Genomic DNA, 72,089 nt, shown 5'->3' on the forward strand with positions numbered 1-72,089 from the left:
CAAAGATCGTGTAGTTCGTTTGTTGTAGCTTTTCTGAATGTCAAGTATCATTTCGTTAGACCATGAGATTGTGCAACTCCCGGATACCGTAGGAGTGCCTTGGGTGTGCCAAACGTCACAACGTAACTGGGTGACTATAAAGGTACATTACAGGTATCTCCGAAAGTGTCTGTTGGGTTGGCACGAATCGAGACTGGGATTTGTCACTCCGTATGACGGAGAGGTATCTCTGGGCCCACTCGGTAATGCATCATCATAATGAGCTCAATGTGACCAAGTGGTTGATCACGGGATCATGCATTACGGCACGAGTAAAGTGACTTGCCGGTAACGAGATTGAACTAGGTATTGGGATACCGACGATCGAGTCTCGGACAAGTAACGTACCGATTGACAAAGGGAATTGTATACGGATTGATTGAATCCTCGACATCGTGGTTCATCCGATGAGATCATCGTGGAGCATGTGGGAGCCAACATGGGTATCCAGATCCCGCTGTTGGTTATTGACCGGAGAGGCGTCTCGGTCATGTCTTCATGTCTCCCGAACCCGTAGGGTCTACACACTTAAGGTTCGGTGACGCTAGGGTTGTAGAGATATTAGCATACGGTAACCCGAAAGTTGTTCAGAGTCCCGGATGAGATCCCGGACGTCACGAGGAGTTCCGGAATGGTCCGAAGGTGAAGATTTATATATAGGAAGTCAAGTTTCGGCCATCGGGAAAGTTTCGGGGGTAATCGGTATTGTACCGGGACCATCGGAAGGGTCCCGGGGGTCCACCGGGTGGGGCCACCTATTCCGGAGGGCCCCATGGGCTGAAGTGGGAGGGGAACCAACCCCTAGTGGGCTGGTGCGCCCCCCTTGGGCCTCCCCCTGCGCCTAGGGTTGGAAACCCTAGGGGTGGGGGGCGCCACCCTTGCCTTGGGGGGCAAGGCACCCCCTTTGGCCGGCGCCCCCCCTAGGCACCCTATATATAGTGGGGGGAGGGAAGCCGCACCCCAAGCCCCTGGCCTTTCCCTCTCCCTCCCGTGACACTCCTCCGTCTCCCTGCGCTTGGCGAAGCCCTGCCGAGATCACCGTTGCTTCCACCACCACGCCGTCGTGCTGCTGGATCTTCATCAACCTCTCCTTCCCCCTTGCTGGATCAAGTTGGAGGAGACGTCTTCCCAACCGTACGTGTGTTGAACGCGGAGGTGTCGTCCGTTCGGCACTTGGTCATCGGTGATTTGGATCACGTCGAGTACGACTCCATCAACCCCGTTCTCTTGAACGCTTCCGCGCGCAATCTACAAGGGTATGTAGATGCACTCCTCTCTCCCTCGTTGCTAGATGACTCCATAGATTGATCTTGGTGATGCGTAAAAATTTTAAAAATTCTGCTACGTTCCCCAACACATGTCACTAGAGTTAACGGTGTAGTGGTTAGTAATGAAGACTAGGATGAAGGATGAGAAAATGGAGAAGACCAGAGAGGGGGTGTTTTGGTATCGAAATTTGTGTAATGGCATATGATGAAGTGTGGACAAAATGTTGTGGTGTTTTTCAAAAGTGTCGACATGTAATGGGAAGTGCATGGATGGACCCAGGTACATATAAACCCACTTCGAAAAACATATTTCTAAATGCTAAACGAATTTGAAAAAGGTTGCACGGTACGTCTCCATATCCTATGTGCGTGCATACACTTTCACGAAAAAATAACTGTTCTTGTGGCCTGTGCAAATAAAAGGCAAAAACTCATGTCGTGGAATATTATTTAGAAGCACTAAATTTATTTTCTTTATTCAAAGACAAAACAAAAAAGACATGTTTTTCACAAACTTTTGTGCGGCGCACACACATTTACGAACATGTATGCGTGAATTTTCTTTTAAATTCTTTAACATTTTAAAACATGCTTAACATGCATTTTTTTGAAAAGTGGGTGCATATAATCATGCGTGCAGGACGTGCCCTCTCGACATGTAATGTCATTTTTTCCGTTCAATTATACCGGTATATACCCCTCTGTTCCTAAATATGTTTTTAAAGATTCCAATACAGACTATATATGGAGCAAAATGAGTGAATCTATACTCTAAAATAAATCTATATACATTCTTTGTAGTCTGCATTGAAATCTCTTATATTTAAAAATGGAAGGAGTATATACAATCAACCCTTAGTTTTTTTAAGAAACTTCAAATCTATTCATCTTCAATCTTGGCAGTATAAGAAACATCAGAGATAATAAAAATTATAACCAGTTTCGTGGACCACCTATCGACTATTAGTTTAATACATTAATTTGTAAAATAATAAGTTTGCATACTTGTGCCACGTGACCATTCTGGACTTCATCCTGCTGCGCCAATGATAGTGGTGAATAAAGCATCTCTAGAAGTTTAAAAGTAGTTTTCGGTACAGAAGAAAAAGAACAAAATAATATATTGTTTATCTTCTTTGGCTAATTATCTTTTTTATCATTACATATATTTCTTCTACAGTTGTGCATATGTAACCCAATAATATTTATAATCATAACATACTGATTCAATATTTATGATCATGCATCACACTTGCAAGCATATTTTTTCTCAAATTTAAGATACTAATTCAGTTCAAGTTCAAACATAAATTGTAGTGTCTTGTCATCATAAAACATAGATGGTGTAATCAAAAAAATATGAACAAACCATTGTGCGTGTTGGTAATGGAAACCCACAGCTCCTCTAAGTTGCTCATGGGAAGCTCAGTGTTTGATCTCTTGGGCACTTCAATAAATATTCTGATATGGTGTTCTAGCCTACGACAATGAAGAAATAGTTGACCAAGGAATAGAGCAATGCTACGCCTACATAGATATCATACGTAAACTAACATAATAGCTTAGGTGGCTTTTTTCTGTTGAAGGAAATTAGGGAAGGGGGCCACCCAGCTGAAATCAGGGGGGCAGAGGGATTAGTAGTTAGTTAAGTTACGTAACAGTACGTAGGATATTACGTAAGTGTAGCATTTTTTAAGTATTAAACCCATGCTTATTTTTGGTATTCTCCATTTGAACCAACAAAAGTGTCGCCATCTTGGCATCATGTCTCATGCCTCCTTCAACAAGGAATAACTGAGCAACCAACATAGCTAAAGAAATCAATAGTACACATCGATAGCTGATAGGTAAATAATCCTGTTACAAAATCTCATCTATTCCACCAATATGATATAATTTATATATTATTACTAGTCAGTTCATCATCAAAGACGAAAGAAACATCTTTTGTGGTGAAAAACTGGAAGATGCATGGATAAAAAGCTAAGTTCTATACTTAACTTTTTTATATAGAAAAGGAGGTTAAGACCCCCGGCCTATGCATCAATCAATGCATGCAACCATCTTTATTAATTATTCAATAAAGGTCTAACCGTAGAAAACTCCAAAACGAAGCCCTGAAGAGGGACTACGACGTAAAAGCACCGCCATCGCTCGATTCCATGGAGATCTAGGGTTTCCCCGGAGTTGCCCGGGTTGTCAAGGATAAGACAAAGATGAAATCCCGCAGATCCGTCTAGCTGCCGACGTGTCGCACTCGCCATCGCGCCGACCATGACACGGAGACCAAGCTCACGCCTGGGCCCAGATCCGGCCACACCGCCGCCGACCTGGTCACGCCGCCGCTGTGCCTGGCGACCGTGGCGCCCCAAATCTTAAAGCCGCCTGCCATGGGGAATGGGATCGCCGGAGCGCCGCCAGCCCCCTGTCGTGATGTCCGGCCGCACGGCTGCTTAGTCAACGGCGACACGAACAATAGGGTATCAACAAATACCACATATATAATCTCGTGTCGTGGGATCAATTACTTTGAAAAGTATTATATCTACGCCCTTTAAAAATTGAAATGTTTTCGAAACATCGACCTACAAAGCTAATGACATAAGTTTTATGAACAACCACATGTTTTCTATTCTGAACAAGCTGTCTACGACCTCCTTCTTCATACACTAGACAAGAAACCTTTGTTGGAAGGCCCGATCACTTAGAGAAGCATCCCAAGGAAGGAATAACAATGGGCAACAACACAACGACCATGGCCATCGCAGGCAGCCCCCATCCCCTGTCCCGCCGGCGCGGCCGCACGTACGGGCTCGCGCGCCAGTTGGGATGACACTCACGCCAAGGCGTCTCTGAATGTGTTGTGCTCACCGGCAGGCAGGGAGGACGTCCACAGCTGGACCTTCTCACCTCGCCTAATTTTTTTTTTGAGCATCAGTATAGACACAAGCGCTCATATACACGCGCATACACTCACCCCTATGAACGCACACATGCACACCCTACCTCCTATGAGCACCTTCAAAAAACTGAGCCGGCACATCATCTTGAGATTTACGAAGTCACCGTAGGCACCTCGTCGTCGACGGGAACGTCCTCGCCTAATTAGAATATGGTTAATAATATAGTCAGCTGCTGGCTATATAATGTTGGCACGTCATATATAGTCAATCTTATAATCAGCAAGTACAATAGCTGGATATAAATATGTACTACTTTGTTGATACATGTCCCACCTCACTATCTCACAAAGTATCTAGGAACATGTGCTGCAGCCGGCTATTAATTAGTAGCCCGCTTATCTTCTCTCTCATCTTCTCTTTCTTCCAACTAAGCAAAAATATAAATTTAATGTCTTAAAGCCCGTCTACGTCACCTTATTGTACTTGCTCTTAGAGTTGGCATGGCACCACACGATGCTTGCGGCCCAAACTTGAGGTCGCCTTGGAAAAAACAGCTTTCTTTATGGCGGCGAATTGCAGCATGAGGGGAGGAGGTCGTCGGCGGACGGCAGTGCCTCCACGAGGATGCTCAGCGCGCCCCGCCTGGCGTTGGGCACGAGATGACCTGATGGCGGTGCGGCGGCCCAAAGAGGATAGAGGTCACCTTTGCCTGCTTCCTCAGTGCCGGCGTCGCGAGTCATAGCATATGGACGGTGTCGTCGGCGTGGAGCACCATGCATGGCTCAGGACAGAGGACTCTGCGTGCGCGGCCGGCTACCCAAAGGATAGGATAGGGGCTTCACCATCTCCATGGTTAGCTGGTGCCGGTCGGTCCTGATCGAGGAGGAGAAGAAGAGTTAGAGAAGACCCTTGCACGCAACCCGTCCGTCAGGCTGCATGCCGCAGACGAGAAAATGGACGTCCGTACGTCACTGGCGAGGCTCCCCGCGTGCATCCTCGACGACATGGCAACTGGCAAGGAATGAGGAGAGAGAGGGCATCGATCGATCTATATATGCCGATGGACGACCCCCCATCATCTCTCCCCCAAGGCCCCCGCGTCGCTCCCACAGGGGCGACTCGGGCGGCTCAAACCCTAGCCCGCCGCCGTGGCTCCCTCCCTCTTTTTCTCTCCCTCGTCGCCGCCGGAGGGGTCGCCGGAGCGCCGCGCGGCCGCCGGGGATGGTGGCGGCGAGGATCTGGTCGCTCCGCCCCTGTGGAGGATCTCGGAGCCGAGGTGGCGACCTCGGGCGGTGGTGTTGCGCCGTCCTCAGCAAACGGCGGCAGCGGGTGCTGGCCGCCCATCTCGACCGTGCGGGCGGTGCGGTGACGGCGGGCGATGGTTGTGGTGCGCGGTGGCTTCGAGGTACCCGCATCAGATCTGAAGGCATCTTCCTCTTCAACCTCTTGTCACCCTCGTCTCAGATCCGTTCTCTGGCGGCCTCCGGGCACCGTAGCCGTGTCTCCTCTCAAGGTGGGGGTTGGGAGAGGGGACCGGAGAAATCCGTCGCTGGCTATGTCAGCCTGCCGGCGGCGACGCCCATGGGCGCCGTCCCCTACTTGTAGGCGCTGGTAAAAAATGCCCCCTTTCCCCCTCCTCTTCCTCCCGTGTTGCTCGTGGACCAGGTGAAAACCCAAATCCCTCGGGATTGGGCGGCAGCGACGCCGTGGGCGCCGTCACCCTCGAGGGGGTGCCGTCTTTGGTGAGCTTTGGGGGAAGTGTGCTTATTCCGGTTGGGGGTTGCTCGGTCTTCAGCAGCCTTGCCGTGTAGCTTGCTTCTCCTCGTGTGCAGATATCATGCATTGCCAATGCTTTCCTTGGATGGGCTCCAAGTAGTTTGGCGGTGGTGTCCTGGTGTGTGGTCTTCCGGTTGGCAACGGCGTCGGCCGCTCTTTAGCCCTCGGGTGGGCGTCTCCACCTTTCGACGGGTCGGCACCCTTCATGCCAGGGCGAGGGGGCAGGGACCCTCCTTCTGAGGTGGAGGAGGGCGACATCGACGGCCAGAGCCCATGGAGCTAACAACGGAGCTCCTCCAACTACTGTTTGTTTCATCCCCAAGCTTTGCTGGTGCCTTGCGTGGTGTTCTGCTCGTTGTAGAGGGCTCCTTCGACTTCTAGCTGGACTTGTGCTTTAATTCCATATCTTTGCTAGTAGTTTGTTGTAGCCTGATAGCTTTGACACAGCACCATGTATCGGCTTGTTGTTTTTTTTTTTTTTTTTTTTGTTTGTTCGATGTAATCCTGGCAGGTTGATGGCTTTGTTAATTTAAAACAGGGTTTTTCTTGAGCCTTCGTTCTAAAAAAATCTATATATGCTGATTCGTTTTCATTTTCCAAAAACCAAAAGTTTGTTCATTTCTTTGGAGAACGAGATCCAAGTGGGCGCGCACGGTGCGGAGCGGAGGAAACAAAACGTGTCATGGATGCCGTTGGGCACAGCCAACCACGAGCGGTCCTCCAGCCGTACGACCCCCAAGACGTGTGCCTGCTGGCGGCGCGGCGGCATAACAGAGGACGGCTCTGAGACCGGAGACGGAGAGGCCAATCAGTGAATGGAGCCATCGTCGCTGTGGAAGGAGCCGCCGAGCCTCCGGCGGTGAGGTGCGTCGTTGCGTTGCTGGGTGGCGCGGTAGGCGGAGCAGGAGGCTCCGTCGCCCGTTGTCTCTGTGGCTGCGCGCCCGCACGCCGGCGACCTGAAGTACCGGCCAGGAGCGCCGAGGACGCACGCAAAATAGCGCGGCGGCGACCCAAAGGATGGATCTTTGTCCATGGCTGCCGTCGGCCGGCGAGCAAGACGGCGCCAGAGGGAAGAGATGTCCCGTCATCGTGCATGCCGCTGGTCCGGCGGACGTCGCCGGCGTGGCAAGAGAGAGAGAGAGAGAGGGGTAGAGGGACTCGAATGTACGCGCACGTGCTGATGCGGTTGGGCCCCACCCGCACCCGCCACGAGCGCCCGCGGAGTCATTACTCTTTCTTGACTTGATCCGTGCGTGTTTAGGAGCAGAGCCGCAGTCGGATTCCGAATCTGGCTGGCCTTTGCATCATACCCGCCCCAAAGTCTATATATACGTAGGAAAACCAGCATACATGCCTTACTGCGCCAGCGTCCTAATTTACTAATCCCAACCTTTTTTACTTGTTTACGATCGAGTAGCTAGCCTAGCGCCCTAGCCATGGCGTGCCTTGCTGCGCCAGCAGCGTCCTTCGCTCCCTTCTGCAGGGGCTCCTTTGCATCTCCGGCCAACTTGTATCGGCCCCCCGCCTCCATCGCCTCCTTGTCTCCTTCCTCTCCCCCTTTCTACCCCAGCCGTGTCATGGTGAGGTGGGAAGCTCCCCCGGCGGGCTGGCTGAAGCTAAACTTCGACGGGTCTGTGTACAACGACGGGCCCGGCCGGGCTAGCATCGGCGGTGCCATCCGCGACTGCAACGGCCGCGTTCTTGTCGCCTTCGCCGAGCCGACGGAGCACTCGACGGTGGGCATAGTGGAGGCCAGGGCGCTCATCCGCGGGCTGCGCCTCGCGCTGAGTCGCTTCCGCGGCAGGCTGGTGGCGGAAGGAGACGACCTGATGCTGGTGGAGCTCCTCACCGGCGAGGAGACGCAGACGCGCGTGCCTCAGGCCATGCAAGACGAGATTCTCATGCTGCTTGGGTGCTTCGCGGCGTACAAGGTCCAGCACATCTTCCGCGAGGGCAATCAGGTCGCCCACGTCCTGTGCAAGGAGGCGTATCAGCGGCCAGGGGTGTGGGCGGGCGGGATCGTGCCGCGCGCCGTCTGGGAGAAGGCGCAAGACGACGTGCATGGCGTGGCGCACGAGCGGGTCTGCAAGAAGAAGTTATGAGTGCATTGTACGTAGGTCGAGCTTGGAAGATGAAGCGTACTAAACCAGCGGCGGCATGGCGGCCGGCCGGTCGGTCCAGATGGGTGTGTGATAAGCTTGGTGAAAGATGGTCTATGTAGCCGGTGGAGTCGACCGGTTCATAAGAACCATACGCGAGGACAAATTTGGCTTGTTTGTAGGAGTGCAATTATTTCTACTCCCTCCTTCCCTCCTAGTCATTGTTTGATCTAACATTTTTGAGATTGTACAATGCATGTGATTATGGATGAGTCTTGAACGGTGATGCACCGTGAAATTCGTGTTAATGATGTTTATGTTCCTTAATAAATCACCAACAACGCAAGTCATGTCCAGCCAGACGAGAAACATACACTGTCCCCTCTCCGTCGTGAGAAACATGCACTCCTCGCATGTCCCCGCGAACTCATAGACGAGCCTAGAGATGCAGGAGGCTAGAGATTGACCAGCTTTTTCTTTGGCTTCCCATGCAAAGAATTCTCTGTATTACTTCTACAAATTTACAAAGAAATTTACTCTTGAAGTTGCAGCCGGCTCCTTTGCTCCACCAGAAGAATCTTAGGAGGCACGCCATGTGTAGCTTAGGAGTCTAGCTTCAACGTACGTGATAGTCATCGGCCTAACTTGTGTACTTCAACAGCAGCGCATGGCGACAAGGCGGCGGTATCAACAGCAGTGTGTTACTCGGGACAACGGTGTCGGCGCCGAGAAATGCTAGACTCACGGACAGATTCCTACGGGGTTTTGTCACAGACTCATGTGTAAAGTTATAACTGGAGAATATACCTAGCCATCCTTCAGGCCGGGCCAGACTTCGGGCCGGGCCTAACCAAGCCCGATGAAGAAAACTCAGGCCCGGGCCTGGCCTGAGCGTCGGGTCTAAAAATCCGGCCCGACAATGTAAAAGCCCGCCAGACCTCGGGTCGGGCCTCTTTGTTAAATCGTTAATATGGTGGGTATGGCCCAGCCCAGCCTTTGGGCTCAAAATCTAGGTCTAGTACCGGCCCGTGGACAAGGTCGGGCCAGGTTGAGTTGGGCTTTTTCGGGCAGGGTCGGGCCGTCCGTGCTAGGCTACCCATGGCCAGGTATACTAGAGAAGATTAGGGAGGAGAGGTCCCGCCAGCTGAAATCTGGGGTATTGGTTGGTCAGAGAAAAGTCTGTAGAACCATTCTGTATCAGATTTCCATAAGTGTAGGATTTTTAGTTGGTGCCCATGTGTCGATCGAAATAAGGGCTGCACCATCCAGACCCTGTGTGGGTGCCGCCGTGACGGGGCACACTAGTAGAAAAAGGGTCAAATGTGAAGCACATTGGTGCCGGTTTGAATTTGAGTCGGCACTAATGTGACCATTAGTGCCGGTTCCAATGGCTAGGCGGGCGGGCATCATTAGTACCGGTTCGTGGGCAACCTATAGTACCGGTTCATGCCACGAACTGGTACTAATGAGGCCAGTGCGACTGTGGTCAGGCTGGGGCCCCCACGAAGACCTTTAGTACCGGTTCATGACATGAACCGGTACTAGAGTTTCTTAGTAAGCTGATTTTTAGTCCCACCTCGCCAAGAGAGAGGTAGTATGAGCGGTTTATAAGCCCTGAGTGCAAAGACAATGACGAAGAGGTGCAATGCTCACCTGCACGTTGATTAGCTTCAAGCCTTTCGGAATAGCATATATTGCACTGAGCTATGTGCAGTGCAGTCTACACTATTCCGAAAGGCTTGAAGCAAATTAACCAGCATTGCACCTCTTTTTTATTTTTAATAACTTATTTGAACTCCGGACTTCTTGTGTTCAGTATGCAGCATTCAAAGCGACGTCATCAATTTCCAACATGTTCTGACATCATTTGCTATTTTTCAGTCATTTACGAATTGTTTAAAGAGCTAAATGACCGTGAAATTAAAAATCACTACAAAATGAACTGTGAAAATGTTGAAATTTAGTATGGTATCATCATTTCACCCGCATAGCATGTGCGGAAGAGTAGAGAGGGTCACGGCAAAAACTGGACGCACTTCGTGTACAAACTAGACAATCTCTTTCGGAGTATCAGGGTTTCGGACGAGAACTCATCTGTTACACGGGCACTTAAATGTTTTTTAAACTTATTTAAACTCCGGACTTCTTTTGTGTTCAGTATGCAGCATTCAAAGCGACGTCATCAATTTCTAACATGTTCTGACATCATTTGTTGTTTTTCAGTTATTTACCTAATTGTTTAGAGAGCTAAATGACCGTGAAATTGAAAATCACTACAAAATGAACTGTGAAAATGTTGAAACTTGGCATGGTATCATCATTTCACCCGCATAGCATATGCGAAAGAGTAGAGAGGGTCACAGCAAAAACTGGATGAACTTCGTGTACAAACTGGACAATCTCTTTCGGAGTATCAGGGTTTCGGACGAGAACTCATATGTTACACGGGCACTTCAATGTTTTTTAAACTTATTTGAACTCTGGACTTCTTTTGTGTTCAGTATGCAGCATTCAAAGCGAAGTCATCAATTTCCAACATGTTCTGACATCATTTGTTGTTTTTCAGTCATTTACCTAATTGTTTAGAGAGCTAAATGACCGTGAAATTGAAAATCACTACAAAATGAACTGTGAAAATGTTGAAACTTGGCATGTTATCATCATTTCACCCGCATAGCATGTGCGAAAGAGTAAAGAGGGTCACGGCAAAAACTGGACGCACTTCGTGTACAAACTGGACAATCTCTTTCGGAGTATCAGGGTTTCGGACGAGAACCCATCTGTTACACGGGCATTTCAATGTTTTTTAAACTTATTTGAACTCCGGACTTCTTTTGTGTTCAGTATGCAGCATTCAAAGCGACGTCATCAATTTCTAACATGTTATGACATCATTTGTTGTTTTTCAGTCATTTACCTAATTGTTTAGAGAGCTAAATGGCCGTGAAATTGAAAATCACTACAAAATGAACTGTGAAAATGTTGAAACTTGGCATGGTATCATCATTTCACCCGCAGAGCATGTGCGAAAGAGTAGAGATGGTCACGGCAAAAACTGGATGCACTTCGTGTACAAACTGGACAATCTCTTTCGGAGTATCAGGGTTTCGGACGAGAACTCATCTGTTACACGGGCACTTTAATGTTTTTTAAACTTATTTAAACTCCGGACTTCTTTTGTGTTCAGTATGCAGCATTCAAAGCGACGTCATCAATTTCCAACATGTTCTGACATCATTTGTTGTTTTTCAGTCATTTATCTAATTGTTTAGAGAGCTAAATGATCGTGAAATTAAAAATCACTACAAAATGAATTCTGAAAATGTTGAAACTTGCAATGGTATTATCATTTCACCTGCATAGCATGTGCGAAAGAGTAGAGAGGGTCACAAAAAAACTACTCAGAAATAAATAGAAGAAAATAAATAAAGCAGAAAAGAAAAAAACTATATAAAAAATTACTCAAAAATAAATAGAAGAAAATAAATAATGCAGAAAAGAAAAAAACTATATGAAATATTTGTTGGGGCGCTGCTTAGTGGGCCTGCCAGACCTAGGGTGTGCAAATGCAGGCCCAGAAGGGCCAGCAGACTCACAGAGCAGCGCGCCCTAGTTAGGCCCAGAAGCCTGCTATATAGAGAAGTTCAAAGGAGCAGCCACGGCTGGGTTTATAAACCAGTGCGGTTGCCCTTCGCCCGGCGAGGTGGGACTAAACATTGTGCACCGCCGGTGGCAGCGCACAACCATTAGTACCGGTTGATGGCTCCAACCGGTACTAATGATTGGGCCTTTAGTACCGGTTCGTGGCACGAACCGGTACTAAAGGGGACGTTTCCCGCCCCTTGGCCTGGCGAAAATTGGCCTTTAGTACCGGTTGGTGGCTCCAACCGGTACTAAAGGCCCCTCCTATATGTATGGCACGTACAAAAAATTCAGTTTCATCGACCACCACTTCTCCAATTTCTTCGGCGACATCGCCGCCGTCGCCCATCGCGCGCCGCCCTCGCAGGCCCCTCCGTCCTCGCCGCCCCCGCCGCCCGTCGTCGCCGTCACTGCCGTCGCCCCCGCCACCCGTCGTCGCCGTCACCGCCGTCGCCCCCGCCGCCCGTCGCCGTCGCCCCGTACTATGTCGTCGTCTCGTTCGCACCATCGCCCCCGGCCCGCCGCTCGTCGTCGCGCCGTCCCCGTCGCATCGTCGTCTCGCGTCGCCGCCCCCGCTCGTACACACACACACACATTGTTTTTACTTATTTTCTGTTTTCTGTTGTTTAGATTAATGTTAGATAAATTACGTAGATAAGAATGTTATAATGTTAATGTTAGATGAATTATATGGAAAAGATGTTAAATATTAATGTCAATTTTAAATGTATTAGATGGATATTAATTACGTATATATATGAGATTTGAACTAGTTGAATTAATATAACTAGTTTATTTTTAGCATGAAAATTAATAGAACAAGTTTATTTTTAGTAAGAAAATTTAGGTATATGAGATTATTTGAACTAGTTGAATTAATATAACTAGTTTATTTTTAGTAAATGCTTAGTTCAACTAGCTAGTTGAATTAGTACTAGTTTATTTTTAGTAAGAAAATTTAGGTATATGAGATTTGATGATATAATTAAAATATTACTATCTATAGCTACTTTATATATTTTAGTAAGAAAATTAATATAACTAGTTTATTTTTAGTAAATTCTTAGTTGAATTAATAGAACTAGTTATTTTTAGTAAGAAAATTTAGGTTTATGAGATTTGATGATCTAATCAAAATATTACTATATAGAACTACCTACTTTATTTTAGTAAGAACATATGTTTCACCTATATATGAACATATGTTAGATATTAATGTCAAATGTTAGATGAATTAGATATAAATTATATGTTAGATATATATTTAATTTAGTTATATGAGATTAGATTATCTAATTAACATTTTACTATATAGAACTAGCTACCTTATTTTTAGTAAGAAAATTAATAGAACTAGTTTAGTTGAATTAGTTGAATTAATTAGTTGAACTAGTTAGTTGAATTAGTTGAGCTACTTTATTTAGGTGTATTTTTTGTAAGTGCTTAGTTGAATTAATAAGTTGAACTACTTGAATTAACAGAATTAGTTGAATTAATAGAACTAATAAGTGTTTAATGTTTCACCTATGAACATATAGGAATGTCGTCTGACGACGAACACGATTTCATTATGTGCGAATACTGCGAAGACTAGCGCGGCCTGTGCGGTAGAAATTTTCTAGTTGATGATAGACGCTTCAGTATCAAGCTGGATGAGAACTTCGAAGTGGATACAGTAAGTCACAATGACAAGTCTTTTTTCGTAATTAAGCATGACTTATGCTTCATTTGCTTCAACTTTTAATTTTAATTTTTCACTATTCTACTAGCGTATCCCCTGCCATGCAAGAATTTTTCTCTTGGATAAGATAGGTTTCAGTCCTAACGAAACTATGGAGGTAAAAAGAGTTTACTTGAAGACCGAGCATGGTTATACCTTCAACGTCAAATTATACAATGCAGACACATATACCTATTTTGAATGCAAAACTTGGCAAGCACTATGTAAGGCTTATGCATTTGAGCCTGATATGGTTATCACCTTTGATATTCGTCCGGAAGATGATACTGAAGGTAATAAAGATATCTGGGTCGATGTGCAGACGCCTCCAATTCTACCATTATGTGAGTTTCTCAACCATATTTATGTCTTTGATATGAGATTATTTGAACCAGTTGAATTAATATATCTCAATTTATATTGACAGCTTATTTCCAATCAAGCAAACATGTCCGACGCTTGGTAGACAGGACCGTCCACTGTCCCGGGGCTGAACTAAACTGCGAGGAGACAAGTCATTATGTTTCATGGCTTGAGGATCTTGATGCTGTCAAGACAAAAAAAAATCCTGCACTTAGAAATGTTGGTACTCAAAATGTGCGACCAATAGTGTTCGTACTGAACTACGGTCACATATATTTAAGAAAGATGGTACGATTTCTACTATTTCTCCTGAGTGCATCTTTTGCATACATTATTTTTTAAGCTAAACTTCATTGCTAAGTATGTTACTATACGATGTTCTTCAATAGGGACTCCCGATGAATGTTGTGCCTGATTGGATCGAGACTAAAACTACCATGAATATTGTTAGCTTACGACCAAGATATCCTACAATGCACTTTAGTGCATTCAGGATTTTTAATAGCGAGGAATGCTTAATAGTAAAAGACTGGAGCAAAATTGTGAACGATCGCAGAGAAGTACTAGGGGGCAGCAGTCAGAAGCGCAACCCACGATTAGGAGACATGTTCATCTGCATGCTCCAATATGATGAATCAGCAAAGCTATACATGTTCTATGTTATTTTACCTGAGAGAGAGCAGCAGGAGTGATTAATTAGCTAATTCATGCTCTTAGTACTTGTCCTCTCATGTCCGTGTTCTTCGTCCTGAACTTAATCTCAAAGAGTGATTTTGCTTTTTTGGTGTTATGAACGCTTATAATATCATTATCATGTTGAAATCGATGATATCTTTGCTTCTGGTACAAGTGAATGTTTCTTCTTTAAGCTAGTGTTGTTGGTGATGATATATATGATGCAGGAGTTTTTATATCAATATGATGATGATGATGATGAGTTATTATATCATTTATGAAAGAAACCGCAGATTAGTTTCAACTGGATGGATTCTAGCTAAGTGATCAAGTATATGCCATATCCATATTACCTCGATCACTTAATTAGGTGATCAAGTATATATAATATGGATATAACATATACTTGATGACTTAGCTAGGATCCACATACATCCAGTCAAACTAATCCGCGGTACACATTCACCTAATGATTTAACAACTCATTATAATGTAAAACAATCACTAAATTAAATTGAAAACACAAAATTAAAGTAAAAATAAAAAAAATAAAACCAAAACATACCCAAACATTTAGTATCGGTTGGTGTTACCAACCGGTACTAATGTCCTACGCGCCCACGGAGCTGGCTCATGCCACGTGATTGCCCTTTAGCACCGGTTCGTGCTGAACCGATACTAAAGGGGGAGGGGGGGCCTTTAGTGCCCATACTTTAGTGCCGGTTACCGAACCGACACTAAAGGGCCTTACAAACCGGTGTTATTGCCCGGTTCTGCACTAGTGGTACTACGGCGATGGTGCATGGCTAGACAGGTGAGGATTCAGCGTGACGTGACCTTGCACAGTGTGGTTGTACAGTAGGGTCGCGACAGAGATGCACGACGCAGCCATGCGAGATGATGGTTGGGGAGAAAAGACGAATGTACTACTACCTTCGTACCAAATTAGAATATGTTTTTTAGCCTAAATAAAAAATACCTAATATTTTAATACCGAGGTAATACATGAGGACCCGTGTGGTCATTGAAAGTAGAGAGTGACCCCGGCCGGCATTCTTATTTTCCCGATGCTCCGAACTCTAAAGTTGAAATAAAGACCAGTGGACCCGTGTAGAATTTAAAAATACATAGTGCTGATTTCAGGGATTAAGAGGTTTAGGTTTAATTCCGACAAGCCATATGAATTGGTGTATTTGTTTTGAATGAACTGGCTCACACTTGGCCGAGGTGTACGACGATGCACACCAAGAACTATGGGAGCCAACATGTCGCCAACCACTAGTCTTACTTTTAATAATTTTTCATGTTTTTAGAAGTTTTGTTTCCAGGAAAATGTTTGAAATTTAAAAAACACAATTTTATAATATATATTTTACATTTTGATAGGTTTTTAAAATAAGTAGTACTAGCTTCTAAAACCCTTTTTTGGAAAAAGATTCACATCAGGCGGTTGATTTCACGCTCACATCCGCCGCTCCCTTTGCTTCACACGTGGCCACCCACGTCTTATCTCTTCATCTCTTTCCCTCATCTTATCTCTCTCCCAACATCTTCTTCTGCATACAAGTGCTTATCAATGGCATACATCTTGCCTGTGAGAGAAGAATGTTGACGAAGCAAGCTGGTCGGAAGTCTGGCGCTCATCGGCGGCGGCGCGATGGCGGAGACAGGTGGTGCCACTCCTCCTCACCACCGTCTGGCGGGAGCTCGTGGCGAATGACAATGGTGTTTTTTGCAACATCCAATTTGTTGCTAGGAAGATTTCTGCAACATTAGTCATGTTGCAAAACTTTCTTCCATATCACCATAAAAGATGAAGACAAAAAAAATCTGCAACATCACCTCAGTTGTCAAGTTTCTGCAACAATACCTTTGTTGCAAAAAAGTGAAGACGGAAAAATAAATTCTGCAACACGACCTATGTTGCAAAAAAAATATCCCGCAACACAACCTATGTTGCAAAGATATATCCACAAAACAATCTTTTTTACAAATGTTTCTGCAACAAAACCTTCGTTGCAAAGTAGAGAAAGATGTGCAACCACTCGATTTTGTCAAATCCGATGGCTATCGAGGCGGCAGATCTTTTAAAAAGATCCGCCGACCGACGCATAGCAGCCCCTTTTTTTTTTGAAAAAACCCGACTAAACACGAAAGGAGAAAAATAGAGAAGTGGTCACGGGCCAAGTGGGCCGGTCTCGTTTGACGTCTACGTTGCCTAAAAAAGTATAGTTTTCACCCTCAAATCCTGCCCAATGTCTTCATAACCCCCCAAAGTCGATTTTGGTCTGATTTAGACCCCAAAAATGTCAATACCGGTTTAGGCCCTGTTCGGTAGTCCGCCGGCTCCAAAAAATACGAGGATCTGCGGAGCAGGTGTTTCCCCGCTCCCTTATTTTCAGCTGAAGCTACCCCCGCTCCGAGAGTGGAGTTCTGGAGTGGTGAGACTCCGAACAGGCCCTTAATCTTCCCCTGCGTGGTTTAGTGTCACATCAAGAGTGGTTTTGCATTTGATTTTGGGATTAGGCACTGATTTGTCACTTACGTGGCGTGCTTATGTGGCAGCTGGTCGCTGAAATAAGTGGGCGTTCATCTTCGTCCTGTTTCGCCTTCCTAGTGCAGACAGGAAACCGGAAAGGCCGCAGCGCCGCCGTCCACACCTACTGCAATTGCGTCGCCGTCGTCGCCGGCGGCGGCCACCGTCTCTCTCACTTGACGTCACCTTGGCATGAGATAGAGGAAGCACGCGGTTTGTCGTATTCCGCGGTTAGGGCTACGCTGCCCTCAATCGTCACGAGTCCGTCTTCATCGAAATCAAGCGATGGCTTCAGGTATGCTTACCGCACATGGGATCAGTAATGTTCGTGTTAAGGGCGAGGCTTGATCGCATCATGTGTTCGTGATAGCTCTGTTGTTTTGATATTAAAATGGGCTAATTTGCGGATGACCGGCCTGTTAATTTCAGAAATAAAGTAGATGAATTTGCACTGTGCTTGTAGTGATGATTGTCTTATAGAAACAGAACGTGACATCTTTGACCGAATTTGACTGCTGAAGAGTGTTAACTCTGAATTTTGACTGTTGTTTTAGTAGTACAGTATAAATACTCTGAATTTTGACAGCATTTGTACAGAACTTTTACTGTAATTTTAGTACTGCAGTATAACTAGTCTGAATTTGGACTGAATTCAGAGTAGTTTTAGTAGTTTTGAGTACAGTTTTGACTGCAGTTTCAATAGTGCAGTTGCATTTGACTGCAGTTTTAGTAGTTTTGACTGTATTTTCAGTAGTTTTAGTAGTTTTGACTGCAGCTTCAAGTTCTGTACATGTCATTTATCTTCATGTCACATGCTTGGTGCCGTGGTTGTATATTTTTATTTTCTTGGTGCCATCTATTGTAACGTGATGTACTTTCGGGGTTTATCCCCACTAATCTGGGAATATAATGAGGGTTTTAGTTTGCCCAATTAAACTAGTGTATTTAGACAGAATATGGACTGAATTATGATTGCATTTGTTTACTTTGTAAGTATAACCGAGAAAAAAATTCATTTATTTTGCAGCTCGTTTGGATCCGCGAGATCCACTTGATTACTTGTTGGCCAGATATCATTAAACCGGCTCGTTTGAGAGGAAAAATGGACAGGTTGACTATTCAGGAGAACTAGAGGCAGAGGTGTTTATGCTCAGTTATGCAGAATTGTGTGCTTACACTGAGGAATTTTTTTTCTAAAAAATTCAATCTTCTGAACATCCTACAGACATTTTCTTATAAATTCTCAGCATGAAGCACTACTCATGTGAATTACAACAGGCACTACTCACGTCTAAATCTTGCTAATTTTATCTGCAAGTCTTCTACTACTTAAGGACCTACTTCTACTACTGCTGTGTGCTTGAATTGCATCTCATTCACAAACAACCTCATGCCCATCTCCAGTCAACTACCTTCGCCATGCAAGCTTCAACCTAGAACGAGATTCTTCAATTACATATTCTCTTTTTTCAGACGATTCAGCAACACCATGTCACGATTCACCAACAGTCTAGACCCTGAAATTGCATTGCAATCAGCTAACAATGGACTTTTCCAAGAAAATAGGCTCACACAAGAACAGCAAGAACACACCTTTGATATCCTGGTACCTTCGCCCTGGATTCAACAGGCTTCAGGTAATCTGCCGATGGGCTTTCACTCCGCATCCGCACAACACTAACTTGTACTGCAACGGACCCTCATGATATGGCACCGGCGACAGTGTCGCCGCAGCCGTACCACTAGAATAGGACCTGCGTCCTGTGGAGGAGCTAGCCGAGAAGCTCGCGGATGACGCCATGGACTGCAACCGATTCAAGAGTGAGGCCTGAATTCGAGCGTGAGGTCTTGGATCGAGTGAGCGAGCGTCGATGGGGAATTTAGGGTTCAAGCGCCCATTTGTGGAATTTATGAATTGTAAACACTGGCCGGGAAACAAGTGACCATTTGCCACATCAGCGCCAAGTGATCATCAAATAAATGAAAACCACATGCGAAACCACTCTTGATGTGACACTAAACCGCTCAAGGGTAGATTAAACTGGTATTGATATTTTTAACGTCCAAATCAGACCAAAATCGACTTTAGGAGGTTATGGAGACATTGGATAGGATTTGAGAGTGAAAACTATACTTCTTTCAAAAAACAAAAGGAGCTCTCTGCCGCCTGATCTTTTTAAAGATCTGTATTCCCGGTTCCCTTTTCACTTGTAGTGCCGTTTTAGGCTGAACTGCTCCTCTAAGGGCATCTCCAGCCGCGCCCTCAGGAAGGCCTCCCCAGGCGTTTTTTTTTGCGCCGGCGCCGGAAAATCGGCCCAGTCGCGCCCCCAGGAGCCCGATTTTCGCCGGCTTGGGCCGAAAACAGCGCCGGCGGACCCAGGCCGAACCCGGCGCGCTGGGGGCGCCCGGGGGCGCCGGGGCGAACTGTTTTGGCGCGAAACAGCCGCGAGCCCGCCGCGTCAGCGACTCTACCCTCTTCTCGCCCCTTCTCGTCCTCATCGCCTCGTTTCCTGCGGCGAATCAATGCCAAATCTGCCGCGCTGCCGCGCCGATCAGCCTGCGCCATTGATGCCTCACGGGTGGCGCAGTGAAGACCGGATGACGCGCGTCCCTCGCCCTCCCTCGCCCGCTTCGTCCTCGTCGAGCCCAAGCCGGAGCCCGGCCTCCCCGCGGAGTACGAGGAGGTAGCCCGGCGTGGCTTCTCCGACGAGGACGCCCTGCGGTGGGCGCGGGACGACTACCTCCGCGACGAGATGGTCCGGCAGCGCCGGGCCCTGGAGGAGATCGCCGCACGCAAGCGTGGGCGCGAGGACGAGCACGACGTCGTGGTCCTCGACAGCGACGACGACGACGACGCCCCCGGACCGTTCAACCCGCCGCGCCAACTGGGGGAGGGATGCGGCAGGGACGGCGGAGGCGTCGGTGGGGGCGACGACGACGACGACGACGAAGACGGCGGTGACTACACGCGGTTCTACCGCCTCCTCGGCATGTAGAACCACGTGGGCGGGCGGCGAGGGAGACGGCGGAGGTAGCCCACGGTAGTTTTTTCTTTTTTATAAAATATGTTTAAATTTGAACAAACTCGAACGTGTTTATGTTGTGTTTGCGCCGAATTTAAACATTTTAAAAACCCGTGAGGCAGCCCTAAGTGAGCTGCTGTATAACTGGAGATCGCGTTTTTGGTTTCATGCTGAGTAATGGAACCGGGGAGGGGAACCTCCCTGTTCATCTAAAAAACAAAAGGAGCTCTCGTTCTAGTGTTTCAGCCGAAAGCTTCTCGGCCATGGCAGTGGCCGCCTCTCCATCTCTCAGTCTTCCTCCACCTACGCAGCGCGCCACCCCAAAGCCGCGCCGCCGTACGCCGCCGCGAGACGTGGTCTCATGGACGTCCGCCATCGCGCGCCCGGCGCGGGAGGGCGCCCTGCCGGCGACGGCCGCGGCGCTCTCCGCCATGCTCTCCTCCCCCGCCGCGCCCGCGCCCAACGACGTCACCCTCCTCACTGTCCTCTCCGCCTGCGCCGGCTCTCCCTCCTCCCCGTTCGCCCGGCCCCTCGCGCTATCGCTCCACGCCCTCGCCATCAAGCTGTTCCCCGGCCACCTCCTCCTCTGCACCTGCCTCGCGCGGTTCTACCTCGCGTCCCGCCTCCCCCACCACGCCCTCCAGCTGTTCGGCTCCATGCCCGTCAGGTCCGTAGTCACCTACAACACCATGATCACCGGCCTCATGCGCAACGGCCTCGTCGCCGCCGCGCGCGAGGTGTTCGACGGAATGCCGGACCCGGACAAGGTCTCCTGGACGGCGCTCATCGACGGGTGCGTCAAGAACGGGCGCCATGACGAGGCGATTGACTGCTTCCATGCCATGCTGCTGGACGGCGTCGAGCCAGACTACGTCACGCTGGTAGCTGCCATCTCCGCGTGCGCTGAGGTCGGCGCGCTCGGCCTCGGTATGTGGGTGCACCGGTTCGTGACCAGGGAGAGGCTGGAGGGCAACATCCGCATCGCCAACTCGTTGATCGACATGTATGCTCGGTGCGGTCAGGTGGAGTTTGCATGGCAGGTGTTTGACAGCATGAGGAAGCGGACGGTGGTCTCCTGGAACTCGATGATTGTCGGGTTTGCAGCCAATGGACGGTGCGTGGACGCCATCGAGCATTTCAAGGCAATGCAGAGGAAGGGGTTCAAGCCGGACGCTGTGACGTTCACGGGCGTGCTCACGGCCTGCAGTCACGCCGGTCTCACCGATGAGGGGCTGAGGTACTATGACGCCATGAAGGCGGAGCATGGCATCACAGCAAGGATGGAGCACTACGGGTGCGTGGTCGACCTGCTCGGCCGGGCAGGGCGCCTGGACGAGGCCATGAGTGTGGTGGCGACCATGCCGATGCGGCCGAACGAGGTGGTGCTGGGAGCTTTGCTTGCTGGGTGCCGGATACACGGGGACGTCGACATGGCTGAGCAGCTGATGCAGTACCTCCTCGAGCAGGACCCTGGCGGCGACTCAAACTACGTGCTGCTGTCAAACATCTACGCCGGCGTCGGGAAATGGGATGGCGCGGGCATGGTCCGGGGCCTGATGAAAGCCCGGGGAGTGAAGAAGAGGCCAGGCCGCAGCGCCGTGGAGATCGACGGCGCCGTGCATGAGTTTGTCTGCGGAGATCGGTCTCATCCGCAGGCTGAGGAGGTGTTCGACATGCTTGGCCTGCTGAGCCATGAGATGGCAGGGCATGAGGCCGTGAGTTATGGATGAGCACTGGAGCGACTGCCTGTTTGGATGAACTCATCAGAACTGCAGGAATGCAGAATACTGGAGGCTTTCAGTAGTCACCAGGCTCGGTGTTTCAAGCATTCGTAAAGGCTACTGGTAGATCAGCAACTTGTATTTGCATCTCTGCGGTTGTTGTGACTCCCGTTTCATGTACAGTCTGGGGAAGAGGCACCCGACCTGTACAGTAATATAGGTACAGGTGATGAGATGTATCTTTTTACGTTGACAGATGAGAAGTACTTATCATTGTAAAATCTTGAGAAGCAAATCCACATGGCTTATCAGCTCAATCAAGCATAGACACTGGATCTCTATAAGGTGAAGAACAACACAAGTTCCTGAACTGATAACGGTAATGTTACTATGGATACATTGGACTACTATTTTTTTTCTTCGATTATATCACTCGTAATGTCTCAACTACTTGCCCCTGTATCCCTGTCAAAAACAATAACAGTACTTACTTCCATATTCATTTCAAAGACAAGAGGGAGATAGTATACATGTCTTTATTTGTGCACATTTTTTCTCGCCTATATATAACTATGGTGACCTCCGACTGCTAGATAGGTAAGAAGAGAACATGGTGCAAACATATACAACTAGTTAGAAAGTTACACCCAAACAAGCATTTCCCTGGTTAAAGGACCTTCTCCGTAGGTTGGTTTGGAAAGAAAAATGTTAGGAATGAGCGACACCAGAAAGGCAGAAATAGTCTCCTTGTACACGGCTGCTGTTTGGGGCAATGCCTTAATCACAGAGTGAGTGAGCAGCTGTATTTGGAGTAAGATGAAAAGGATCAAACATCTATAGAGGCTACTGCTTTGCTTGCGTCCATGAGAACATAAGAGGAAAAGAACCAACAGTAGATTAGAAATTTGTTGTATCTTCAGTTCTTTGGTCTCTCATTGTTACTCCAGATGCATGTACAGTATCATGAAAACTGAAAAGGATCCAACATGTACAGTAATACAATAGGTGATGAGATGAATCTTTTGATGAGCAGGCAAGAAGTAGCACTGCAGATCTTCTAAGCAAATCTACATGCATGGCTGCGCATGCGCATCTGGTGGCATATATGATGACATAGACACTGAAATTCTGGACCTTCTGTGCTAGAAACAGATTGTATTTACATAGGAACTGAACTGTACAGGTATGGAGCAAGATCACAGTCAAATACTACATCCGTTCCAAAATAAGTGCCGCGCGCCGTGGTTTTAGTTTAAATTTCCGTGGTTTGGCACTTCTTTTGGAACGGAGGGAGCAGTCAACAACATGGACAATACGATCAGTTTGCATTGGCAACAGAATGTGAACTGTACAGGTGTGATGTAAGCACGGTCGGAAAGTGAACTGTTGTGTGAGCACTTGGCACTCCACACTGCACATCTTTCATTCCACACACTGAGACGGCTACGGGCTCCATGAGAAACAAATCCTGTCAGCCAACAAGGTACTCCCTCCGTCCCATAATATAAGAGCGTTTTTGATACTAGTAGTATAAAAAACGCTCTTATATAGTATCAAAAATGTTCTTATATTATGGGACGGAGGGAGTACCTCTTAAGTAAACATATCTCACTCATGTTGCTGAGCTACCTTTCAACCGAATGCCAATAGGTGCTTCTCATGTTGGAAGCTAGCTATCTCAATGCTGAAATCTCCAGGAAACAATTAAAGCGGGAGCGTGAACAAGGAACACTTTTGGGTTGTAGGATCATCTTCACTCCTCGGTATCACCCACACCTTTCCACATGCGAAATTAAAACCTATACATAGCGATGGAGACAAGTCATTATGTTTGCAGTGAAACCAACTCAATCTTTTAACGAGTGAGTTAGAACTTAGAAGAGATGAAAGCACTCGCATTTCTTGATGAGGAAAAGGACGAAAGACTTACCAGCTTATGTACAAGCAAATGTGTTAGCAATATGCACATCGCACACCTTAATGTTGCAGTGGTCTCTTCACAAAAGGGTGCTCCAACAGCTGAGCAGCAGATGGCCGGTCCTTTTGGTTTGCTTGAACACACTTTGCTATGAAATCCCGGGCATCTTCTGATAACGTATTGGGAATTTTTGGTGGTATTCCCCTACCAATTTTGAGCAAAGCATGTGTCTACATGGCAGGAGAGAAGATTGCATGACAGACAGTAACAATACACAACTCTGATATTAAGAAAACCACGAGATCCAAATACAGGGAATGGGTCTGCTACTTTTTTTTTCTTTTGCGGGAAAATGGGTCTGCTACTCGTATCTATGCATTTCTGATTTCCCTAATAAATACATCAAAATAGACAACAGCAATATAGCGGCAGATTTTTTGGGGGTGCCCACTATGCATTATAATACTTGCGCATACAAATGTCATGGAATTCATAGTCCCCTCCCCCTAGGAAGATAGCCCTTGATCTTTCCATTTAAAAAAATTAGCTTAGTATGCAGCTCCAGTATACCAGCGCATTTAAATTACATGTCTTGCAGTATTTAAAACTTAGATGCTGTTCCAGAAAACTAAGGTGACAGAATACGCACCCATTCCATATCAGGGTATGGAACTTTGCCGGTCAGCATCTCCAAAACTGTGCAGCCAAGACTCCATATATCTGCTGGAGGTCCATGTGGCTTAGCCTTAGCAACCTGAAAGAGAGCATACCATCACAAAACGTACACAATTGGGACAATAACAAAATACTTCTTGCAATTTGCTAAATCAAAATAATCCAATAACCTTTCACGGAAAACAAAATTAACAGTTTTAATTAATGTTACACAACTACAAGTATTTAGAGTCACACTGCAACCTACAGTGCTCAACTCTAAACCATCTGTCAGTTATAACTCACTGTTTGGAGTTTTAAATTCTAACTCATCAAGTACGCTAATTCCCTCCACAGACTATGATTCGTTATACTCCCAAGATATTTGTAACCTATTATCTACGTGGACCATGGACTCGTATTCTGGATCATTGAGGTCACAAAGATAATTTAATAGAAGGTAGAAAAGTTAAAAAACGATCACAATAGACCAGGCACAAATATGCTCAAGTGTAATTGTACACACACTCTGAATGTGAGTAAGAACAACATGATGCCTTTATTTCAAGAAAAAGTACGACCAACATGATGTAGAAAAGGCGCAATAGCTCAACTGCATAAACTAACCTCAGGGGCCATCCAGAAGACAGTTCCCTTGCTAGATCTTGCTTGGCTCAAAATTGACATCTGCAAAATGGCAGATTAGAAAGAGTCAGCAGAAAATGGAGTACAATGATAAACTGATAGTACAGCATGTGTTTGATAGAGTAAGTAATACCTCCTTCGCAAGCCCAAAATCTGCCAATTTGACCAAACCATTTGCATCAACTAGAATATTTGCACATTTGATGTCCCTGGTGATCCAGCAATGAACAGGCTCTCAATGGCCAGCGAGAAATATAATACAGAAAAATATATACCAAACAACACATTCTAGTACTCACCTGTGCAGCACATTTCGCTGATGTAGATAGTTCAAACCATTCAAAATCTGCCTTGTATATGCTGATACTTGTGAATCTTGTAAACAATATTTTTGATATAAAGCTGCCAAAGAGCCTTGGGTCACAAGTTCAAGAAAAATATACAATTTGCCATCTTCCTGCAAAACGTCCAGCCCACAAGATTTAGTGTAAAGATCTAGAATCAGCGGTTTATATCACACAAATACTCCCTCCGTAACTTAATGTAAGACGTTTTTTAACACTGTCACAGACTCTAAAAATATCTTATAAAAAGTTACAGAGGGAGTATAATTTACTCAGAGAAAGCAGGAAAAAGAAAATCTAGCTGAGAAATCTCTACATCTGCTAAATCCAAATTATGCCATTCTCAGAAGGGAAAATAACAGAAGGTAATGAAAAGTACACAGGGGCAATAATAATTATTCTGTAATGATTTTAAAAGCCATAAGTAACTAGGTTGAACAATATTGTCATGCCATAATTATTATTCTGTAATAATTTTACCTTGTCTGTTCCATAATACTGAACAATATTGTCATGCTCCAAACGACTCAAGAGGGATACCTCCTGAAACCAATGATTCACAGCTGATCTCAGTTGACCATATAACCAAGACAGTGATAACAACATAATGTTTTAAGGCGGTGTAAGTGAAACAATTGCTTTAGCATGCCATAACCCACAACTTACATGCTCAAGCTGGACGATGCGCTGTTTTGCATTGATTCCTTGGTCAATCAATGACACTTCCTTGACAGCAAAGAAAAACCCATCACTGTAAGAGCAATGTTAAACACAGTCAGTGGAACATTTTGTTGCAGAACACGAGGGCATTTTTTCTAGTTCTACACCAAATGCTCAACAGCTGAAGTTGCACTCTCAACAAGTAACGCAGATGATATGTAACTATCCAGGTGGTATAATAGAGTTATGGTTCACAGCGGCGGAATTTCATGCCCCCCCCCCCCCCTACTGTAGGAAAACTACCCCTAATTATTAGGTTTGAATATCAAAGATTTCTCAGAGTTCATGCATAACCTATCTTCTTCGCCCCCTCAAGAATCTTCATCAAGCTCCGATGACTAAAAATCTAGGTTTCTAACCAGTTCCGACGAATCAAACCAATTTGCGAAGTGCTAGTGGCTGCGTACATCACGACAAGTGTAGCGCATACAACCAATTATGAAACATCTTCTGCTAGACTTAACAAAATGTTGCATCAAATTTGACAAATCTGTAATTGCAAACCCATAGACATTAACTCGATGAAATGAAATGAGTAATGTTCACAAAGTAAGCAGGTGTAAAACTTACTCGCTGATCGCCTCGTAGACTGACCCGAATGATCCGCTTCCGATATGCCCTCCCTTGATCCAAGATGTGATGGTTCTCCTAAACCGCCTGTTCGGCGACGGCGAGACCAAATGCTCGATGTCACATGAATTGGACTCTGCAACAACGAGAGCCAGGGCACCAGTGGCCTTCTCCCTTGTGGCCTCCACAACCACTTCTCTTGTCCTCTCCTCTCGTGATATTTCCACTTTGGCCAATTTGTCATTCCCCTTCCCTTCACCTGCATTCTCCGGCTCAGACACAGCAGTGACCTCTCGTGTAGAGGTCTCCACTCTCTCTGATTCGACCAATATGGCTTTGGATTCGGCCCATGGTCGTTGATATGATTTTGCTGAAACTTGTATGGTCTCCGATTGGACCAATTCGGTGGCCAACCCAGCTTCCTCCCCGTCGCCGGCTGGCTGCAACCTAGAGGCGACGACGACGTCGCGTCCCGAAATTTCAGGAACCCCCGACGGCGACGCCGCAGGGGACGACTCCTCGAGCGAGGCGCGGCGGCGGGCGGCGTTGGCGGCGGCGTAGACGGCCGGCGGGATGGCGAAGTCCTCGGGGCCGGAGAGGCCGAGCTGGCGGAAGAGCTCGGCGACCTCCTCCCCGCCGCCGCGGCCGCCGTGGATGCGGAAGCTGGTCTGCGACGCGTACCCGGCCCTGGCGCCAGGGGAGGCGCGGGCCTCGCGGTCGACGCTGAGCTGGATGCGGCCGTAGGCCGCGAGGTCGTCGTCGCCGTCGGCGCCGGCGTCCGCGGAGTAGGAGGAGTTCCGCATGGCGTTGGTGCGCGCCAGCTGCCGCGGGCGCGGGCGCTGCGGCGTGCCCATCGGTGGCGGGCGCGAGCCGGGCCGAGCAGAGCAGCGCGAGCGGAGCGGAGGGGAGGGGAGGGGAGGGAGCGAGAGACGGAGACGCGTCCGCGGTGTAGGGGGACGGGGTTTGACCCGGGCGGGGGTTAGTGCGACGGCGACCCGGCCGTGCCTCTGACTTGGTGGGCTTCTCCTCTGTTCGCCGCTTGCTCTGTCGGGAAGGTGGGAGTCGCTGTGCGCAGCGCGCGCACGTGTGTTTGCGACGGCGAGGGGGCCGTGCCCGTGCCGGCGATCGGACCGGCCGTGAGTGCGCCGTGCGTCAACGCGGCGGCGGGAGGGAGGGGAGGAGCAGGTCGTGCCCCAATCTGCTGCACCGCGACGCAAGAATGGACGAGCAGCTGAGCACAGAGCACCAGGGGAAGAAGCAAGCCGTTGGGTCAGCGGGAGGGAACAGTCGTCAGGGAGCATATAGTAATAGCGGTCAAAGATGGATGTTTCGTGAACGACAAAGGTGGAGTATGTCAAGGACGATGGATGGATGCTTCCTCGGCTCCGCGACGACGGCGACCACGTCTCTCTCTTCGTCGATCGGTCGATGGCGGCCTTCCATCGCCTACGTACGTGCCACCGCCGGAGACGGCGACCTGCCTGTCGTGTCGCCTGGTGGTGCTGCATCCGCCGATCCCAGCCAGCTGTCGCTCCAAGGCCGAATGTTTTGCTTTGTGTACTGTAGGCACTCTTACCGGGAGTGAGGGCTTTTGGAGGCCGTTTTCAAAATACGATTTTCCACTGCATGAAAAAATTTGAAAATGTTTGTATACACTCTCACAGATGTGTATTGCGTATGTGCAAAAAATCATAACCATATACTTTCATACGTGGCGTACAGAAAAAAGACAAAAACATATTTCTAAAATGGGCCGTTTTTTTTGTTGTTGGGCCGGAATTTTGTCTTTTTTGTACAGCCTACAAAATACAAAAAATTCAAATGATTTTTTCACACGCGCATGCAGTAATCTAATAAGTTTCTATGTAATTTTTTTTGAATTTATTTGAAACTTTGAAATATGACTTTTGATTTTTTTCAAAAGTACCAAGCTCCCTGGAGCTCGGCCTCCGTTGGCATTTTCCGCTCTTACCGGTCGCATCCTCCTCGGCAAAAACTGTTTGCTTTCTCCTATAGTCATGTATCTAAATATGGGCTAAAAAACGTATCTAAATATGTAAGCGTGCACTTTGTTTTCATGCCAACACATGCCTTATTCTATATACTTAAGAAATTCATCTTCATTATAGGATTTATCTCAACATGCAAAGTATCCACATCATCACCATGCCACCTTCAGCTGTTCTGTTGAAGCATCATCATTTTCTGCTGCTGACACGAAGGAGGAGTCACTGATATAAATTCCAAACCAATCCTCCCCAATTAACCCCTCCACCCCGCAGACCACAATACTAATACATCTCGCCGTTCAATCCATCCCAATAAACCAGATACTATTATCTTATATTACACTGGAATGAACATACTTCAATACCTTCTCGCATAATCCGGCAGGAGTAACAATGGGAGCGATTCTTAACTTAATTTCCATCACTTCAATAAGAGCGATTCATTACACTATCAAAAAGTATCATCTTCATACAGATTAGCATCTCCCCTTCTAACGCATTCATACGTAATAGTTTTGAGTAACATGTAATAGTCAAAACTCATCTGTGCTGTGAGCGCAATATCTTACTATTCCGTGCAGCAGATTGATTCCAACTCATATTATTATCTCATGTGCTCTACTCTTAAAGTATATATGATAGACTTTGACTACTAAGTAACCTGATATATGTTAGGGTTATTGATTTCATTTTTAACACAACAGACCTTATTTCAAAGACCGATGCAATCCCGCTTAAAAAGGACTCTGAAGAATCAACATTAACAAAAAAACAATGAGTACACATGACTATTTTTTGATTGTATAACCCCCATAATATTGTTTGTTGTTCTTTCCACATATATTATTTGTAAATGCCGGTATGTGCTGAATGTATTTCTGATGAATAATCAAAATGTCTTGGTGTTTGCAGGTTAATTTTTCCTCAAGTTTGCAGTTGTCTTCCAATCATTCTCATATGAAAATGTCGTGAGTTACTTTAGCATATACTAGCTTACCCCTGCGCGGCGGCACGCCGTCCGTCGGTATGGTGCGGCTATATGAATTATGTTTTTTCTTGATAATAAGTGTTGTTATTTTAGGATGCCAGATGATCGCATGAAAACTATGGATGTAGGAAAAAAAGGATGGGAGGATGATGCATGTGAATAAACAGGGGAATACACGATAACGCATCTCCAGTAGGGATGATTTATTTTGCCGAACATGGTGCGAGTCATTGCCAGATTAGATCATCTGGTGTAGCCTCCCATTGGATTAGCTCCTATGATGAAGTAGTAAAGAGACGCAACTAGTCAGAATATATATACACCGTATGTAGTTAATAATTTTTTCCTTCTTTCATACATTTTTTTTACTATCACTGAGAAGTGACCGAGCCAAGCAGGTGGCCAATCTCGTGCACCGTCGTTGACTACTCCAGGGAAGCGATCGCATCCAGCGACGACAGGGACACGTCGCCGGCGGTCACCCATGCCTTTGGGGCGCCCAAGTGGAACCAGCTCGCCAGCGTGCCCGTCGATCGTCGAACACCTCGATGTCCCGTGGTGAACGTCGACACCCTCCACATGGTAGCGACAATGATGCAGTTTCTCGCTCAGCGGAGTAGCAGCGACAGAGGCTGGACGCGGCTCCTCCCCGGCAAGCCCGGAGGTGCAGCGTGGAGAGAGCCCGCAGGAAGCCACCCTGAACCTTGGAGCGCGGCTCCACAACTCGCGATGGCCGATCTTGCTCTGTATTGCATGTCAAAGAAAGGAGGAGCCTAGGAGGGAGGGGCATGCCCGGCGAGGAGGTAAATGATGCTCCTTTCCATCCCACACGAGAGAAGCGGAGGGAGGCTCAATGTTTTGCGCCGACGCTATTTCTCGGTGGTGCTTCGGTTGAGATGCGAAAGCGAGTGATGACCACAGAGAAGAGGAAGGAGAGATTTATAGATGCTTATGGCGGTGGACGATTCAATCGGAATCTTCCAGAAAACACCTCGATCATCAAGGGCGGTAAGCCACAGAGGCATCCAGAAGAAGAAGAGATAAGGAAGGAGAAGTAAGCGATGAGGCAGATAAGAAAGCAATGAAAGCGGCGGATTGGACGGGATGCATGCAGCGCACATGCGAGGGAGACAGAAGGAATGTCCTATATCTGGCCTAGAATCGCGCCCAAGCGGTGCGGTGGCTGTCTTGGCCATATCCCTCTACCGTCTTGTAAATGGATGTAATTGCCTGTCTCGCTGCCTGCGCATGTGCTTTTTAACTGGACGTAGTTGCCCATCCCCCGATCACCGCTTCGCCAGACTGTTATTGGTCGGCCGCATATCCAAGCAATGTGTTCCGATTGATCTGCATGCATGCGGTGACTGATTTGCCCACGTTCCTTTGCTAAGCATCGATTTGCTTGTTTCTTGTCTGTTGCCAACGACAAAAGCAAAACTGGAAACCAACACACCGCATGGCCGACTTAATTACAACATAAACGGCTAGAAGCACACGCCAGTGAAGCAAGCACGTTCAAAAAATTTAGCCGATGCTGATACGCCTATACATGCATTTGTACACAGCCACATCCCAAAAAAATGCACACGTCAACAGCCCAAACGCCCATAGGTTGCTTTCAAGATCAAACAATCATCTGAACCAAAATCGCTAAAGACACCCCAAGTGCACACGAAAAAATGCGAATCAATTAACAAAATTTTCAACGAAGGCCTACGGCCACCGCGTGATTCTACACGGTAATCTACCAAAATAATGCACGTGTCGCCATCCAGCTGATCAAGAAGTCACTTTCACACAAGTGGGTAAATCTGGAGGCAAAAACTTTTCGAGATATAGTGGTTTTGGTATGTGGAACAGAGAATGTTGACAAGTATAGGTCCGAACAGTTGAAGGAAGATCATAAAAAAACATTTGAAGGAATGTCAACATATTTTTTCCGTCCATTCTCATTAGTCTTGTATGGACCTAAGAGCTGTATTATGAAACAAGATACAAACTGTTCGAAAGTTGTCGAAACTCCAATGGATAAGCATCAGTAGTGATCGCTCCTTATTATTTCTAACCTCTATATTCAATAGTTTTTCGTATTATTTCTAGCATCAGTAGTGATCGCTCCATTTGAAGGAATTGGGTAGTTCTCATGTGTCTGTATGATGGATTTACAAAAGCGGAAGAAGACCCTATGTTATCCATGCCAATCTGGTTGCAAATCCATAAGTTGCCGGAGGGCTTCTGTCGGAGGAACATAGTGGAATCGCTGCTGAAGAAGTCTGGTGAGATCATGGATATGAGGCTGAACGGAAATACCGGGGGTGACTATGTGAGGGTTAGGGTTCGCCATGACATACGTCGACCCCTTACAAAATTCGTGAGTATTGTTAGAGGAGATGCAAGGCAGGTGTACATGGTTTGTTATGAGAAACTTGCCCACTTCTGCAGTGTCTGTGGACTGATTGGGCATGATGTTAAGGAGTGCGGAACCGGGGTTCATGATGTGAAAGACATGAAATATGGGAACTGGCTGTATGCAGATGGTCCGAACGGAGGAAGAACTGATGATGTTGATCGTGGCAACGTTAAGCAGAATCAACAGCAGCGCCCCCCAGCCAAAGAGAAAGATGGGAAGAAAATTGTTGACCCGGACTTGGCTGATACTGCATCTGGCCTGGTGAAAACCAGTACCAGGGATATGCAGGTCGGCCCACCGGCTCGTAAAAGGCTAGCTATGGACTGCGCAGGGGAAGAAATACCTACTACAACGACTGCTTTAGCTCTTACCCAAGGGCTAGGAGAAGACGGTGATGCGCCTTCATCGCCGTGCAATAGCTCAAACAGCAAAATGGCAAGGTTTGACTCCCAGGAGTTTCCGGATGATAGATCGGCGGCCTCCCTAGAGGAGGACCGCCGGGCACAATGAGTATCTTAGCATGGAACTGCCGGGGGGGGGGGGGGCCCGCCGGACAGTTCGTGAGGTGTTGGCCCTCGCAAAAGCCAATTCCCCGGGGCTGATCTTCCTATCAGAAACACATCAAGCCTCTAGCCAGATGGAAAAACTTAGAAGGAGACTGAATATGAAGGGTTTTGCGGGTGTGTCCAGTACTGGCCTCAGTGGAGGGCATGCATTATATTGGGATGAAAACCTGCAAGTAACAGTACTTGATTCATGTGCACGGTATATACATGTGAGAATTGTTGACAATGCTAATGACAAAACTTGGAGAACTACCTTTGTGTATGGTGAACCAAGAGTTGAACACCGTCACCGCATGTGGAGTGCTTTGTCGAGCTTGCGGGCGTCTTCGACGGAACCGTGGCTGGTATGTGGTGACTTCAACGAAGCAATGTGGCAACATGAACATTTTTCTCGGTCGCCTCGGTCGGAGAATCAATTGCTCCTATTCCAAGTCTGCTTGGAAGATTGTGAACTACTGGACTTGGGCTTCTCAAGAGCCCCATTCACATATGATAATGGGCAGCAGGGTATGCGGAATGTTCGGGTTCGCCTGGACAGGGCATGTGCGGATGAAGCTTTGAAGGAATTGTTCCCGTTTGCGCATGTGATGCATCTGGCGTCCTCGTGCTCAGATCATGCGCCCATCATGGTGCAACTAGCACATGCAGAAGCACGTCGCAATCAGAATGCTCCCAGATATGAAATAATGTGGGAACGACATTCGGGCCTTGGGGCTGTGATTGCGGAAAACTGGGGCAAGAGTAAACCAAGCGGGCATCTGGGGTCAGTTCGTGACGCCCTGAAGGAGATGATGCAGTGGCTGCGGGCATGGAGCAAGGCCAACTTTGGCCATGTCATGTCCGAGATTGAAAAGTTGCGCAAGGAACTAGCAAACTTGCAGATGCAGGACGCGGATAAGGCGACTATAAGGCAGAAGATGTATCAACTGGATGAGTTACTGTACCGTGAAGAGATGTTGTGGCTGCAGCGGTCACGTATCACATGGCTCAAGGAAGGTGAGAGGAACACTACGTACCTCCATCGACGAGCTGTGTGGCAGGCGCGCCGCAACTATATCCAGCGCTTGAGGCGCACTGATGGGACGTGGTGTTCGTCCCCGTCTGAGATGGAGTTGATGGCCACCTCATACTTTAAGGAGGTGTTTACGAAGGACCCAACTCTGTCTCCGGAAACGGTTCTGGAAAGGATAGTACCAAAAGTGACAAATGAGATGCACACAGCCTTGTGTAGACCATTCACGGAGGAAGAGGTGTCCGATGCGCTGTTCCAAATAGGACCGCTAAAAGCACCAGGCACGGATGGGTTCCCTGCGCGGTTCTATCAGCGGAATTGGGCTGTTATGAAAGGTGAGATTACAACGACAGTTATGGAGTTCTTTACCACAGGAGTCATGCCAGAGGGGGTGAACGATACGGCTATTGTTCTAATCCCGAAGGTTCCGGTCCCTAAGGATCTCAAGGATTTTCGTCCAATAAGTTTGTGTAACGTGATCTACAAGATTGTGTCTAAGTGTTTGGTTAACAGATTACGACCTTTGTTGACGGATCTAATCTCTGAAAATCAAAGTGCTTTTATACCGGGTTGGCTTATCTCTGACAACTCGATCATAGCTTTTGAGTGTATCAATCATATTCAGAATCTGAAGACTAATAACCCGGCTGTGTGTGCCTACAAGTTGGACTTATCTAAAGCATATGACAGGGTCGATTGGGACTTCCTAGAAAAGGCATTGCACAGATGGGGTTTTTTGGCAACATGGATTGATTGGGTGACGTCTTGCATTAAATCGGTCACATATTCAGTGAAGTTCAATGGGAAGTTGCTTGAGGTTTTCTCCCCATCTAGGGGGCTGCGACAAGGTGATCCGTTGTCTCCATTTCTATTCCTTTTTGTTGCTGACGCTTTGTCCGCTCTTATTACCAGCTCTGTTGAGAGTGGTGAATTAAGGGGAGTGACCATATGTCGAGGGGCTCCGGAGATATCTCACTTGCTTTTTGCGGATGATACAATATTGTTCTTTGAGGCGTCAAGCCAGCAGGCTAACATTGTCAACGGTTTGTTGAACACTTACACTTCAGCGACGGGTCAACTTATAAACCCCGAAAAGTGTTCCATCCTCTTCTCTGACAATTGTATGGCGGTGGTGGCAGATGAGGTAAAAAGCATATTGGAAGTGTCCCAACAAGTCTTTGAGCCAAAATATTTGGGCTTACCGGTGCCAGAAGGAAGAGTTCATAAAGGACAATTTGAAACTCTTCAGGAAAGATTGAGAACAAGGTTGATAGACTGGAGTGAACAGTTTGTTTTGGTAGGTAACAAGGAAATTTTGATTAAGGCTGTTGCTCAGGCCATCCCTACATATGTTATGAGTGTCTTTAGGCTGCCTGCATCTGTTTGTGACGACTTGACAAGGATGATAAGGCGGTACTGGTGGGGAGTGGAGAATGGTAAGAGGAAGATGGCATGGCTAAGTTGGAAGAAAATGGTGGTTCCCAAATCTATGGGGGGCATGGGCTTCCGTGACATGAGAGCTTTCAATCAGGCCCTGCTTGCTAAGCAGGCGTGGCGGTTGTTGGACTGTCCGGATAGCCTGTGTGCGAGACTTCTGAGGGCCAAATATTACCCTCATGGCAATCTTTTGGATACAGTGTTCCCTACTAGCTCTTCAGCTGTTTGGAAGGGGATCGTTCATGGCCTCGAGTTGGTGAAGAAAGGCATCATTTGGCGTGTAGGAGACGGGACACTGATTAGAACGTGGAGAGATGCGTGGATTCCAAGGGGCCATAATTTCTGGCCCATCACACCGAAGCGCAACTGCAGGCTAAACTGGGTGGCGGATTTCTTAACTGAACATGGTGCCTGGAATGAACAAAGGTTGCGAGAACACTTTTGGGACATGGACGTTCGGGAGATTCTCAAAATCTGAACCTCACCAAGAAATGGCCAAGATTTCATTGCGTGGTTTCCGGAGAAGAGCGGGCAATTCTCTGTGCGGAGTGCCTACAGACTCACAACGCTGGGAGCGGATCCGGGAGGTACACCCGCAACGAGCAGCAATTCAACTGGGGAGAGACCGATCTGGAAGTGTATATGGGCAGCCAAGGTACCCCTCAAGATGAGGATTTCGGCATGGAAGGTAGTTTCCGGGGCGTTAGCAACGAACGCCTGCAAAAAGTATCGGCATATCTCTACACGAGATACCTGCCCTCTGTGCGCAAAGGAGAAGGAGTCCTCGTTCCATGCCCTAGTCACATGTGATCATGCACAGCAGCTATGGCAACAGATGCGGATGGTTTGGAACTTGCCGAGCCACGATCTGCTGCAGGACACAGGGCAAGACTGGCTTCTTAACGTGCTTGCAAATTGTGACGAATATATGAGGGCATGTGTGATTATGCTAATCTGGCGTATATGGTCTCTCCGATCAGATCTTGTACATGGCAAGGAAGTGCCGTCGGTGGCTACATCAGCTTCATATTTGCAGAGCTATATGCACTCACTAGATCTTTGCACCAGATATTCCACCGATGAAATCATCAAAGGGAAGATGTCTATGCGGAATGAGGCGCCGACAGCTGTTCAGAAGGAGGTGTTAGTCCACCCCTGGCTGAAGCAACCTCCAGGTAAGGTGGCTTTATCTGTTGATGGAGCCTTTCTTCAATCTGATGGATCAGCAGCGGCTGGGATGGTACTACGGAGACATGATGGGAGTATGATATTCTCGGCATACCGATGCATCTTTAACTGCAACGAAGCATTGGAAGCGGAGTTGCATGCGGTAATGCAAGGGATGGCTCTGGCCATCCAACACTGTGATCTCCCTGTCATTGTCCAGTCCGATTCTTCGGTTGCCCTCTCCACCTTGTCTGGCGACAGTTTATCTAGATCAGCCTATGGACATTTAGTAGCTGAGATTCGTTTTCTCATGGTAGATAGAGAGTTTATTCCCTCGAAAATAAGGCGTATGCAGAATAGGGTAGCAGATCGTTTGGTCCTGTATAGCCGTACTGAGAGTACTACTGCGGTATGGCTGGGTCGAGGTCCACCATGTGTTGAGGACCTCTTGCCTCTTGATTGTAACCCTGTACCTTTGGAATAAAAATCTTCTTCCAGCGCAAAAAAATAATGCACGTGTCGCCATCCAGCTGATCAAGAAGTCACTTTCACACAAGTGGGTAAATCTGGAGGCAAAAACTTTTCGAGATATAGTGGTTTTGGCATGTGGAACAGAGAATGTTGACAAGTATAGGTCCGAACAGTTGAAGGAAGATCATAAAAAACATTTGAAGGAATGTCAACATATTTTTTCCGTCCATTCTCATTAGTCTTGTATGGACCTAAAAGCTGTATTATGAAACAAGATACAAATTGTTCGAAAGTTGTCGAAACTCCAACGGATAAGCATCAGTAGTGATCGCTCCTTATTATTTCTAACCTCTATATTCAATAGTTTTTCGTATGATTTTTTATTTGTTATCTACGATGACAACTTTGGTGGTCGTGCTCTCAAATGCTAATTTCCCTATCTATAGAAGTAAGAACATGTCGTCCTATAGTTATCATTACAAATTGTTATTCTTTGATTGCTATTGAATTGCTTAAGTTCTACACCTTCAGTTCGGCTTTGTGCAATTTTTAAGATTTATTTTACTAACCCCTCTTCATTTTCATAATTGTTCGACTTAACTTACATGTCGTTGTTTTGAAACAGATTATCCAAACCTACCAAACTTGGAATAGAACTGACAGAATTCATAAAATGCTTATGGAAGGCCATGTTTAATTATTGAACCAAAAGTTTGATCACCGTGGTAAGTCTAAAAGTCTTCTCCCTTGACTGGACTTGCCTTACTAAGTCAAATTGTATCACTACTTTATTCGATTCCGAAACTTATTTTCTATCTATTTTTTATAATATTGCTTTCACAAAAAGTAATAGGGGTTCAATATTTTTGCATAAATTATGTTACTACCTGAAATGGTATGGTTTTGTTCTTACCATCATGTAACTCTCCTTACACACTATCTATTTTCCACTTATCCACTGTCAGCAGTCATCCCCTATTAATGCGGGTGGTTGTTTGTTATCCTCACCAGATGAAGAAAAAGAGTGAGATAGTATGCAGGCAATCGAGAAGAATCATTACCACCTCCCAAGAAAATCTCCAATTGTGGTATATTTATTTGGTTTTTGTGTGTGAGATGTTTTGGATGTACAAATGAATGGTGGGGTCACTATATTTACTAAATGGACACTGAAGCACTAGCTAATGTTAACATTTTATTAAAGGAGATCTTTTGTATTTTTCTAGACAATTGTTCATTATTCAATCTAATGAAATGGATTTATATAGCTTGAGAGACCATGCAGTCAACAAGTATATTCAAATTATTTATATTTCATTTGACTAATACATATCCACTTTTCCTTGCTATAATTCCCGCAGCAACGTGTGGGGTATTCATCTAGTTTATAACATTGTACAGACCACGTGCAATTTGACCTGACAAAACTGAAAAAATAGAAAAACGTTGGCCTTTGCGCAAAGGAACAACAACGAAGAAATAAAAATACAATCTAGACCGAAGAATACCCTGAGTTTCACACTAATGTCCGTCACCTGCCTCCGGCACGACCACAACAGGAACCAAAGAAAAAAAATGGCGGATCACCTTCTCACCAAGCTCGACGCGGCTCCATTGCTGATATGCAGCTTTGCGGACCTCTAAGGTGGATCATCCAAGGCGAAGTCATTGACGTTCAACGAATCAGACTGGGGCAACACCCCGGACACAGCATTGAATTGCAGATCTGGCACCCCCGCACGACTAAGGCGTCAGAGGATAAAACTATACCTGCGAGCCACGAACCACGAACCAAGCACATGATCCACCATCTTACAGATGTTGCCGATGCAGACCACAACCAGCATCCGCTTCTGGACTACCTCCGAAGCTCCACGCCGACACTGTAGCATATGTCTACAACAACGCAACCCGAGGACATGATTCTTCCACGAGGATGTCGCCGCCACGCCATCCTTACTTGAACATACTTTTTTCAAATCCATCCCCAACCCTAGGACCAATTGTCACGTTGGGGAAGGATTTGAAGTTTCTTTACTTTGGACCATGGCACCATGCACCAGAGTTCCGTTCTAAATATAGTATAATCCATGCATGAATCGCCCTACAAAAGAGCAATGCTATGTATATGATGAATCTTGTACGAACTCAGTACCGCAAACAACCTACACCATTGGATTTCCTCTTTTATTTATAAAAAACCCATGTGGCTTGAAATATCATCATACCTTAATAAAAAGGATAAACAAAAATGACTTTAGTAGAACTACTCGAAAAGGATGATGTTTGGCACCCCTACTACTTAGCTTCTAGGTCTGCCACTGGTTTAATCACTTGAAGCCTAAAGTACACCTTTTTAGTTGCTAAAGTACACTTATTAATAGAAAAAGTAGTTCAAAGATGAACTTAGAGTAACCCCAATAGCTCTCGTCTCCTTAAAAAACTATCCCTCGCTAAGTTCTATTAGAAATGTCGGGGGATCATTAGGGTTGATCTTCTTCCAGTGTTTGAGGACATATATAATGGTGATCTTTCATTATTTCGTCTCAATTTTGGAATTATCACTATTTTACCAAAGAAAGTGGATGCAGTGCGGATTGAGCATTTTGACCAATCTTCTTGTTCAATGCCAGTTTTAAAATCTTCACAAGGGTGATCACTAAAAGATTGTCTACTATCGCTCATACCGTCGTGCGCCCAACGCTGGCTGGGTTTATACCTGGTCGCAATATTCTTGAGGGAGTGGTTGTCCTTCATGATATGATCCATGAGCTTCACACTAAGAAACTCAATGGACTAATCTTTAAGGTGGACTCTAAAAAGGCCTACAACAAAGTAAAGTGATATTTTCTTCAACGAGCCCTTCGTATTTTGCGATTGAATGGTGCAAGCAAGTGGCTTCTTACATTCAGGGTGGACGTGTTGGGGTTAAGGCCAACGATGACATCGGACATTATTTCCAAACCCTCAAGGGATTGAGGCAAGGGGATCCCATGTCGCGGATCGTATTTAACACTGTGGCAGATATGTTGGCTATTAGCATAGCAAGGGCTAAGGAGTATTGTCAGGTTGGTGGCCTTATCTTGCATCTGGTTGATGGAGGTGTGTTATCCTCTAGTATATGGAGGACACTGTCGTCTTTATGGAACATGATATTCAAAAGGCGAGTAGTATGCTTGTATCTTTTCGAACAACTTTTGGGTCTTAAAATTAAGAGTGAAGTGCATCATAGGTCCTCAAATTATTTTAGAGGTGTCACGTAGGTCCTCGAACTATGAAAATCGTCATCCAGGTCCTCAAAGTGCAATATGTGTGTCATCCTGGTCCTCAAACTATTTCAAAGGTGTCATGTAGGTCCTTGAACTATTTCAGAGGTGTCATATATACACACACTTATTACACTTCAAGGATTTTAAGGACCTAGATGACACTTTTCATAGTCTGATGATCTATGTGACATCGAAAGAGTTCAAGGACCTAGGATGCACTTCACCCTAAAAATAATTTCCACAAGGCGGCCTCTTCAAATTTGGTAAGTACAAAGAGGAGGAGAGTCCGTACAGGCAACTGTTTGGTTGTGAAGTGGGATTCGTACCGTTCACGTGCCCCGGATTCCTATTCATCAACGCAAGCTCACCAACAAAAAATGGACAATTATTGAATACAACTTTAGAAAGAAGCTCAGTAGTTGGAAGTTGTCATATGGAGGAGAACTTACCCTCATCAACGTTTCCCTTACTAGTCTACCAATGTTCATGCTATCCTTTTTGAGATACCTAAAGGGGTGATGAAAAGGCTAGACTTTTATCAATCTAGATTCTTTTGGCAATGCAAGAGCAGAAACGGAAGTTCAAACTTGCTAAATGAGACATTTTTGTAGGCCTAACGATCAAGGTGGGTTGGTCATTGAGAACCTCTAAATAAAAAACAAGTGCTTACTCAGCAAATGGTTGTATAAGCTACTTAATGAGGAAGGTGTTTTGCAAGAATTGTTGCACAAAAAATACCCGAACTCCAAAACATTCCAAGTAGATGCTAAGCCCACCTTTTTTAAGAGAGGTTCCTTTAATGTTGGTGATGGCCAATCGACGAGTTTGTAAGAAGATACTTCGTTGGGTGACACTCCATTTAGCTCTACAATACCCGACCTTATATAATATTGTGTACAGAAAAGCGGATCTAGTGGTTGGCTTTCTTGGAGCTAGTCCTTTGAACATCCAATTTCACAGGGCTTTACTGGGTGACAAATGGACTAAGTGGACCCATTTGGTTTCTAGATTGATGTTGATTAATCTAACACACACATGTCAGATTCATTCCAGTGAAGGTAAACCACTAATGGTATTTTCACTATAAAGTCTATGTATGTGGATCTTATGGATTCTTGTCCTATTTTTCACATAAAATATATCTGGAAAACAAAGGTTCCTTCTATGATCAAAGTTTTCATGTGGTTTTCGCAGAGGGAGATAGTTCTTACCAAAGATAACCTTGTTAAACGTAACTAGCATGGTAGCAAAAAATGTTGTTCTTGCGACCACGAGGAGACAATTCACCATATATTTTTGTTATGTCCAGTTAGCACTACAAAAAAAGACACATCCATGACATTTTGGGCCGAACGAAATTTTTTTCTCTCATACATATGACACTTCTATGACGATAATTGTGACAAAACCCAGTATCATCATATATGTGGTGGACTCCTACTTCTATGACAAAAAATCATGACAGAAAATGGGCTTTTCGTCCTGGGCGGGCCGGAGACGCAGCTGCATGACATTCTTTGGGCCGTCCATGACAGAAAAAACCGTGGTAGAAGCGAGGACGAGGAAAATTTCGGGGAGTTCCCGGTTACGGTGGGAGGTCGGGGGCCGAGTGATGCGCGTTTCTCTCGTACACGTACGCGCGTGTGTGCGAGGCGTTGGCTCTAACTGAAACCGGACGAGGCGTTGGGCTCTAACTGAACCCGAGTGATTGCACTGCAGGCTACGCGTTACTGAACCCGAGCGATCGATCGATGGCTGTTAACTGAACCCGATCGAGCGATTCCTTCGCTACTGCTGCTAACTGAAGCCGATCTATTGGATGAACAGTGAGCGTTGCGGGGGAGGGGGGGTGGATGAACAGTGAGCGGTGGCGTTGCCTCTGGATGAACAGGACCCCGTGGTGTGGAGGGCTGGATGAATAGTAGACGGTGGAGGGGTGCCCATGGAGGGGTGGTTGAACAGGACCCCGTGGTGTGGAGGGCTGGATGAACAGTAGACGGTGGAGGCTGGACGAGGTCAACGGTAGCCCGTGGAGGCTGGAGGAGGTCGACGGTGGAGATGAACAGTATCCCGTGGAGTCCCGTTTTGCGGTACGCCACACCCCTCCCGATGAACAGGACCCCCGTTTCGTCCGTTTTGCGGTACGCCACACCCCTCCCGATCAACAGGACCCCCCGTTTCGACCGTAGGAGGTCTGTTTCCTCCGTTCTGCGGCACGCCAGGCCTCGTTTCCATCGTCTGTTCTGTCCAAGCCCTCCCGATGAACAGACCACGCATTCCGTTCCGACTCAGCCGATTGGCTGCCACGCGTTTCGTTGCCTCCCGATGAACACGACGCATTCCGTTGCCTCCCCATGAACACGACGCATTCCGTTGCCTCCCCATGAACACGACGACGATGCTGTTTCTCCGTTTCGACCCAGCCATGTACACGAGCCCTGGCCGTACGTATGCATGAGTAGGCGTTCGAGACCCCACCCGTATGTACACATATGTGGTCGTATTTTCTTTCTTGCACCCTGGCCGTTGTACATACATGTACATGCTATGTGCGTGCCTCTACTACGACACATGTGCACCTCTACTACGACACGTGTGTGCCTCTACATCGACCAGTATGTATGTACACGTTCGCAACCAGAATGACAACGCTATGTACGCTTTGACCAGGTGGGTCCCGACTGTCAGGCACTTCCTTGCGTGCGAAGATGCAGCTGGTGGGTCCCAGCAGTCAGGGGGGCGAATCGTTTTGTTTTTTTGCCCGGACGCACTTCCTTGCGTGCAAAGGTGTAGCTAGTGGGTCCGAGCAGTTAGGGGGGAAACGTTTTTTTCGCGAAATACGGTGGCCCGTCCGGTGGGTCCCCATTATCAGGTGGAGGAATAATTATTTTGCACGTAATAAGGAGGCACTTCCTTGCCGTGGCCGTGGACCCAGCTGTCAGCCTCTCCACGTACAGTCCACGTCCCATGGAAGGCGTTCCTTGACCACGCCGTGCCGAGAGCACAAGGGTGGTGGACGATGGCGAGGCCTAGGAAGGGGACGACGCGGAGCCGGGGAAGACGCGGCAGTGGATGACCACGCGTAGAGGAGTACGGGGGTTCACTGGTTTGCTGCGGTGTGAGGCTGCCGTCGCCGCAGAATAATAGGGGGTGTGGGTGAGTAGAGGGATGGCCTGGCCAGCGGTGGGACTAGTAGGGGCGGTGAGGCCTCCGCCGCATCGCAGCCGGCCACGGGAGGCAGGAGCACGAGGCACGACCGGCGCTGGTTTGGGCGGCTGGAGCAAGAAGACCAGAGGTTGAAGAAGCACTAAGGCCGTTGGATGGACATCGTACGGTCACTGGAGCTAGAATCGTGCATATTGACTAAGTTGACAAAGCTCTCCATCCCCGTCAACTTAGTAGGCCCACAAGTCAGCCTGCCACTATACTAGGTCCCAGCTAACAGGGGAGTATTCATTTTTTGTGCGTAATAAGGAGGCACTTCCTTGCGTGCGAAGATATAGCTGGTGGGTCTGAGCTGTCAGCGGCGGTGATGTTTTTTTCACGAAATACAGAGGCCCTTTCGGTGGGTCCCTGATGTCAGGTGAGGGAATCATTATTTTGCGCGTAGTAAGGAGGCATTTCCTTGCGTGCGGCCGTGGACCCAGCTGTCAGCCTCCCCACGTACAGTCCACTTCAGATGCATGTCGGTCGTTGACCACGTTGACCAGGCCGTGCCGAGAGCACCAGGGCGGTGGACAACGGCGAGGCCTAGGAAGGGAACGACACGGAGGCAGGGAAGACTCGGCAGTTGTTTCCCACGCGGAGGGGAGTACGAATGTACGAGGGTTTACTGGTTCGTCTGTCGTCGCCGGAGGATAACAGCAGGTGTGGGTGAGTAGAGGGATGGCTAGGCCAGCGATGGGAGTATGGTGGGGCGGTGAGGCCTGCGCGGCAGCAGAGCCGGCCGCGGGGGGGAGGGAGCAGGCAGTCCTGCCGGCGCTTGTTTGAGCGGCTGGAGCAGGAAGAGCAGAGATTGAAGAAGCACGACGGTCGTTGGATGGACATCATACGGTCACTGGAGCTAGAATCGTTCATATTGACTAAGTTGACAAAGCCCTCCGTCCCCGTCAACTTAGTAGGCCCACAAGTTAGCCTCCCACCATGGTGGGTCCCAGCTAGCAGGGGGAGTATTCATTTTTCTGTGCGTAATAAGGAGGCACTTCCGGTGGGTCCGAGCTGACAGCGGGGGGAATGTTTTTTTCACGAAATACGGTGGTCCGTCCGATGGGTCCTAGTTGTCAGGGGCAAACGTTTTTTTTCGCGAAATACGATAGCCCGTCCGGTGGGTCCCAGCAGTCAAGGGGGAAATATTTTTCCACGAAATACTGGTGGCCCGTCCGGTGGGTCCCTGCTGTCGGGTGGAGTAATAATTATTTTGCGCGTAATAAGGAGGCACTTCCTTGCGGCTGTCGTGGACCCAGCTATCAGCCTCTCCATGTACAGTACTCTTCCGATGGAAGTCGGTCGTTGACCACATTGACCATGCCGCGCCGAGAGCACCACGGCAGTGGACGACGACGATGCCTAGGGAGGGAACGGCGTGGAGCCGGGGAAGACGTGGCAGTGGATGCCCACGTGGAGAGGAGTACGAGGGTTCACTGGTTCGGCTGCGGTGTGAGGCTGCCGTCGCCGCAGAATAACAGGGGGAGTGGGTGAGTGGAGGGATGGCCTGGCTAGCGGTGGGAGTAGTATGGGGACGGTGAGGCCTCCGCGGCAGCACAGCCGGCCACGGGAGGCAGGAGCATGTGGCACGACCGGCGCTGCTTTGGGCGGCTGGGGCAAGAAGACCAGAGGTTGAAGAAGCACTACGACCGTTGGATGGACATCATTGACCACGCCGCGCCAAGAGCACCAGGACGGTGGACGACGGCGAGGCCTACGAAGGGAACGACACGGAGCCGGGGAAGACACGACAGTGGCTGCCCCCACGGTGGAGAGTAGAGGGTTGACTGGTTCGGCTACCATTGCCGGAAAATAATAGGAGGTGTGGGTGAGTAGAGGGATAGACAGGCCAGGGATGCGAGTATGATGGGGCCGTGAGGCCTGCTCGGCAGCACTGTCGGCCACTGGAGGCGGGAGCAGGCGGTTCCGACGGCGCTGGTTTGGACGCCTGGGGCAGGAAGATCAGAGACTGAAAAAGCACGATCTCCGTTAGATTGACATCGAACGGTCTGACGCTGGTAGAGTCGATTGTTGACTAAGTTTCTTTTTTGAGAAATCTTGTGTACGCATGAACTTAGTAGGCCCACAAGTCAGCCTCCAAATCTGTGGCAAAGCCCATTTGCTATTTTTTATAGTTTGCAGCCCATTTGCTAATTCTTAAGTAATTTATTACAGCCCATTTTCCGCCCAGGACCACGGTCAAAAAGTTTAACCCTATTTTGCATATTTCGATGGAGTCCGAACTGTTGTAATCCCAAAATGATAAACATTTTTTAAGAACTTATTGATTTGCCAAAAAAATCATTTTGTTTTTGTAAGCAAATAAGACGTGGGACAATTGAGTTGGTTTAAGGGAAAACCAGTGGTAAAAAAGTCAGCGCTGGGTGGGAAAAAACAACAAAAATAAGGATGTAAATATGAAAAGGGAATTTTATGTGTTTTCAATATAATGATACGTGTATATGAACTAGTAAAACTACATGTAGATATTAGAAAACGGATGTAGGACATGCGTTTCAAGAGGAAAATAGAACTGGGATGTGTGTTTGATTCAGTAAAAAAACTGCCCGCGGATGTTGTAAGACAAAATATAACTAACGCTGGCGGGCCAGAGGCCAGTAGATATCTGCTGGATCTTTGTGACCCGTTGTCGTCATGGGTTGGGCCTGTTAAAAACAAAACCAACCCTAGGCAGTCTACAGCCCAGTTGAAACTTGCTCGACCTGAAAAAACAATATGCGTGCTCAATAAACGAGAGAATTCTGCAAGTACAGACTGATGACCGGGATGCAGCACGGATATTGTTTTTTTATCGTGATAATAAGTGCATGCACTTGTTTCGAAAAAATTGAAGAACTAGGAATTCGAACGACGGGTGCTTATGCTACCCATCAAATAAAATCAGGTGCCTGAAAATTCGTTTCAAAACAAATGATTCAGCTTTATATCCACGTCGACCCTCGGCATAATGGTTGGAAGCAAATGCAAGTTCATACCAAAAGATCGTTAACAACAATACCAACTTGCGGACGACAAGTTAGTACAACTACCAATACCAAACTAACTTATAATCTTTTTACTCCTGACCCTAGTGTTCGTCTGGTAGAAAATCTTGCAAAGGACCAGCTCCCGCTCCTTCACTTGCCCCAGGTCCCTGAGGTGGTACTAGTGCATCACCAAGTTGGTCCTCTGCTGGTCGAAGTTCTTGTTGGTGTGCAGCATCAGAACCTTTTTTACTACCCGTCTGCCGGCCGTTGACCATCACCGGCAAGGTATTGCCAATCTTGTGCCACATCGCGTGCATGCCGCATTTCGACTGTATCTTGCGACGCGTCCACGTGCTCATTTTGAATGCCTTGGAATTGCGCTAGAAGAAATGCTTCCTTAGGCCACTCAGTGTGATACCTGCAGTATTGTGGAATACATGTTTTAATGTACCTAGTTGGCATTTTCATAACATCTTTGACATGTTGCAGTCACTTGTTTCACTTCTTATTAACTGTCAAATTGTAATTGCTTCACCAAGTCTGCGTCTAAAAAGAAAAATAGAGCTATAAACAAAGGAATATGTTTGTGCAAGTAGGCGGTCGATCAGTGTCTTACCTGGAAGTTTCTCAGGTTGGGTGTAGCATATGTCGTGCTCGCTGTCGATGGTTGGTATGAACAAATCGATGAGAGACTGAAATCTCGCGCTGTCAGCACTCACTTTGGCCTCAAGGTGCTCGATCAGCTCCTGATCCGTGGGATCGAACTTGACGCCAGCCGGCAGCACCGGCCAATCCTTCTTTGACTTGCATCGGTAATTCCAGTTATATGGTACTCAATGTATGATCAATCGGCTGTTTTAAGTGAATGATGAAAGATTTTGACAGATAAGTGGTACTCCAAATCTGATGTCCAGAATACCCGAACACGCCGCCGGGATTCTTGTGTCATCTCACGCGCAGCATGTTGTCACGTCAATTGAATGTGTGGACATGATGAATAATTTGACCGACGTATACTAGTACTATTACTGTACTACTTACTAGTCGTATTTAGTGTCACAATTTATACATAGGTTTAACTAACATATATATATATTAGGATGCACTTGATCTCAGGAAGGTATCTATCCTTCAAACCAGAGGAGTGCTTTAAACTAACAATAGTACATAATATCCAACAAAAGAGAGTCGTGCTACAGCAGCAGAATACATGGCTCAGTCTAGATATCAGCACGAATCAAGTTGTGCATATTTGCTGTTGGCATGAACCACATCGCCGCATGTCGGGTTTGCAAAAGTGATCCATCGCATGGAAGCTTGATGCCTTTCACACACTGAAGATTATTTGGCAACAAGCTGTGTCGACGAATTTCTGGATATGGTGATTCATGAAACCCATGGTATGATGTGTAAACACAGCCCCCCTCGCGAATGGAAGTTGCATAGCACAGTAATCATCGCCGGTGATATGATCGATGATTGGTTGGATGATCGGATAATTGAGCCCGAGGAATAAGGAGTGGTTGCCGAGGCTGTAAACCCGCCTCCAGTTGAATACGCCTGGCCCAACGGAGCTGGGATCTTTCTCGAACACGAAGCAACCATAGCCATCAATGTCATGAACGCCCCACACATTGTACTGCATGTGGTTTGATGTAATGGTTTGGTCAATTTCGAGATAAGGATGAACGAGGGAAGGCCTTGTCTGCAAATGTGGAGAGGGGTGCGGGTATCTTTTAGTTTAATTTCCATCCGTCAGATATAGATCAGACGGTCTATATTGCAAGATGGCACACGTACCATCATCACCAACTCGGTTTTTTATAAGAGAAAAATATATAAGTATGGAGATACAAACGTATTATCGATACTTGCTTCCGTAAACTAGCATCTACATTCTATTCAACGCCTCGGCATGTGGGGCCTTAGCACAATGACTTCTCGACTGTGTAAAACAAACATTTTCCCGTCGCCGACAAGGAGGAGGTGACGGCGGCGCGCTTTTTGGCTTGCTCTAGTCCTAGTAGTCATACTAGGTGGTCTAAGCACGTGTAGATTTATTCTTTTTCACGTCTCGTGTTCGCCGTACTGCCACGACTGTTGATGAATAGATGGTAAGTTATTCAAGGGGAAGCCCTTGTTGAGCGTGTTTGCGAGAGAGAGAGAGAGAGAGAGAGAGAGAGAGTGTGCGTGTGTGATATGTTAGAGACTGAGGCAATGATAACAGATTCTTTGTATCTATGTGTGTGGAGGATAAAGAGAGATATGTACATGGGGCTTTGTGTTGTGTAACGTGGATACACATATACATAATTAGAGAGTGAGTGTGTGAGATACACATGCGGACATGAGGAGAGATGAGGATCCAGATAAATGGGTGTTTGTGTGTGTCTGTGTGTGTTTGTGCACGCGTTTGGGTGTGAGAGGGAGAGAGTGTATGAGGAGTAGAGAGACCATTGATGATGTAAACCTAGTATAAGGGAAGGGGGAATGGTGTGACATGTGTAGTAGCGAGATAGCACGGGTGCGAGCGGGGGGGGGAGCAGACTATTTGAAAGAGACATCGAGTGTGTGTGTGTGTGGTGGGAGAGGGGTGTGAGAGCGAGAGAAAGAGAGAGCTAGCGACGGAGAGAAAGAGAGAGAGAGGAAGAGAGGGGGCGAGAGGGGTCGTTTGTGTCCATAAATGGCGTATAGATAGGGAGACAATGTTGATGTTGTCCGAAATTGGCCTATGAACGGAGACGCAAGGGAAGCGAGTCATCGTGTGTGTGATAGGGACTTCATGAGAGATCTAGAATAGATGGTGTAGAGAACAATGTGCGAAATCGAGAATGATTATACATTAGGGAGCTATGCAAAGAGTCACGACATATATGTATACAGGGAAGGAGCTGGGGCGGGTCCGCATGTGGGAGAGATAGAAAGAGGAGAGTGGTGCACAAGGAGACAAAGTGTGCTTGTTTGTAGTGGGGGTGGTGTGTGAGGTGAGTGCGCGAGAACCACATAACTAGGGAGATAGACGTTTGGGGGCGACGTTTCGTGTGTATGGGAAATATACACTCTACATAGTGCGTGTGCTTGGGTAAGAGAGATAGCGGGAGACCTAGAGAGTGAGGGAAGAGATGTGTGCATGCCCGAGAGACAAAGTGATAGAGACCTATGTTGGGGTCTGGATTTTACAAGAGAGAGGGGTGTTAATGTGCTCGTGTGTTAGTGTTTGGGGGAGAGAACAGCTTCTTTATGTGTGTGTGTGGTGGTGGGGGGGTTGACTTCAGATAAAGAGTGAGGTGTCTATATTTGAGGGACTTTAGCGTAATTGAGCTATTGTGCACTCATGGTTGATCAATTTGTTTCACAGTTTGTACTATGAGATAACGATACTTTTGAACATGCATGATATACCTTGATGTACCAGAATTACAAACCTAAGATTGAAATTTTGGAATTTGACTCCATCATTAGCTTTTGTAATTCATTTAAACGGAGGTACATTTTTTAAGCCGGGATTTCGTGATTTCAAATTCATATATCAAACCTAGAGATATACACATACGGGCATGTTCAAACTTTATAATCATCCACTTTATTCATACACATACACATTTTTTCTTTTGTCATCATATTTAGGATAAACACATTTAGAATTTCATTTAAATTGGATCGTATGATGGTATTTGCTTGTAGTAGCTCAATGATCTATATTTGAATTGAATGGACAATCTAAGTTTCGAGTTGGAGACATTGATTTTCAAAACTTGCACATTTTTTTGCGTGCAAAACAAACAAATTGTCGGCCATGATATCATAGTCGGCCGTACGAGAGCAGAATACTTATAATTTTAGGCGCCAAAAGCTTTCAAACTTCCCGCTCACATCGAAATATCACGCGCCCAAAAGTTTAGCCATGCGATATTCCTGTTTTACCCCTGCCACATGAACGGAAAAGGGCTGCTTTGGTAACTCCATTGTTTTTCTGTCTTTGCCCCCAACATTCTTCCCCAGAGCCCCTCCCCTTCCCCTCCCCGACCCCCCCAACCACGGCAAGCCGCTGAATCTAGTCCTCCGCCGCAGCGGTGGACCTCACACCCCGCCGGATCTACCTTCTGCACCTTGGAACCCCCAACTGCCAACTCACCACTTCACCGGAGCCGCTTCAGCGACTGGCTTGTCCACTGCTCCAGATCTCCTTGACCGCCATCATGGTCCACCGCACCGGATCTGCTTAACCGGCGCCCTCGTCCACCACAGCGTAGGCCCTTCACTGACTCCCTCGTCCGCCCCTTCGCTGGCCCTTCATACAAGCCCTCGTCCGCCGCAACAGATCCGCCTCACCGAAAGCACTATACAACGCGCCCGCCGAAACCTTCGTCCACTGCACTGGACCCGCTCCACGGACGCCATATTCAACTCCATCGGCCCTGCTTTACCGACGCCGCGGCCTCATCAGGTTATTTCGATTTGTACTCCTTCGGTTTTTCTCTTTATCGTGCAACTGTTCACTTACCACAAATGAGCTTTCTTGTATGTCGACAGGCGCCGCAACCGTAGCACCGGATCCGCTTCAGCGACGGCGACAGCCGGCCCAAACTCAACCGCAACATGAGCACCATCGACGATCCTTAGCTATCAAGTATGACAACGATACCCATACGCCGCCGAGAATCAGGTACTATTATCCAACGGCCGGCGCCTACGTTCACTTTCCTAGCATAAGCACCGCACCTTTGAATTTCTTCAGGGCATCATTTAGTTTTTCATGAGACGCGTTATTCTGCTTGCACCTGTAGGGCCATACTTCTGGCAGTGAACATGTTACATGTGCTAAATTACATACCAGTGCACATATAGTTAATATGCTTTAGTTTTGTTCTGATGCCACCTGTTGGTTCCATCAGACTTCTTAATGTTCTCTATGCTTAATTACACATCAGCAAACTAGCATGTGGTTCCGCTGCTTTTTGTTCGTTTTACCCTACATTTTCTGATGCTAGCTATTACATCACTGCTCCGAGCCTCTGTTCATTACTTGTTTGTGTGTTCTTGATCTTCCCAAGTTGCATGACTAATTTGATGCTTCTATTAATTATGGAGCTGCCAACCCCATTAAGCAAAATATTTGTTCTTTTGGGGCTGGCACCTCGAACAAGCATAAAAATAGAGGGAAGCAGATATATTGTCGTGTATGCACACACCCTTCTTTCATTAGTTTAGATGAACCATTGATGATCAATTCGGACCAGTGCATGCGACTAAAATTAATTTTACCTAAATAGATGGTGCAGAATAAACTACAACAACTAGATTTGCAACCACGGGATGCTGACGATATCTTCAAAGAACATTGCAACAGCAACTAGGCTTCACAACAACATATAGTAAGCCAGTGTGTTTTAGTACATGTGAAATGTAATACGAGTGGGCTACTTTCTTGGCTTGTGCCCTCAACGTGTAATCCTACCGAATTACAAATAGTTCAATTGTCTGCTTTGCTGTATTGCTTGATTCGAATGCTTATTTGTTGTTACACTATACCTGAGTTGGCCAATATGTCAGCAGTGCCTGATGTACTATCATAAAGAAATGCATGCCTATTTCATTTGAGTCCTTAACTTTTCCTCTCAACTTCATCACAAGACTGTCTTCGTAGTTTATATGAGGCCACACTATTAAGTGCTTTCTTAGATTATTTCAACTGCTTAGATGCCTTGGCAACTTAAATATAGCGATTGTACACCCCCTTTCAACTAGGGATGTCAACTGGGTCCCATTTAATCCCGATTAAAGTCCACTAGTGGTATGATAGTTCAAAAGAGTTTTTGTTTTTTTGAGGAAAATGAACTAGGGAGGTAGCAAAAACTAACTAGATGGGACTGGCGGATGTCGTTTATTTGCCACTCACATCCCTAGTTTCATCTTACCATTTTAATTTCTCTTCGGCTGATGCCGCTTCAAACCATTTAAATATAGTTTGCCATGCTCGGCAATAATTCGTCCGTCGTTTACCATGTAAGCTTACTGCCTGGATCATACGATAACTATCTCTTACTGATGTCCAGCGGAAACCTTTCAGGATGCTGTTCACACTAGGGCACAATGTACAACCCTAGAATCTATTTATGGAAGCAGTGTGCCATCCATGTTACCAGATGGTAGCAGTTCAGAGGCAACACCGCCGGAGAGCAGTCTGAGCACAGATATTATAGTGCTTGAGGCTCTACTAGAGGCAGAAAGAGATGGTGTGGCTGCCATGAATGAGGTAATCTTTATCTTGAGGCTAGAAATTACGGAATTAGCGGCACGCATTATGCAAGCAACCCAAGAATTGGAGGAAGTAAGAATGTTGCATTTGAAGACGGAGGAGGTCCTGCTGTTTCTGCTATCTGAAGCCCAAGGTAATCCCGGTTCTTCTTTAGATACCAGTTGAAATTGTCATTAGATTATTGTACTTGCATGTTGTGTCATGTCTCTGACTGGATTATGTTGCAAGACCCCCTATGTTGTCCATGTGTTGTAATGATCCAAATTTTTTAGGCGAGGTAATCCTCAGTACTTGTATGATTGACATAAGGTGAACTGTTTTTCGTGTGAGCATATTGTATTGGATGAAATAACTGTTTGACTCAGAGTGTATCCAACCTACTGAATTCGAAGATCACGACATTTCTAAATCATAATCATATATAAAGGTGGAATAAATCTTTGTTGTGGTTTTGAAGAAATAAATAACAAAATATATAATTATCTGTGGATATTCGTAATCGAATAAAAATTGGATTTTAATTTAGTTTGCCAGGTCCCAGGGCAAACGTGAATGCTAATTCTCCCAAGTTTTGAACGAAGCGGCTAAACACCCACTATAATTTGTGGGCTGCCCGAAGCAAGTGTTAGCGAGATGGAAATTACTGTCTACCCCTGACACTTGACATCCTTATTGACCTGATTTACATTGCTGTCGATAGGGGTAGACTAGTAACTTCAATCAGACGTGACACGGCGGCCTCTGAGCCCATTCAGACACGATGGGCGCCAAACGTGGGCAGCAAAACACATTTGATTCAAGCTCGTCCGAAAGACATGTGTCTCTTCCTCCATTTCCCCATTCATACACGGTGGGCGGAAAAACAAACTCTCCTCGTCTGAAATTGATGTAGGCTAATATTTTAAATAGGGGCAGATGTGTAACTTCCATCAGACGTGACACAACCTCCCTACCTGTCAGCCCCGTTCATACACCGTGGGCGCCAACCGTGGGCGGAAAAACACCCTCTCCTCGCCCGAAATAGTTACCGGGAAATATTTGGGAGATGCGAGATTACCGTCCTATCCCCAACTGACGCGATGTCCGAAATTTTAAACGGGGGATATGTTCGTAACTTTCCCCCATTTCAGAGAAGCGCGTCCCAAAGTTTGAGATCCCCCTCCCCTCCATTTCCCCATTCATACACCGTCGGTGGCACGACAACCTCCGCACTGCGGCCAGCCTCCTCCGTCCGCCACCCCATCCTCCACCTTGCCGGAGCCGCTACCCCTACCCCGTCGTCCACTACAAGAGATGGACGTCTCTCATCCAGGGCGTTGGACCAGGATCCTTTCATCGCTTCCTCTCGCTTCATCGGCGCCGTCGTCCACCTTGCCATTGCCGCTCCTACGACCGCCTCGTCCACGGCAACAGGATATATCCCCCGACCCGGTCGTTTGCCGTCTAAAGTCTTCTTCCCCGCCGCCGACAGCCATCGCACCCGCAGCACCCTCAACGTATCAGCATAGGCCTACACGGCGTCGCAAGAGAGGTGGTACTCTTCCATATGTGCTTAAGTTATTGATCTCACCCAGAAAATAGATCGTAATTTGTTTACTGTACTTTTCTTGTCCGTACCAAATCGTAGTGGCTAGTTGAAAGCAAACATTGGTTGCGAAGTAGCTTTGTCCGGTTTGCACCTTCAGATCCGCCATGGCACGGGCACTATACTCGTAAAGCTTATGGTTTCCCCCCTTTATATTCACTACCATCCTCGTAGGTGCTTTGTGTCGTGCTAGCACTGCTCCTCAAGACCTCAACCGAAAGCTTACGTGTTGAAATACAAATCTGATATGATGCTCATATCACTAAAACAGAGAACGTTTAATTGGTCACCTAATGTTCCTATATTCGTTTCGAAAAGCATGTGCGCCACCCACTGGTCCAGCTAGTTCCACTTTCCTAATTTTTCTCTTGATGCTTAGGGTTTTCCCCTTTTATATACTCTACTATGATCTGCGTAGGTGCTTTCTGTCGTACTAGCATTACTCCACCCTTCAAGCTAAACAACACAACACTCAGAATTCGAAAGCTTAGTTGTTCAAATATGATTGTGATATGATACTGATATTAGTTAACTGACATATTTAATTGGTTAGCTAAAGGTCCCACTTGAGTTTCCAAATGCATGTCGCGACATATAGAGAGACATCATAATTGCATTTCTTTGTCACTTGTTGACCATACTTTCTTGTCCATACCAAATCTTAGTTGTTATTTCAAAGCAAACATCGGTTGCTAACTACCCTTTGCGCAGTTTGCAACTTCAGATCTGCCATCCCACTACCACGGTCAACATTGTACTCATCATGCTTATGTTTTCCCCATTTTATGATGACCACAATCAGCCTATGTGGTTCGTGTCATAATTGCACTGCTCCACCCATCGAGCTAAACAAGCTTAGTTGTACAAATTCATGTCTGATATTATTGCTGATATTAGTAAAACTGAGAGATGTTTAATTGGTTAGCTAAATGTTCCTACTTTAGTTTCAAAATGCATGTGAGCCACATATGGAGAGACCGGAAAGAATATTATTTCTCTGTGCGCTCTGGTTCATCATGGGTGGCCAACCGACATTGCATTGAAAGACTTGTAATATCTTCAATCTGCTTGCTCTTCTGCTCTTCTTTAAGATGATACTCTTCTCTTGCGGTTGACTGGTCAGGTCAAGTTGTTCTCCCTTAGTATATTTTGGATCTGTCAGACCAGGTCGACTTGTTCTTCTTTACTATATGTTGAAGCTATCATCTGCGAAGTGTCATCACTTCTGGAGCTCTCATATTTTGAGTAGTAGGCCACATTATATTAATGCACACAACAAATTACAGCATGCATGGCATCTTTTAAAAGAATTGCAGAGATAGCACAAAGGGGTTTACAGGGAGGCAATATTGGATTAGAATCACTTCTGCATTACAAAGAAAATCTCACTTGTTTTTATGTTTTCATGCATGTCAGATATTGAACATTGTCAAAATGAATATGAGAATGGGCGCACGAGAGGAATATTGCGGAACGATCCACTGGCTAACAAACTTGGCATGGTGGAGGATGGCCTATCTTATTCACCCATCAAGGTGCTTGCTCTAACTTTGCAAAGTTGTATTGGTCGCACATATTTTGCATCTGACCTCTTGCATTACTTCTACTTTGTTACACCATCTGCTTAGTTTAAGCATCATATATGAGTATATGCCATACCTATCTATTTTCTGTACCTATTCCATGTGTCGTCACACTATGTTTTTCCAGTCAAATGTTGTTCTTTCGTAATAGATGTACAAAAGGAAGAGGGTGAGTGCAGATCCTCAGGGAGTACAAACTAGGTATTTGGAAAAGGTAGTGATACCTGTTAAATCAGATAGATCAGCAACCACAGAAAACACAGGCCCAACTGTACCACACTTTACCCCTACTCAAGTGGCCAAACCCCTATTAGAACTGTTGGGAGCCCAGCGTCAGGTACTGTCTATGATATCAATTCAAAATTTGAACTCCTAAATTTCTGCTTGTGCCTTACCTTCTCTCTTGTATGAAAACTAATTTTAGATGAATCTCCTTGCTCAAAGGATCATACGATCTCAAAACAATAATGGGCTTTGCATTGCTCTTGTTAGTACCTCTCTCCCTTTTGCCTTGTAACACTATACTTAATTAATTTCTATTTGATTATGTATCATCGGTCTGCACCTGAGCTTTATTATCCTCTGTTTCTTCCAATATTATTTGATCTATATTTACTCTTTGCAAAATGTAGAATAATGGCAACGCTTATAATGAATTTTCTTTGGGGAATTTATTGAATTATCCTTCCATCAACATGGAGAAGGGCTTTGTCCAGTCCGTGTTAACATGTAATGTAAGTTCATCCTTCTCAAGCCTTCAAACTTTGTTCTAGTATAGATTTGGATATGCATCATTTCCTCCACTGCTGTTTGCTTTGCTGTTTACATCTGATTGGATGTTTGCAACAACTACCAGTTTCAAATTGTAGTTGTAAAAACATGTTCCTTATGCAGAACAGATCCATTTATTTGCTTATATAATTGTGAAACCTGTTATGTGTCTCCTTGTTTCTCTTTCAGACTCGTATCTCTTACGCCAGGCAGAACTTTAGGGAAGATAGTGAGCCAAACCATCTTGAGGACAGCGAGATGACCCCAAGGTCCTGTCTTGATGAAGACAGTGAGTTGAAGCTACTCACCAGCAGGTGTGAGACAACCTCTATGCAGTCGCTGCCTCAATCAGTTCGACTTCTTCAGTCTCAACTTAAAGCGGAAAGGCTTGCTTCAGCTCAGCTCCGACTTGAAGTCAAATATGCAATGTAGATGTCAGAGGACTGCCGTGCGCACTATCATGCCTTAAATCTAGTGTTGATGCATCTATCGTTGACACAATTGAGGTCTACTCAGCTTCTTCAGCTGTTTGGGGGGCCCAACCTGGCCAGGCCTAGTGCCTTCTGAAGTGCTCTCAGTTTTGTACATTCTTTTGTCGGCGCGTTTATTTGCACTGGTGGCAAACTTTGATGCCCAGTGGATGTAATATGTGTGATAGCCGTGATAGCCTAGCGTAAGTTGCTTGCTTATTTATTTTCTTGTTGTCTTGTTTATTTGTTTGCTTGTAGTCATTGCAGTTCTTTTTCTGCGATTTGCTAGTGGCTGCAATAACCTATTTTTTAAAACTAGGCCACAATAACCATGGGCTAATATTTACTATAGTGACACTGGGCCTCCTATGGGTCGTAGAAACAGTGGACCTTCTACGGGCCATAGAAATAGTGGGCCTTCTACGGACCGTAGAAACAATGGGCCTTCTATGGGCCGTAGAAACAATGGGTCTTCTACGGACCGTATCATCAATGGGCCTTGTACGGGCAGTATGATCGATTGGCCAAACATGGGCCAATAATAGGCCGCATTATGGCCGTAAACGGACTAGAGTTGGAATCGTCCGTTCATGGGCCGACCATAACGGGCCATCGTTAATAGGTCGTATTTAATGACGCTATGAAAATGGCCCAACGTATTAACGGACCACAAACGGGCCGACTGTAACCACGGGCTGAATTTGGCCCACAAGCAGAAAATGATAGTAACGGGCCGTAAGTAAACGAATGCTGGAAATGAGCCCAAGAATAAATGGGCTCTGAGAAGGCCGAAAGATAACATGGGCTGGAAACGGCCCAACGGAATAACGGGCCGTTAATGGGTATAAAATGATACACTGTTCATTACGGGCCAGTTTCACCATGGGTCGTTAATGGGTATAAAGTGATACACTGTTCATTACGGGCCAGTTTCACCACGGGCCGTTAATAGGCCAAGAGTTACATAGGGCCTCATATGGGCCGAAAGACGTCATGGGCCATAGATGGGCCATAAGTGAAAATGGGCTGGAATCATATTGGGTGGCCCAGATGACGCTACTGGGCCTAATTCGGATAGGGCGTAATGGGCCTTGGGTTAGCAGGCTGTAAATGGGCTATATGTGAACAGGTCGTTAACAGGCTTTACATGGGCCGGCCCGCCACCTTTTAACCAAGTCAAACGGGCCGGCCTTTTCACAGGAATGGGCCTCTGTTGGGCCGTGCCACGTGTCGACGTATCATAGGCGCCTTCTGTCCAATGAGTGGATGACATCTGTCCCAACGATGAGCCGACACGTGTTTCCTCCAGCCAATGATGATTTTACACGTGGAAAATCCCCATTGGTCGGGGCTGTTAACGAGTTATCGGATCCAAAACCCAACCCGATAGCTTAACGGCGTTCCGTTACGGTGGATGCCACGTGTCGGTCACCCTTGACGAAAGCACTTCTGTGACGCGGGATTTATCATCATGGAAGTGGACACTTCCGTGATGATAATTTTGGTAATGTCATGGAACACTTCTACGACAGCACAGGTATGACTATCTTGGTTCTGTCATAAAATCGTCATGGATGTACATGCATGACGGAAAATGCGACCTACTGTGACAAACATGTATCATTACGGAAGTGTATTTTTTTGTAGTGTAGTACCTTGATTTAGCACACAATTCATGTTACATACTCCCTCCGTCCCACAATTCTTGTCTTAGATTTGTCTAGATACGAATGTATCTAATACTAAAATGTGACTTGATACATCCGTATTTAGAAAAATTTAAGACAAGAATTTTGTGACGGAGGGAGTACAATTTAGTACCGCTAACAAGTATTCTAAATTTGTTTGGAAACTGGTTGGGTGGTATTCATCATATTGAAGGGTCACATCCGTGCGGGAGTTTGTGCCTTTCTCTCGGCAATATGGAATTACCGGAATGACTGTGTTTTTAACACATCATGTAGTGTGCTACAACTTCAAATCATATGTGGTCATCACTACAACATGCGGACACACATGCTCTTATGGTCTCTGGGTGCACCCGGCTGGAAACGGTTGCATGGGGTTTATTCAACCAATTTGGTTGGATGAGCTATGTAATCTCGGGTACGACCAGTTGTGGTCGTATTTTTTGTTATTGTACTATTGTCTGCTACTCGGTGACTTGTACTTTATCTATATTTAATAAAATGGTTGTGTTCATCATGTGATGCAGAGGTCGGGTAATCCCCTTAAAAACATGTGTATCTGAGCATATGTCTAAAACCACGAATTATGTTTGATACTACTCCCTCCGTAAAGAAATATAAGAGCGTTTAGATCACTACTTTAGTGATCTAAACGCTCTGAATTATTTTTCTTACAAAACATGGAGACAATTCTCTTTCAATGCTTATACCAATGGGATTGGATGGTTGCAGAGTGAGAGTACTGATCGTTCTTTGTACACACCTGGTACACACCGTCCTCAATGCTACAAGACATTGATTGCCAATGAATTCATGACAAGAATGTATTGCACAAAATGTAGGGGGAAGATTGCCTTATGTGACAGAAAGACAATGGATTGCAGGATTTTGATATTTCTTCCATTGCATCTTGTAGATTCAATGAGACTTTTTCCCGGTGCCACTCATTTTTGACATCTAATCCAAGTCGGCCTATGAATGCATAAGGTTTCTAGTCCTTATGGTCGTTCGAATAAGAAAAATGTGTTCTCTGACGTGATTGTCTAACTATACGTAGAGGTACACCAAGCTCTCTTCACACGCGCGAGGAGTAGGTGAGTTCAAACATGTAGCTTCAATCATGCTCTTGTTGTATCCAGGTATCCATTTGATGGAGGCAAGTAGGCAGCGCAGTTGTATATGAGAACAGATGGTGTGCAATACCCACATTGTTTTTGCCGTCTTTGAATGAAGTAGGTGGATGTGTCCTATAAATTATGAAGGGAGCAAATTAAAATGGCAAGTATGTTATATACATGGAGTTATTTGAAGCAATTGAAAGATAATTGAGATTTGAGAAGCCTATGAACATATCTGGTCGATGAGGCAATGTAGTTGCTGACGTGCCTAGTTTTGCTGCCCGAAACACGCATTTGCATCTGCTGGACTAAAATCATGACAAAAAGGAAACAATGGATGCTGCATTTTGTTTGACAAGTGAACATGGACCCATGACCCGACCATGTTGCCAAGGCCGCTCGGCGGCCAAAAACAAACTATTCATTTTCAAGTTTTAGTACAAACATTTGGTCCTATAAAGGCATCTCCAAACCGGACCCACAGACCATGCATCCGCAACCGTCCGGACCATGCAGCCCGGGCGTGCTTAGCCATCCAACGCGGGCTTATATCGGTCCGTCGACCGGTTCAGACGCGATTTTTCCACAAACACGAAACATACTTGGGCAGCTTTGTGGGAGTCCAGACAACAGTCACATAAGACTCTAACACCCACGACCCACCCAAAACCCTACCAAAACCCCTACCGGACCTTGCATCTCCATGCTCTCATCTTTCCCTGCATCTGTTTTCTCTCTTGCCTTCATTGCTGCTCCACCACCCCGGACGCCTCGACACACCCTTGATGGAACTCGACGACTCTGTCACCTCCCTCGCTACACCAAGGCTCCATATTGCTTGTCCTTTGCTGTCTTTCCACGCCTCTCCTTCGTCAGCCGCATCGGTACCATCCGCCCCTACGGTACTCACCATGCCCGACAATTGTTTGATGAAATGTCGGTGCTAAATTTTTATCCCTTCTTCTTTGAAGCAATGGATTCAGATATGGAGTACATATACGAGAACTATATTTAGTCTTGTGATGGCTCATCCGATGAGAACGACTACAGTGATGAGACGACGATGATGTAGACGGTCCTTGCATATGCAGAGTGTGTGAAAGAACATGTTCTAAATTTCAGGGGATCGCTTAAGGGTCATCAAGTGCACAAACATAGCAGGGCACATGACCATTTGACGCTGATGAACGACTACTTTTTCCCAACGCCTGATTAGCTTACAATTTTTGCGGACACTTTGGGATGCAAAAAAATGTCTTCGATCGTCTCTACCATGGCGCCCGGTCCTTTGATGACTAATTCATCTTGAAGAAGGATGTAATGGGAAGGATTGGGTTCTCCAATTACCAGAAGTGCACGGCTACTCTTTAGATGCTTGCATATGGCATGATAGCTGATTCAGGACGAGTACCTATGAATGTCTCAGAGCACATGCGGAGATGCCATGGTAAGATTTGCTACCATTGTCGTCTTAATGTTTGGACCTCAGTACCCGAGAGTACCGACTGTCGCAGACACTGAGAGGATCTTGGCAATGTCTTAAGCAAGAGGGTGGACAGGTTTGCTTCGATCTCTTGACTGCATGCATGGAGATGGAAGACTGTCCAAATGCTCGGGTAATATTATGGTCATGCTAAGAAGCCCGCCATCATTCTTGAAGCAGTTGCATCACATGATCTTTGAATTTGGCACACTTTCTTTGGCATGCCCATGTATGACAGTGACATTAATGTGTAGCAGTGATCACCATTGTTTGCTAGGCTGACTGAAGGAAAAGCTGCTCCTTGCCAATATATTGTCAAAAAATGGGTATGAATACAACATGGGCTACTATCTGGTTGATGGCATCTATCTTCCGTGGCCTACCTTTTTCAAATCCATCTCGGACCCAATTGGCCAAAAAAGTCTCACTTTGCCCAAAAACAAGAAGCTGTCAGAAAGGACGTTGAGAGAGAATTTGAAGTTCTGTAGACACGTTTTGCAGTTGTTCGTGGAACTGCTAAACAATGGGATCCATAGACCTTGTGCGAGGTTATGACATGTTGTGTCATCATGCACAGTCTTATCATGGAGAATGAGGGTGAGGATGTTGTTGTTCGTCTTGAATTTGAGAACATGGATGATCATATCAAACTTTCAGACCAGAATCCTGCCACATTTGACGAGTTTGTTCAAATGCATCAACAATTTTGGCATCGAGAAACTCATGAGCAACTGAAGGAAGATCTGATTAAGCATATGTGGACGGTTAAGGGAGACAATATTGTTGGAGTGTAGTATTTAAATTAGAAATAGTACTGCATTTGAACATTTAAACATTTTTTAGCTGAACTGAAACTAGATATGCGGTTATTTTGAGCATCCGGATGTATGCAGACTTTAAGAAAAAAATGGTGGCGGCTGTATGCGGCTAGCTTTGGGTGGATGACTTCCGCGTCACCCACCCGGTCCACGGATGGATGCAGTGTCTGGTTTGCCGGTGAGCATTGGATATGCCCTAAGATGTTCAGTGTGCCTGGTTTGCGGGCCAGTGTTGGAGATGCCCTAAGTTGTTCACCATGCAAATCGAGGAAATGCTTGCTCAGATGTGAGTATCAACTACATACAATGTACTATGCCTTGCATCCAATCAATAAGAGACCACCACCATAGTTATGTTAGGCCTTGTATTATCTCCTTATCTTCAAATTGAGGAGTAGGTCCACTGCTCAAATACGACCTTCTGATAACAACACGTACGCACTAGAAAGTAGAAGACACGTTGCTATACTAGTCCAATCTCTAACAAACCCATGTGTTTCAAGTATGTTCAAATTCTAGAACTCCAATTATGACGACATTTTCTAAATGGACTATTGAAGTCATTACCACCTAGATGTCTTAGTTTTTCAGGGGTAACTTCGGAGATGAACATAAGTACCATTTTCCCAATTGGGAGCTTATTTCTAGGAGAATATAATTTGGTGGGGTGGTGGTTCCTAATCTTAGGGATTTTAATATGGATATGCTTGCCTCTTGGAGTAAAAGATTCTTTGATGACAGATATAGTGATGGAAGAAGTTGCTTTGTTTAAAGTATAATACTGATAAACCCAATATATTCTTTGGGCTCAACTTGGTCTGGGATCTCCTTTTTGGAAAAGCACATCCTGGGATTTTGCTACTGCTAAGAATTTTTATAAATGGAAACCTGGTAGTGGCCAATATATTGCCTTCTGGCATGACATATGGATAGGAGTCGATTCTTTGAAAACTCTGATTGGTGATCTCTTTGAGATTTGTGAACAACATGATGCCTCTATTGCTCAAGTTTGGGATGGTGATGACCTAAAACTTACTTTCAGAAGATGTGTTGATGACTACACTTTATCTATGGTATGAGTTGGTCTCACTAGTTAGAGGCACCAAGTTTTTATCTGAGAGTGACACACCTGTCTGCATGTTTGAACTTATTAATTAGGGGGGGGGGGGGTGTCTCTTGACTTGAAAGATTGTATTTTGAAAATTAAGGTGCCCCCCAACATTCATGTATTTATTTGGCTCATTTTGCATAATAAAAGTTTAACTAGAGATAATTTCGCTAAACATCACTCTATGGCTGATCCTACATGTGTGTTTGCAATGAGCTTGATTCCATACAACATCTTTTCTTTGATATTGTTGGAGAGAGAACTTGGGCTATAGTTGATGGCATGCTTAACATCCATGTACCATGTTCTTTTATATTTCTTCACCAATTTTGGAAGCAAAGCGATCAATTTGATGCGATTAAGTTGGTCACTTCTGCTACTTGTTGGGGCTTATGAATGCTTCAATATGATTTTGTCTTCCAGGGTCGAAAATGGCAAAGCTTGCGCCCTGCGGTTCATCCTGGATTTAGTGGGTTCTTGGGTCAAACAATGGAAGATCTTGTGTTTAGATTCCCATGCTACACTGCTCCTCTAATGCATAAGATTCCTTGATCATCACTGTGGGGAGCTTCTTAGGATTGCCTGGCCTGGCTATTTGTAGTGGTGTTTTGATATGTCTACTTTCTTAGCAGTGTGCCTGTTGCAGCTACTGATAGTTGTAGCCGAGAGCTGTGAAATGTTTATTTTGTGGTTTTGCCTTGTCTTTAATAAAAGTTGGAGAAGAGGGTAAACCCCTTTGATTTAAAAAAATCCATGTGCATGTCCTTTCCTGGTTTCTTGTGTATGGAGCGGGGGAGGTACACAAACCTATCATTTATAGACAGGAATGAATGGGGACCACACACCCTTACCTAAAATACGAGGCTCTTGGGTACCCCTAGGGAGTAAGTGGTTGCTCTCTAGCAACGTGCAACAACAATTACTGGTTCATGCTAGAGGCCTGTGCCAGAAGCCACCCCTTACACATCACCAAGACGTATGAACAAGCGATGATGATGTACCACAACTACTATAGTTTTTTGTTTCTTGCATCATTAATGTGTTACAAATTTAAAAATATAGGTAGAATTTGTTTATCTGTCGGTCTATCTCATCCAAGGATATGTCATCTTTCCGTTAGTAAACCGGACCATTTTCATTAAACTAGTTTAAATAATATTGTCAAGTTAAATAATATTTTAATATACCCACGTAGATAACTTGAAAATAAGCCAAATGTAGAACTCTCGGCATCTCATAGAGTATTCTAGACATTTTACTCTACATCCACAGTTCAGACAACCAGTTGTCAAATAGCTCCACTGCCCACAACAACTTCATGTACACAATAACTTTGCCACATCATCCGATAGTTGCTTATTTTCAAGCGATAAGCTAACCAAACACCCCATTAGTTGTAAATGTACACTGAGATGTGTGACCAACAATGAACTATATGTATTTGTTTAGAATGGAAGAAGCAAGCATGTTTACTCCAAACTCTAGTTAAAGTCCACTTCTCAATATTGTACTCACCATCCAAATTGGAAAGCCAAACTATTAATACAATCCAGTTTTCGCCATGAACCGACTTCACAAGTGGTTTTGGGTGATGTGGACGTCATGTTTCTGCCATGAAAGAGCAAATACTACAAAGAAGAAAACAGTCAAGAACAAAATTTAGTGACATGTCAAGAAGTTGTTGTAACTTCGACAATATATTCCTTGTCTGTTCATAGCTGTCGTGTCTATCTGCATGTTTGGTATGAGCTTGTGAACTATTGTTTTTATAGTGTTCGTTCCATTGTCCAATGTTGGGTGAAAACTTATTTTTCGGTCCATGTTCCATTTTATTAAGAAAAGTATACTTCTCGTCTCTCAACTCTTGACATAGCCTAAATTTGGTCCTTCAACTTTAAAACCGAACAACTTGCAGCCTTAACTTTGGTCCTTCAATTCTAAAACCGGAAAACTTACACCCTCAACTTTTAATACGGGACAAATTTCGTCCTTCATCCCAGCCAAAGCGGTATTCAACATGGTTCTGACCCGATGTAGACAGCTGACAATTTTTCTCTCTCCTACTCAGATCATCTTCCCTTTTCATCCTACCTCAGTCTGGCATTTCGTCGACCAGTTGGTGTGCGTTGCTCGTCCGCGCTCCTGGGCCACTAATTTCTACGGTAGCCGCATCCTGCCGCTCCCTATGCTCCCAGGCCTCTGCTATCAACACCGGTTCCTGCCAAAGGACGCCCGGATGAACCGAGCATCGGCAATTGCGTGCATCTCTGCTCCGGCAGGTCGCCACCATGCGGCCTGTGTCCAGCGACGGAGTCCCGCTGGTCGACCGAGTCCCTCCCATTCGTCCTCCTCCCTCGGGCTACTCCCACATGCTGGTGCGCCGGCCGTGGGGTCCCACATGCTGGTGCGCTGGCTGTGGGCTCCCGCATGAGCTCGGTGCCGCCTCTACACCAACCAGGCATGTGCCTTTCCATGGTCCCCGCACTCGCCATTGATGCGTTTGGGTAGTCCAGCTTGGAGCTCGACACAGACCTCCTGCTTCTTCTCAGTACTCAACCTTGAAGCTGCGATGGCCGCGATAGCGGGGCTCGCAATAGCAACGCGCGCCTCTACTGGGCAGCCCGCCGGCTGCACTCGTCCACACACCAAGCTCCATCATCGGGGTCACTCTCCTGATCATCGTGACCGACAGTGGCGGCAGGAGAGGGAGGTACGGTGGGCGGTTCAGCGGCTTCGCTGCCGCTGCGCTTGGCTTCTGGTGGACGTTGTCGCGCTCTGGACGGGGTGGAGAGAGCGAGAGCAGAGGAGAGGAAGCGAGACCGAGGCCAGGGCATGAGGTCGGCGTGGTGTCGCGGGCGGCACGACGGTAACGGCCTTGCGAACGTCCCCAAGGACCAAAGCCACCTCCGTGGAGGCCTCCACTCCCACGTCCTTCTCTTGTTGCTCGACGCGTGCTAGTAGCTCGGCGAAATGCCTAGCTGAGTTAGAATGAGAAGGAAGAAGAAGATCCGTCATGGATTGCCACGTGGAAAGAGACCCGGTCAAAATCATGCCACGTTGTCGTGAAACCGCTTGCAGGCAAGTCCGGTTTCAGTAGTTAGAGATGCAACTTGTCCGGTTTTAAAATTGAGGAACCAAATCTAAACTGTCAACGGTTAAGGAACCGAAAACATACTTCTCTCTTTTGTTAAAAATGAAATTGCAAAGTAACATCAGCCATCAGGCTCCAATTTTTTTTTACAAAACTCTGCTAATGCAGGTCAGGCAGCAAAGGCTAACAAGCATGGTCAGCTAATATCAGGATTAGCGACCAGAAACACGAAGCAGGCAGGTGAACACTTCTTTTATATCTTATTCTGCGAAACCAGAGCAGCGAGCATCAGCAGACTTACATTCATGATCCTGTTTTGTACTTCCATATGATCTCAGACCTTTAGGTCCTGCTAGGGTGCTATACACATTGAAGCACAAATTGCATGCAATGACTGTGATAATACCAACGTAAGCAGAACGTGGCAGAATGAGGGACGAGGACATGGTGGGCACAATCAGCGTGTGTATCCAATCAAATGTCTGCCCATTCATGAATGCAGAAGTTCCTCCCTAAGATCTGTTGTTCAATATCTAAATAGTATTATTAATATAAACATGCGTTTTCAAATAAATACAGGAAGCTACAATTTGGTGTGACTATTGATTTTATTAGATGCATGCGGGAAGAATGGCACTGTCAGCACTTATTCCGTTGCGCAATCGTCCAGCAAAGACGACTGTTCTTAGCAAGCTTTTGTATGGCGAGAATTCACGATGAATCCTTCATTGGATTCTATGGTGTGAATTGGTAGCCTGGAGACTAAATGAGATAGCAAGGGGGTAACAGAGTGTCTCCTGTTGCCGCTCATTCCCAATATTCAATTCCAACCAGTCTAGTAGAAGGTTTTCTTGTTTCTCTGGATGCGCGAACAGAGAAAATGCTATCTCCTATAGGACCGTCGAACTGCTTGTAGGTGTGTGCACCATGCTCGGCTCGAACTAAAGTATCAAGCTGTCGGAGGTCGTGAGGTCATGATTGTTATATACAGGCGAGAAGTGCATCCCCTGTCTCTGCGAGAGTATACATGAGAATATGAATAGTCATTTAAAATGAGTAGGTGGCTATGATTTTTTTGATATAAGCGAGTGCAGGTAGGTGAGATACTTCAAGTAATCTCTAGAGAAGTATCACCAAAATCCTTGGTACTACCATTAAAAGCAACTCAACGGGTCGACCCAAACGGACGGCGATTTCGTTCGCTTTTTGTCTGTTTGGGTTGGTCAGACGGACACGGATGCCCGCTTCTGCATTTGGGTCGGCACCTGCGCCCAACGCTGGCCTGCGACCCATTTAGACGGCGCCAAAAAAAATGAACGCGTGCATATTTAAAAAAAGAGAAACTGCATTAATTAAACATTAAAGCCAGCCACGAAGGCCGGCGAGAGTCCACGCGTCCACATATGCATAAAAAAACAGCCTAAACTACGAGGAGGCGCGCTGCCCTAGGCGGCGTCGTCGTCGTCCTCGGGGTCCGTGAGGTCGATGAGCGTCGGCGCCGGCCCGGCCCAGGCGAACGCCGTGTTCCATAGCGCTGCCATGTCGGGTTGTGCCGGCGCATGCAGTGCCGGAGCGGGGGGCTGTGCGGCCGCATGTGCAGCCGCGGCCTGGCGCGCCTCCTCCTCGGCCTCGCGCGCCTCCTCCTCGAGGTCGCGCTCGACCATCTCCTCGTACTCGCCTTACCGGCGCTCCTCTGCCAGCCGGCGCTGGCGCCACATCTCGAGGTAGGCCTGCTCCTGCGCCAGCGTCCCCCCAGCCAGACCGGTGGTGCGGACACCCACTCTCGCACCACTCCATTCCAGGAGAAGCGCGCGATGGGCTCGGGCTCCGGCTGCGGCTGCGGCTTGATGGGGGACGGCGGGGCCACCGGCGGCACCACGCTGTCGCCCGCCGCGGAGAGGGCAAGGGCCTGCGCCATTGCCGCCTCGTAGCGGGCCTCCTCTTCCGCCTCCGCCGCCTCCGCTCTGCGCCGTTCGTCCTCTTCGCTCTCACGGTAGACGGCCGCAAGGGCCTGCGCCATTGCCGCCTCGTAGCGGGCCTCCTCTTCCGCCTCCGTCGCCTCCGCTCTGCGTCGTTCGTCCTCTTCGCTCTCACGGTAGACGGCTGCAAGGGCTGCCTGGTAGGCGTCCTCCGCCGCCTGGTCCTCCTCGCGGACGACCAGCGGCGTTGGCCTCCGGTCGACCTCGCGCACGCCCCGACGCCTCGCCTCCTCGTGCTCGAAGGCGAACCACCTCGCCCAGTTGGGCGAGTCGGTTGCGTAGGCGGAGTCGCGGCGTTGCTCCGCCGTCAGCAGCGCCCGCTGGCGCCGCACCTCCTCCGCGTGAGCACGAGCCGACCGCGACGCCGCCGGCACTGGGATCCTATCTGGATCCAGATGCCAGTCGTGCGGCAGCGTCACGTTGGGATACGACAGCGGCTGGTGGTTCTGTCAGTGCCACTCCGCCTAGTGCACTGGCACGTTGACGCGCTGCCTCTGCCGGCGAGGCGCCGGCAGAGGTGGGAGAAACTCGGAGGGGAAATGGGTGGCGGGGGACTTGCCCTTGGCCTTGCTGCCGCTGGCGCCGGAGAAGAGGCCCATCGTCGATGTGGCTGCGGTGGCTAGGATTTGCCGGCGGCGAGTGAGCAAGGGTGGGCAGATGGGGACGGCGAGTTTGGATGAGGACGACCCCGCCGCACGGTCGGCTTAAAAAAGGACGAGCGCCGTCGCTGACGCGTGGGCCCGTCATCATAAATTAAGCTGACCGTGTGGGCAGCGAGTAGTTGGACGGCCGCCATGTGGGGACGCGGCGGATAGCGAGAAGGCGCGCGAAGCGTCTGTTCGGCGTCCGCGCCGACGCATTTGGGACGCAAATTTGGACCGCGAATGCGTCGACGCGGACGTGATTTGAATTTGGGTCGGCACGTTGGACCACCACTTTTGTCTGCGCCGATCCAAACAGACACAGGCGGACGAAATGAATCGGCCCTTTGAAGTTGCTCTAATGTTTACTACAAGGACTGGGCGTGCTTCGTTGCACCGGTCGTGCCACACAGATTTTGCAGGGTGTTTTTCTATTTGCGTGTTGGCGCCTAGGGAAACAATGGGCTGCAATTCCCTTTTTTCGTGTTGGGTTTTGGTGTGGAGGACATGGCCGACAAAACTATCGTGCAGAAAAGGCCTACCTTCCAACCCACCGATAGCCCAGGCCCATGGCTCCCCACCGCTGACAAGACGGCCAGCTGACTCAACCCAGTTCATGTTGGGAGGACCGAGTCAAAATCGTTGTGACTTGTGAGAAACCGAATCGGCTTGCTCCTAGGAGTTGTACCCTCGGGAGCTTAGTGATTTAGAAGGCTAGTTAATTAAGAGCAAATCGCTGCATGTACTTTTAAGGGTGTTCATGTTCTTCACTTTAGGTTGCGATTATACAACACTAGTTTATAAGTTGTAGTCAACATTCACATGTTATAACTCCAATCCGCATATCTTAAGAGCTTGCATCATCGATTGCGAGTATATGTAGCTTCCTACAGAAATTATTAAGCTAGCAATTACACATGTGGGCCATGAAAGAAAAGACAACAAAAATGAGGTTATATGAAGATGTGTGTTCAAATATCTTGGAGGGTTGCCCACATATATCTAGTTTTTGTTAGACAACGAGTACTTTACTAGTGCATCAAGATTATATGACACGTTTGGCATATGCAAGGAAGATTGTCTGGATCTCAACGAACGCTCAAAGATACTACTTCCCGGTGCCGCTCATTACCACTTAACATCTACTTCAGAAATGTAGAAATTTTATTGTTTATGTGACCCTTCAAACAAAGGAAATGCTTGCTCTGATGTGACTATCTAAGTAGATGTATGTTTGCACCATGCTCTTTTCGCATCCAAGTATTCATGTAATGGAGGTAACCATAGATATAGGAGAGATCTCAAGATACGACACTCATGGGTCTTTTTAGCATTTGTAAGTCGCCTCCTAAGAGATAAGAGGAATATCTGATCCTAGTTGTTGGCGTATCGAAGGTAATATGACAATTATGGGTGTATTCACAAAGGTGGAATCAGTCTTGACTCTTCAAACTCTCCATGCCATTTAGAGTCAATACTACAATATCTCGACCCAGAAGGTACGAGTTAAGTTGACCCAACACGAAAACATGGCATTAAATTTGACGACGCACGAATGCAATGACTCTAAATCTGACACTTAAGAGTAAGACCTTTAAATAGTCAACTTTATTTCTCTTTAAAATGTACTTTTTTCTAAAACATTAGCGGCCTTTAAATACAAATATAATCTTTTATGGCACTTATTATTTTGAAGAAGTTCACATAGAACTTTCGTGAAATTCATGTATGCCGCATCTACAAATATAAATTTATTGTAGTGATACGGAATTCACATTGTAGAAGTTTCACGGAAAAAAACATCTTTGGCAAATCTGTTGTCAATCCACGTGCCACGGCAGGAGGCGGAGCCAAACGATCCCTGTCTTCTGGTGATGCATCGCAAGGCCTTGCTGGTGCCGCATCGCTAGGGCTGGTTCAGTCTTCGGAGTTGCCTAAATAGTCTCTTTGGGGGGTGTACATGCAATGTTGCCGACAAGCATGTGAGAAGAGATGTAGTAGGGGTTACGTATGTAGGTTAGTTCTCTCCTAGAACGGTGGTGATATGGTATACTACGGAGGGATGGTCGAGGAGGCTTGCGTATGGTCCGGGTGTGGGGAGGGGAGGGGTTGTAGTAGGTATTAAGAGCATCTACAACCGGATTTACAAACCCGGCCCCTCAAATTCTCGCGGATGCATCCAGACACGTCAGCAGACATTGACCGAGCACGTCTCAAATTAGCCCATTTGCATCCGACTTTCTCATATTTCCTCCCCTAGATCCATACAAAAGCATGCAAAAAATCATATGTATTACATCTACGTACTACCCTAGCTACTCTTCGTTGTCGGAGATGTTCATGACGACGGTGCCAGGCGCCGGCTGGACGGGTGGGTAGGAGGGCTTCAGCTCATCCTCCTCCTGCTCAACCTCATCCATGTAGGCGAACAACTCCGCCTCCTCTCTTACGCCTCCATCTCCTGCCGGCGACGGCGTCTTGCTCCGCAGCCGACTTCGACCACAGGAAATCGAGGATGGCTTGCTGCTCCGCCTGCAGATCCCCGTTGCCAGCGTCCCCCACATCCTCCACCTCCAGCTCACCCCCCTCCTCCCCGTCGTCATCGTCGTTGTCGTCCTCCTCCTCCTCCAACTCCTCTGGATCCACTGCATCGGAGGTAGCCCCGCGGCGATCTGGGCTTCGCGCCTAGCCCGGATCTGCTCAAGGAGCTCGAGCCGGCGCTCCGGTGTCAGAAAGGGCTCACTCCTCACCCGGCGATGTGGGGGCATGGCTACTAGTCGGACGGGTGGAGTGAAAAGTGGCGGCGGCGGACAGGAGGAGGAAAATGTGGATGAATGATAGGGTTTCGGTGCCACCGGTCAACTTAAATAGTCGGGCAATGCACTACGCGGCCAGCCGGAGCTGCGACACGCGGCGCCACCGGTCTGAAGCTCGTCTCCTCCGTCAGACCGGTGGCGCCGCGTGTCGCAGCTCCGGCTGGCCGCGTAGTGCATTGCCCAACTATTTAAGAGGTTCGACTGGGACCCCTTCGCCAGTCCGCCGGGTTTGAGGGCATTTTCGGCTGGGACCCCTTCGCCAGTCCGACTTGGCGGGCGTGCCCGGGCGCCCCCATATCCGCTCCATATTTGGGATGGATATGGGGGTGCCGGTCAGCTTGGCCATTTGAGGGGTCCGTTTGGGAAAAAAATTATGACCGGACAATGACCGGGCGGCCCACCCAGGCTAAGACGGGTTTGAGAGGTTCGACTGTAGATGCTCTAATGACGATGTAAGGGCGATGTGAGGGATTCTCTTCATCGATCGAAGAGTAATCGGACGGGACAACCACCAGATCGAGCTGCCAAGCTTGTCAACCGTCA

At 46.8% G+C, this 72,089-nt stretch overlaps 2 protein-coding genes across 4 annotated transcripts; one reads left to right on the forward strand and one right to left on the reverse strand.

Moving 5' to 3' along the window:
- The first annotated feature begins 20,199 nt into the window (after positions 1 to 20,199).
- Positions 20,200 to 22,082, forward strand: LOC125514809 (pentatricopeptide repeat-containing protein At1g05750, chloroplastic-like). Its single transcript, XM_048680163.1, has one exon. It carries the CDS (start codon positions 20,212 to 20,214, stop codon positions 21,772 to 21,774), a length of 1,563 nt encoding a protein of 520 aa, XP_048536120.1. The 5' UTR covers positions 20,200 to 20,211; the 3' UTR covers positions 21,775 to 22,082.
- Positions 22,021 to 27,897, reverse strand: LOC125514807 (mitogen-activated protein kinase kinase kinase 3-like). 3 transcript variants are annotated; one of them, XR_007286627.1, is made up of 10 exons: positions 26,617 to 27,897; positions 25,993 to 26,077; positions 25,807 to 25,869; positions 25,282 to 25,439; positions 25,116 to 25,191; positions 24,965 to 25,024; positions 24,333 to 24,437; positions 23,696 to 23,913; positions 23,356 to 23,564; positions 22,021 to 22,230 (listed from the first exon to the last, which is right to left on the reverse strand). XR_007286627.1 is itself a non-coding variant. In XM_048680162.1 (9 exons), the coding sequence occupies exons 1-8, from the start codon at positions 27,468 to 27,470 to the stop codon at positions 23,743 to 23,745; spliced, it is 1,572 nt and encodes a 523-aa protein (XP_048536119.1). In that variant the 5' UTR covers positions 27,471 to 27,897; the 3' UTR covers positions 22,860 to 23,564; positions 23,696 to 23,742. The 3 variants fall into 3 exon arrangements, 1 of the variants encoding a protein (XP_048536119.1); XR_007286626.1 differs by lacking the exon at positions 22,021 to 22,230 and adding an exon at positions 22,860 to 23,208; XM_048680162.1 differs by lacking the exon at positions 22,021 to 22,230 and having other exon boundaries at positions 22,860 to 23,564.
- Between the last annotated feature and the right edge of the window lie 44,192 nt (positions 27,898 to 72,089).

This window comes from Triticum urartu, chromosome 6 (genome assembly GCF_003073215.2).
Source record: "Triticum urartu cultivar G1812 chromosome 6, Tu2.1, whole genome shotgun sequence".
Classification (NCBI taxonomy): Eukaryota; Viridiplantae; Streptophyta; class Magnoliopsida; order Poales; family Poaceae; genus Triticum; species Triticum urartu.

What these genes read in the sequence shown, in the direction of transcription:
- LOC125514807 (XM_048680162.1), bottom strand. Translation starts at nt 27,470, where the DNA reads ATGGGCACGCCGCAGCGCCCGCGCCCGCGGCAGCTGGCGCGCACCAAC. An exon ending in GTCTACGAGGCGATCAGCGA is followed by an intron (nt 26,078 to 26,616) that starts GTAAGTTTTACA and finishes TTGCTCTTACAG; the next exon opens with TGATGGGTTTTTCTTTGCTG. An exon ending in AGTATTATGGAACAGACAAG is followed by an intron (nt 25,440 to 25,806) that starts GTAAAATTATTA and finishes GACGTTTTGCAG; the next exon opens with GAAGATGGCAAATTGTATAT.
- LOC125514809 (XM_048680163.1), top strand. Translation starts at nt 20,212, where the DNA reads ATGCTGAGTAATGGAACCGGGGAGGGGAACCTCCCTGTTCATCTAAAA.